Below are 71,189 nucleotides of genomic sequence, written 5' to 3' on the forward strand. Positions count from 1 at the left end.
GATTCTAATCCTCAGTCTACGGGTCACAAAGCCAAGGCTCCCAAAGGGTCAAAGTTACGCAGCTAGGTTCCGCTAGCCCCAGCGTCCTACCTCTTACAAAACCACACTGGATGTGGATTTCCTTCTCAAGCCTCCCAGAGGCAGCTCATGATTTTATCATTTCAAAACTATTTCAATGGCCTTTGTCATTCCTTGGGTGTTGGGTTGGAATATCCTGAAGCTGAATGAAAAAAGGGAGTGGTTTTATTGAAAAAAAAAGAAAAAAAAAGTTCCTTGAGGCCTAGAGGGATTTACTCACTTATTGGAAATACATCACATGTATTTTCAAGGCACATCTAAGGAAGCTGGTCCCGTAATCATACCCTTGCCCGTTTGCCAACATTTCATTGTGCTCTCTTCTGCTGAGGTCGTGGTCTCATCTCCTTTGTTAAGACTCAGAAAATCAGGAAGAAATGCACACACATTCGAGAGCTGCCCACCCGTAGTCACCACAGATTTTCCCAAAGACTCTGTAGGATTAAAGAAATTAATTAGCCTTCAGCCGAGCAGTTCTGAGGCTCTTCAAGCCTTCCCATTATCCTTAAAGAAAAATGAAAACATCTCCCCAAGGGCTATTGTCCATTATGGAATCCAACTTGAGAAGGAGGGTGGCGACATGCTCCTCTTCCCCACCGGACCAAAATTTCAAAGCTTCCAACGTGTGGTAAATCTAACCAAAGATAAAGATTTGCAGGTGTTTTTTGCATAAAAGCAAGAAGGGCAGATGTATCTGGAACGTGCTTCTAACCAAATGGGACATCTGTAACCCATTAGGGGTGTCCCGAAGAGAGAAAGTGAGAGGAGAAGGTCAAGCAGAAAGCCTGCCCCGTGAAGACGCGAGCTCGAGGATGTGTGTGGACCCCGCCGTCAGAATCGGAGGACCCCGGGCTTCCACGAAAGGTTACCTTCCCAGGGGTAGCCTCCCATCCCTGCCCAAGACCCCGGTTCCTCTTTTTTCTCTCCTCCTCTCAAGCTATCTTGGAAATGTCAATGTCTTCTCTTTACTCAAGTACACCTACATATTTTAGTGTTTAAGACTTGGCAGTCACCTCAGATAAAGAGAACATTCCCCTCGGAACACGCAGACTTTCCTTTCCCAACACTCAGGAAGAGCGACCGGTGTCCTGACTCGGCTTCTCGCGCTCCAGCAGAACAAAGCAAAATTGTCACCACGGGCATTACTTGTGGGTTACTCACTGGCTGTTACACGCCTTGCTTCAGACTCCCAACAAAACCACTAGCTTTTATGAAAGCATGTGTAGCAAAGCCTGTTGCAAAATCCCCATGGCTGTGAACACGGTGGGAAGGTGTGTAACTCCAAAATGGTCATGAAGGAGGTCACTAGATTTTGTTCTTGTCGAGGATCATTGCATTTGGCCACCTTTTCACAGGCTGCCGTTGAACTTCTGTGACAGAGCCCCAAAGGACGAAACATGGAGCCGGGGCCGGGGGTTGGCGGGGAGTGCTCCTTAAATACGTTCCTTCACTGAGCGTACCAGGTCTGTTTCCTGTAGAAAGGCTCTTACGTGCTTACTGGCCTTTTGATAAACCATTAGTGCTGGGGCCTTTTGTTAATTACTAAACTCCTGGTGACGGGGGGGGGGGGGGGGGGGGGGGACGGACCCTGGCCTGTTGAAACTTGTGTTGTAATTTGAGGATTAAAAGCCACACCTCTGGGAAACATCAGTATCAAAGCTGATTCGGTGTCGAAGACAAGGGGTTAGAAGCCACAGTTTGACAAAGTGGATTTCCAAGTGCAGTTGGCAATTACATTTGTAGAAGTCCTCAATTATGCCATTTACAAGAGGGTACTTTTAAGAAGCTACAAGTCAGGAATGTGTTTTTAAATCTCTTCATTTATACATTTATAGGTAAAGGCCATATTTTAGCATGAAAATCAGCAGAACTTACTCTCCAAGATCTCAAAACCAAGAAGGAAAAGTCTCGTCAAAAATTAAAATACGTGGTCAGTGCTCTTCTGGAAAATAATTCAGATCAAGGAGAAAATCATGACTCCAGCATCAATGTGCTGTGATTAGAAGAAACTCCTGTCTTGGCCCAGGATTTGTGAATTGAGGACCTGTGTTAGAAGAGTGTCTCCTGACCTTTCTATCACTAATGTCATCTGAAAGTGAAAGAAGAAAGACTGTAATGCCAGAGGACACTTGGTATTTCCTTTATTCTTCCTCCCAAAACAATCTTCCAGTAAAACTGAATGTAAGTTTCTCTATCAGTTGAGAAGCTTTCTACTTCTCTACTCTACAAAACAAACAACAACAATAAAAAATCTCAAATTGGCTTAAATGACACAGATGATTTAATTGTTCACAAAAAAGGTCAAAGGCTTCAGGCATGGTTTGATCAGGGCTGCAGCTGACTTTATCCACAATTCTCTGAACTCTACCCAACGCCATGTGTCAGTTCTGTTCCCCTTCTGATTTTCCATTAGCACAAGATGCTACCAGCAACAACAGGGATCACATGGCTCTTTTCTTCACAACTGTAGAAAAAAACTTGGCTTCTCAAGACCACCGAACAAAAGTCCTGAGCTTTGAGCTGATTGGGCCATTCTGAAGCCAATCTCTGAGGCCAGAAAACCATCTGGGTGCTGATTGGTTTTCGCATGGGTTACCTATACCAATCACCTGTGGGATTGAGGTTGGGTGCCTCCCCAGATGATATGGCTGCCACCTGCTAGGGTAGGTAGGTAGGCATAGAGTGGAGGTCTGAGGAGGCAATTCCAGCATAGTCTCTGCTACAGTCCTTCATACACAGACTCTGGATCACTAATTGATTTTTATTCCATATCAGACACAAGCTCTGTAAAGGCAAATCCATTTTCCCTCTACACTTGCTAAGTCAGATCTTTAAAGATGGCTTTACTTTTTCAAAAACATAACCAAATGGGTTAACTCTGTTTGTTCTTTCATAACTCTCTTTTCGCTGAAGAAGACCCCGAAAATCCCCCAAAGAAATGGTTTTGAAGTTTGATCTAAGTTAGTAATCGAGAACGATTTAAAAATCTGTCCTAAAGCCCATCTTCCCTAACCCTTTCTTCCCAATTTCCAAAAGCAACACGAAACCAAGTTGGAATTCTCTGTTACAGAAACCCAGATATTTTCCCTTAAGGTTCGGATAATGGGTCATGAGAAGTGTGGGAGGCGCCACACTCCAAGGTATGATGAACCTTAAAACTTTCCTTCTGGTGCATGTTCACCAGCCTCCCAAGACTTGTGAAAGCAGCCCCTGTCCTGTCCTCATAAAATCCGCCACCCCACCCCCCAAATTAATCATCTCCACACGCAAAGTGCCAGTCGCAGGGATCTCCAACAAGGAAGGATTGCTTCTGCGCTTCTGTTGGAAACAGAATCCCATTAAGTTCAGAGATGTAACTGGAGTAGTCAGTCAAGTGTCCAGGGACGAGTCGGCCTGTGACAGTCCTCCCACCGCCTTGGTGAGGAGAGAAGGAGCGGGTCAGAGGGCAGATCCCAGCCTTGACTGTGGAAAGGCCGTGGAAGACAGACTTCCTGCACCCAGACATACCCAAACAAGGGTAGCCAAGCCGGCCATGTTCTCCCCCAGCCTTCCCCTTGGAAGAAGCGTCCTGAGCTCTCCCCGTGTCCGTGCAGCAGGTGAGTGTTCTTGCCTGCTGACAAAGGCGCCGCCGACGCTTCTAACCTGCACCCCGGACACGCGCCCTCAGAAGACGCATCGGGCTTGGGTTTTTCAGTTTGGAATTTACGATCACATTGATCCCTTCCTCACTGGCATCCCCCCTTGGTGCTCTGGCGATCTGGACCACCGTGAGCCACAGTGCGACGGGCCCGTGGAGCGTTCCTTTCTGTGTAGCCCAGGCTGTGTGTGTCATTTTGTCCCTTGGACGCTCCCGCTGTGTGGAAGATGAAGGAACAGGAATGGTCTTCTGCCACCAAAAGCCCGCAACACCACCTTCGGAATGGCTTCCTCTCTCTCTCAAGAAGGAGCAGCACTGCGGCCAGAGGGAAGAACTTGCGACATCTGAGCCAGGCCTGCCCCCCGGCAGGCAGCTGGGGTGTGTGGGGGGGGGGGCGGTGGGGGTGCAGCTTGGCCCAAACACTGCTTAGTCAGGCTCCCATGCTGAGCTGAGCTGCAGATGTGCCCGGACCTGCCACCACCAGGTGTCTGCGTCTGGGCTGGGAGGTGACGGCACAAATGTGACTCTTGCCTCCCGCGGTTTCCCAACACTGTCCTCAGAGGAATGTGGAAGACTCAGGCAAGGCCATCTTGGAAGGCCTCTGACAGAGCCACAGCTCTCTGGCCACCCAGCCATGTCCAATGCATTGGCTGGCCCTGTCCCTTTGACCCTCACACTGTGCCGCCCACAGCCCCGGGGCTGGCTCCTTCCCGGAGCTTCGGGGAGACTCAGGTGGGAGGCAGCTACCCACCTGTTCTGCTCCAGTATGTGGCTTTCATCATTAGTGCCCAAACCTCCCCAGCTAAAGGTGTTTCTTTTTAATACAATGGTCCCATGATTAAAAATGCCTTTTTTTTATTAAAAAAAAAATCTTTTTGGAAATTCATTTGTCCCCACTGGGGAAAAATTTCACACTTCCCACGGAGAAGAGATTCTGTATTTAACAGAATTATTGACTAGAGCAACTCTTCCCCGAGTGTAAATATTGGAAAAGCTTACCAGCCCATTAGCGGACTTTTCGATGCAACACAAAAAGGTCGTTACTAATCTCTGTGTGGCTTCTGAGAATCGCATTTTAAGCTCAGGCAGGCTGTGAGCCGTTTGCCATCAAGACTTAATAGACAATCTGCGGAAGTTTACTGCGCACCTACTAGGAACTAAGTAAGCCCAGGCCTCAAGAAGACGTCACTGTACGTAGCAGAAGGTGCAAATGAACAGCACGTTGGCCAGACCCAGCCTGCAAACATATTTTGTTTGACTCGCACCATATCTATCAAAAATGTGAATTAGTTGCCAACTTCTAGATATCAGAATATTTTCAGCTTCTCTTGAAAACTCAGGAAATCTGGCAAAACCGAGCTCACATTCCTGGCTAACAACTACACACTTCAGACAGGCACAGGTTTTCTTGGTTCACACGGCTCCCCACTTGCCCTGGCTTCCCTCCGACTTAACTTGCCTGGGACCTCAAAACAGACCCCAGCCTATGTCAGGGTGAGCAGTCACGGCACACCCACCCACCGGGCAAAAGGCCTCCCTCAGACACAGCAACCCAACCTGGTCTCAGTTAAGAAGACACAGATTTTTCTGATTTTGTGTCTTCTCAGCTTTTCTTTTTTCATCAACTTTTTTTTTTTTTAAATCCCTGGTAATATAAGGTTCAGGAAAACATTCTGTTTTTAGTGCTAAACAAAGAATTGAACACTAAAGGAAAATGACAAGATTGAAACACAGAAAGCAGCAAGCAAGGACTCTGAGAGCAGGAGGGGCCCTCGGGGATGCCCCCATTGGCCAGGCCTAGAGAAGGTGAAGGTCACACGCAGGTCCCACAACTGAGCAGTAGAACAGAAGCGTGATCTGAACAGTCTTCACCCAGCCGGTGACATACTCTTTTTTACACAAAGGGGTGGTTTCTCGGTCCTGGCTTCTGTTTCCAGGTTTCCAAGGAATGGCAGAGAAGCCCATCAGATCTGGAAATAAATCTGAGAACCGATTTCGGAAGTCGCATGGTAATATCAGATACACGATTGCAAACGAACCTGCAGGAAATTAATTAGTTTTCATCTAGACCTACTGACTCCCTCAGTGTAGGTCAAAATTGTCGTATTTGAAGAAATGTGTCCATTGATCTGGATGGTGTGTGTTGGGAGAAGCAGTCTGTTTTGATACTTTTCGAATTCTGGATTGCCAGAATCTTCCTTGTGTTTTCAACCAGAAATAGAGTAAAACGGGTTCATCCTAGTACTTGTTGCTAGTGGGAAATTTTTGCTAAAGAAAATATAATTCAGTTGCAACTGCCACCAAGTTGCTGACCAAAACTCTTCCACTGGACAGATTAAAGGTACTAAAAGTAGGCCGCTGCCTGGGACTTAAAACATTTTGGTACATTAATCGTAAGCATATATGGCCATTCGATAATACTGCAATATTAAATTACTGCAATAATAAATTAATACAAAAACCAGCTTTATGTCCAGCAGAGCGGAGGGGAAGAGAGCCGCGTTTGTAGAACAGAGACAATTTTACTTAACCCCACCAGTCTGGCCAGGGACACGGTTTCATGCCTGCTTTTACGGACAAGGACAGTGAGCCGGGAAAGCCAACTTCCTCGGCCAGTTTCCAGTTGCTGGGAACTGGCTTCACGTGGGTCATTCTGACTCCAAACCCCAAGCTTTGTCAGCTACAGTGGCTCACGGCACAGAAGCCACTGAGATGAGCCATGGGTTGGTGGGTCCCGGGAGACTTCTGAGAAGCGGTGACATTTGAGAAGCACCTTGAAGGACACCTTGTGTCACAAGGGGGGACGGAGAAGAGAGGAGCAGGAAGGCCTCAAGGTTGAGCCCCGGCTGGCCGGGGGAGGGGAAGTGCACCCGGAAATGGAAGGTGAGGAGTTTAGGTTTGGAATTCACAAAGCAAAGCTTCATCCTAAAGCTTCCATGTGAAAAAACACGAATCCTCCCAACACCTGTAAAGCAGGTGGCCTCACACTTAGGAGGAAGGGTCCCATGCCACAGACCAAGACACTTAGGGGGCCAGAAGGCCAGGAATGTGCGTCTAGCCTGTAGAGAGGCAGCAGAGCCCTCTGGACCTCAAGGGGCCCCCGACCCACACTTTCTCCCACATACACGCTGTCGGCCCTTTCCCCCCTCTTCCCCTCAGAGGTCTGCGCCTTCTGGAGCCAGAACCAGGCACCGCTGCCTGCCTGTCTGGCTGACTGCAACGCGCTCTTTCTTTCCGACTCGCATCTTCCCCCTCCGAGCCTGGGATGCAGGACGCGTTTTGTCGCCTGCCCCAGGCCGGACACCAGCAGCCAGGTGGGTATAATGCACCGCGGGAGGAGGAAGCTGGGCCCCCTCCCCCATCCAGTCCAGTCTCCAGAGGGTCTTTTGAGAAGGCCCGATTGTGCTCAGATTCTGTGTCTGCCTGCCCCGGGGCGTCGGGAGAGCCGCGCGGGCCGCAGCAGCTGCGGGCGATGCAGCCTCGTGGCTTCTCGGGCCCAGCAAGCCGGTTCTCCCAGAGGCTCCTCCCCATCGGCTCCGTCCCCACCTGCGGGCCCGGCTCCGGTTCGGTGGTCCCGGGACATTTAATTCCTTTACCCTCAGCGGCCTACCGCAGAGGTAACCACGGAATCAACGGAGGCTCCGAGAGCGAAGTCCCTCGCGCTGGGACAGCGGGGCAGCCGGGGCTGGACCTCCCGGCCCCAAGGAAGGGGGTGCTTTCTGAGCCTCGCGGGGACCCCCTTTCCCCACCTCCCGGGACGCGCGCCCACGCTTCCTCCGGAAATAAACTTCCCCCGGGGCGAGGGGGGCGCGGCCCTCCTCCTTGGCCGCCGTGGGACCCCGAGGGCGCCCCGGGGGAGGCAGGGCGGCCGAATCATCCCCGGAGACCCGAGCCAGGGAACTTCAGAGCGTTTCGCCCTTCCCGGGAGAGGCAAACACGGACACGTCTGTGTCTTCGCCGACAAGTGCCTTCAAGCCCGGCGGGGGCAGACACCTCCGCGCCGGCCGCCGGCGAGGGCTCCCTGTCGGCGGGGGCACGGCCTCGCACCAGCTGCGCTGATTTAGTCGTTCGCGGGCCGCCGCAGCGGGCGGCGCTTCCCCGGGCGGCGCGGCGGCGCCCACGGCCTCGGGCGACGCGGCGGCCCGGCGGGGGGGGGGGGTGAGGCGGGGGGGCGGGGCGGAGGGGCACCCCCCGGGGCGCCAGGGGGCGGGCGTGCGGGCACACGCGGTGCGCGGCGGACGGGGGCGGCCACCGCGCCGCGCGGCCGGGGCGCCCGGGGAGCCGCCCACTTCGCCGCAGCGGCCCCGACGGCCGAAGCTTGGATGCGGCGGCGCCCGCCGAGCCGGGGCGGACGCGGGGTTGGCCCGGGCCGGGGACACGCGCCGGTAGCCCCCGGCGCTGCGGCGGCCGCAAGATGGCCGAGGTAAGCGCGGCTCTCCCCCGGCGCGGGGGGCCCCCTCGGCGCGCGGGGCGGGGCGGGGGGAGCCGGGGGGCGCCGCCCGGCCGGGCTCCGTCGGCTCCGGGGCGCGCGCCCGGGGCCACTTCCCGAGGCCACCTGCGCGGCGGCGCGGGCCGGGGAGCTGGGAGCGGTCGCCGCCCGACGTCCCGGAGCCGCAGACGCGCGCGGGCACCAGGCGGGTCCCCGGAGCCCCCCGGACGGTCCGGCCGAGTCTCGGGGCAATGTCCACGGCGAGCGCGCCTCCCCCGCACCCCTCCCGGGCCCTCGGCGCCTCCGGTGCGAGTCGGAGGTAGTGCTCCCTGGATTTTGTTTCTGCAGAGCTGGGCGCGCGGTAGCCGCGGTCGGCCGGCGATGAGCGGACACCGGCGCGTGGCGGGGCCCGGGGCGCCGGGTCTTTGGAAGCGCCGCGGAGCGCGGGGCGGACGGGTCGCGCCGGAAGCCCCCGAGCCGCGAGGACGCGGAGGGGGCGCGACCACACGGGTGCCCGCCGAGCCCGCGGGTGGAAGCAGGTCGGGCCCGCGGCCGGCTCCTCGGTGGTGCTCATTTACCTGCCGGTGCCCGGCGCCGCCAGGGACACGGGGACCGCGGGGACCGCGCGCTCGCGGCTGGAACTCGGGCGGGGAGGGCGCCGCGCCGGGTCGGCTCCCGGAGGCGGGGGCGCGCAGGGCTTGGGTGGGGGGCGGGATGGGGGCGCCGCCTGTCCCCTGCCCCCTCGGGCGCTGCCCGCCAGACCCCAGCCCCGCCGGCCGCCTGGCTCTGCATCAGCCCCTACGGATTTGTCAGCCAGATGTGACAAGATTGTGGAGAGGCGCGGGCAGGAGGAGATCTGATATTAATCAGCGCATAGCTCGGAGCCAAACTTTCTCAGACGCGGTGTAAGAACATGCTCTTCTCATTTAAGGCATCCCTTTGTGGCTGTGGGGCTGCCACCGGTCCTAGTTTGACAGTTAAATGGAATGCCAACGAGCAGCCTTAATTGTGGGACTGAAATTGTGTGTGTTGGTGGGGCGGGGGTTCAGACCCTCTGAGGTTCAGTTATGTCCCCTAGTTTTATGGCCGCGCTCACCGCGGTTCTCTGAAGACAGGGCATTTAAATCGGGCCAGACGCCTGGTCGCAGCCAGGCCTCTGCTGTTAACACTTAAGGGGCCTAGCAGAGGCCCCACTGGTGTCCTGGGAATCCCTGTCAGTGAGTGAGTGTGAGTGAGTGTGTGTGTGCGTGTGCGTGCAGGGGAAGACGTGTGTTCCTGCAGCTTGGGCCGACACAGCACAGCTAGCAGCAGTTTTTTAAGAAATATATTCTCATGAAAGTGATAAAGATTTTGGCTTTACGAAAAGTGAATTGAAAAACAGCATTTGGCAGATTACCTTCTCCCTTTCTTTCTGGTGCCTTTTCATTCCCGGTTTACCGTTTTAATTTGCAGAGTTCGGGGAACCTTTTCATACTCTCCCTTAGATGCTTTGCTTGCATATACGTGCTTATGTGTTAAAACTTTCGTTCAGTGGTAAATATACTGGCTCCTCTGGTGTCCCTCCCAGATCCCTTGATAGGTATTATGAAAACCTCATTCACCGTGTGATATGTCAGAATAGCATTTTCATGTGTCTCATAAAACAACACGACTTCACAAACACGACCAGTTGTCCAGGACTGGATTTTTGCTTTCTTTGGGTGTGGAAAGATAACCACCTCGTTTGCTCTGATAAATCTTGATAAATAGCTTTATCCGTTCTGGCAGACCTAAAAGAATAAGGTGTGAGTCATCATTCACTTTCTCATTGGATAGGCTTGCTAACTTTAATTTCACCAAGAAAGCACAAGGATCTCAACTCAGCTGTCGGTTTGAACGTGTTGGTGTCACAGTTCAACACGGAGGAAAGGTGGTGAGCTCTTCCCTGAGTGCAAACACGGCTTATGCTTCGGGAACTCATAATTATGTTCAGACATCTGCATAATTTAATTTGGAAAATCATCTGTACCCATAAATGCTGTTGCCCTCAGAGCAGTAAGAATTTAGTTACCCGCCCCTGTTCCAGTCCGAAAGTGGTTAGCGGGGAGGGGTTCTGTGGCTCTTGATATTCGTTAGGCTGTCTGCTCTCATTATAATTCGTATTAGAAGAAATATTAACCCACATGAAATAATTCCTATTGGAAGTGTAAGGTTTGCATGGGGCGTGATTTTTAGTCATTGGTTCCTTTTTACATCTCTGTCCTGAAGCAGTTAGGCCTGTGTCCCAGTCCCATATTCTGTATTTCAGAATCATCACCTTGGGAAGAAGGAAGATCCACCCCACTGGGTCAGAAAAGTCATACAAGTTTCCGTGTGGAACAAATAATGATTGTCCTTTCAGCATCCCCTTATCATTTATGAATGCCTAGGGATAAGTGTAAACATTTTAAAAGTTCGGTTTGCCGGTAAAACTAAACCACAGGGGTGAGGGGCAGAAGTGTCTTAGCCTGTGTATATGGCTTTAGAAGTTATTTTGACAGTGGCCGCTAAAAGAGTCCCCCTGTAGGTTCCACAGGGTAAATTACTTGCAAGGGGAACGTGCTTTACCCCAGGTTGAATTTTCATTTCTACAGATGTCATTTAGAGTGAGTTGCTTTTGTCAGAAACAGCCCTGTTTAAAAAGAACTAAAACTAAGTACCCCAGGTAAGATATAATCTCAGTGCTGAGCCACCCATGTTTTTTCCTTTGTATATCTAAGATCAAGATTTAGAGAGCCTGTAATCTTTTTTTAATTATCTTACTCCGAATATCTTCCTGCAGATTTTTAAAATTACCTGTTTTTTTTTTATGACTTATCTGAGAGATGTTAAAAAATAACTCGGTTCGGTGCAGAAGAGACATCTGGAAAGTTTTGTAAGTTTTTTTTTTTTTTCTTTTAAATTGGTTTCCACCTGAAAACGTTATTTCCTCTTACCTTGTCATTCTTTGAAGCTCTTTTTCTTAATTCTGGGAATGCTAGGTGTCCAGGGCAGCTCACTTTCGCTGCATGGACACATGTCTACTTTATCCCGGAAAGAGTGGACAGAACAAAGAGCTGTCGGATCTGGGGCCCTTCCCAAACTTCGTGTAGTTGAAGCGGGCCAGAGGGCTCTCGCCAATCTCCTCCGTGCTCTGGTTCATTTTTATAAACCAGCCTAACACATCATAGAAGTTTGCCTTGAGGGATGATAATTTCACTCACCTAATGTGGAGGGAACTGGTTGTCTCAGTTCAGGAAACGCTTTAATTCAGACTACTAACTTTTTCTTGTATATGGTTGTATTTGCCTGTTTTGTCCTACATATTACTGTATGATCTTTCCACACACTCAAACAAACATCACAATTATCTTCCAGCCCTCCACCAGCTTCCAGAAGCCTTGTCCCAGTTCTGTACCCTCTGACTGTTCTTTGCGAAGGTAAAAATCTCTCTACGGACCACTTGAACTTTCTGGTTTTAAGGCTTTGATCAGGATGGCATAAGTCACTAATGCTGGTCCTTTCTTTTTAAAAATTCATTTTGAAAATCTAAGGTTGCTTTCTCTCTTTCTTTTTTTTTTTTTGTTTAACACTTCACTCTTAAAATCCAGTTCTCGTTAAGTCCTTGAAAGAAATATCTGCAAAATTTTACATAGAATTTTCACAATTTCATCATTATCTTGAAGCAGCAGGCACCAGACACAAAGCTGCTTGCTTGGGTAGTTGGCCACCTTAGTTAAAATTATCCGAACGTATAAATGTCTTGTGTGTGTGTTGGTTTTTGTTTTTTCTTCCGCTCCTCCCCTACAGCTCTGTTTCATTCAGAAGTTCCTACACGGTTAACATCCCTCCTTTTTTTGTTATCCAAGTCTTCTAAAGATCGTCCCTGAGGTCCTCCCAAATTTAGGTTAGAAAGGAGGAAAAAAATGTGCCCATGTCATTTGTATTTTCGTATAGTTTATTTGTTGTGGTTAGGTTGCCTTTTTCTTTTTTCTTTTTTCTTTAATGAAGAAATACTTGGTTCATAAGATAGCATTTGGATACTTTTCTACTTTTTGTGTTTTCTGGTTTCAGAACTAATAATTTTAAGAAAAAAGGGCACAGCTGTTAAATTATTTTGGCACAGAGTTTATACTTTGATTTATAGAGATCAAAAGAACAAGTATTTTCCCCACCATCCTCTTTGAACTAAGCAGCAAGAGAACGAGGCAAGGGTGTCACGCATACTTTCTACTCACAGGTAGACTTGGCCCAACATCTGTGCCCTGGGTTCTACCTCCCCCGTGCCCTGCCGCTGCCAGACCCTTCTCATCCCCTCCCCATGCTGGCAGTGAGAAAGCAGACTCGATTAATTCTGCAGTGTTGTTTTTGTATTGCACAGGCTGCCTACCTGGTGTGGGAGGCTTCCTGGTGCCTTTTTTCTACTGTGTTCATGGTAAAGGGTGTCCCCTTGTTTTTGGGAATCCAGGTGGTTCCATGAAACCAACTGAGAGACGCCCATCTGGACAGCCCACACCCGTCTCACTGCATGGCCTCGCCAGGTGTGCTCCCCTGGCCCAGGGCAGAAACGTCTGGTCTGTGGCCTGGCCTCCCGGCCTTGACACACGGGGCTGGGATGAGCCTAGGACCGTGGCATTTCCTGCACACGGTGAGGAGAGCACACCTCCGCCAGCCTCAGAGAGCACCTAAAAAAATTAGCCGTAACTCTTCAGTGTCATTAAATTCCCAGTCCGTGTCCAATTGTCCTCGACGGTCTGGCAAGCCTTAGTTTACCCACTGGTGCATCCAAGTCAAGATCCAGATAAGATCTCCCCAGGGTCCCTCTTCGTCTGTCAGTCTGCACTTTTTTCCTCGCAGTCTTACTGTGGGAAATGCTGGTTCATTTGTCCTATAGGATGCTCCCCAGGCCGGACTAGTGATTGCTTCCTCCTGGTATCGTTTACATCGTATTATTCCTCTGGCCCTGTATTTTCCGGACACCGCAGTTGACCCAGGGGCTTGATCGGATTCAGGTTGAATGTTTTCCGCAAGAACACGCCGTCCGTAGTCATACGTATCTTTCCATTGGGGGCAGATGGCCTGGTCATCATCTTTTACACCAGGAGTTGCAGGACTGTAATCCTTCATTCACTCCCTGGACACTTCTGGAAAGGGAGTCTGTCTCATCAGCGGTTTGGTTATTCCAAAACACAGTTGTATTAAAAAAAAAAGATACAGACTTGATTCTTGCCCTCCGTTTGCCAGTTTGAGGAGCAATTCATTGGTTCCCTAAAGGCAGCTAATGAGCCTTTCTTTTGTTTTTAGTATCTTTCAGAATTGATTTTAATATAGTGAATGACTCACGCCAATTTCTGACGAGCCGTATTCTCTCCTCCTTGGTTCTTGAACAGTCGAGCTGGATGGCTAGCTGCCCCCGTGAAAACGTGTGCTCCCTTAGGGCAGATGCTGAGCTCCTCGTCTTTGTGTCCCGAGGCCCCTACAATTACCAGTACATAGTGGATGCTTTAAAAACAAATAAAAACTCAGCGACAACAAAAGTAATTTGTTAAATAAATTGGCATCGTTTCGTTGGACTGCTCACAGAGGACGATGGCATGAGACGAATGTCTGGTCTTGTGTCTCTCTCCAGGCCGCCTCGGGTCCAGTGCCACCTGCTGCCTCCCCTGCAAGGCCCTCGTGGCCTTTCTCCTCTCTTCTTCCCCGTTGTCCTTGTTGCCCATCTCACAAATGGGGCTACTATGTTCAGAATCCTAGCTGTACCTCTGTGGATTTGCAAATGGAAGGAAGACTTAAAAATTGAAAGAAGTCGCAGAAAAACGAGAGGACAGGAGGTAGGGAGCAAAAAAATCCGATTTCACAAAAGACATAAGAAATTACAAAATGTGTGTAAGAGGTAGATCCAGAGAGGCCCAAAGGGCAGTTTGGAAGAGACCTCCCACCGTGAATGACACAGTGTCCCCAACCACGAAGGTTAGCCTGCAGCCACAGTGAGAATGGGGTGACAGCTTCACTGCAGGAGAAACCAGGTCCTCACCCCACAAGCTGAGGGTGGCCCTGAAAAGATCTGTGTGGTATAGATCCTGATTGGCAGTGTTTGGTCTGAACTGCAGCCTTCCGAGACTCAAACATATTAACGATTGTCTGTATCAACACTTAAAAATACAACTTGGAAAAACCTGAAGTGGTTTTATGCTATAAGGTTGGTGACTTAAAACGTGGTTTGTGATTTCGCAGATTGGCTCCTTGATTTTTTAAGTTAGGGAGTTAAGATTCTTAACACCAAGAATCTGGCACAGCCTTAGAATCTCACACTTATGAGACAACTACAGGCTCTAAACTTGGCCTTGGTGATTTCTCCTCATTAGCCACTTTTCACGTGATTTTTTACGCAGCCCTTTCCACGGCCAGCAGGACAGTTGGCGTGTAAATTAGGAACTACCTTCTGCTAGTCTAAGCTCCTAACAGTCACCATCCTTTCTGTGCAGCCTTCCTTAGGGTGTGGCCTCAGAGTTGCCTCGTGGTCGCAAAATGGCCTCTCCAGTCCAGCCATCATATTCTCGTTCCAAGAAGGAAGAAGGAGGACAAGTAAAGAAGTCTCTGCTGAGTCAGCTCCCATTTACAAGGAGCTTTCTGTAAAGCTCCGCCTAGCAACTTCCACGTGCTTACCACTGGCCAATGCTTAGTCACCTGGCCACCCACAGAGTCTCAGAAAGGAAGATCCGGCAAAAGGCTTTTGGGTGGGCATCTATAATTAGTGAGCATGGCGCTGCTGCCGCATTTGTTCCCTCATTCTTCTCTCAGCTCATCCCGGTGGAGGGGCCTGCAGGCTACCAGGCCCCGTGCTAGCTGCTGGGTGCCAGTTTAGGGTTCAGTGGGTTCCTTGCCTCTTTTCGGAATGATTCATTGTGTCGCAATGTTTGTGGACGTTTTTATAATATGTATTTTTGGTAGCTCTGTCTGTGCCAAGTCAGACCACCAGAGCCCAGAGGACCCAAGAACCTTGGTGTGGGCCTTGTCGCAACAACACTCTCATCGTACCGATTGATCTTTTCAGCTCTTATTTGTACGTCCTCGTTAATAGGCAACTAGGCCTTTGAGGTTGGCAGGAACAGAAACCAGCCCTTTGTAGGCAGAGGCTCCATGGCATGGAGCTGAAGGTTCTCTGGCAAATGGGAAGTAATACCCAAGTCTTCTAAGCCAGTTGTAGGCTTTCCTGCCTCCCCGTGGAAGATGTTCATTGTGGTGAAGGTTGCAGGAAGTCCAAGCTCGTCACCTCTGTGTCCAGAGGGATTCTTTTTAACACAGGCAAATCAAACTCATTTTGTATTTTTTTTTTTAAATAAAAGATTACTTAGAACAAAATCAGGACTCCTTGGCCTGTCCCACAAGATCCTAAGCAAAGTGCTCTCTCCCGCCTCTCTGACCCACATTTTCCACCGTTAACCTTACTAACTCACTCCATCTACACTGACTCCTTTTCTGTTCCCTGAGCCGCTTTGTGCCCCTGGGCCTTTGCACTGGCCATGCCCTCTGCCCTAAAACACGTCCTCCCTCTCCAGTTCTTCACTGGCTCCTTGGTGTCCCTTGGATTCAATTCAAATGTCACCTCTTCAAAAGTCTTCAATGATGATCTTATCTAAGTCCCCTTACTTACACCCCTCCCCCTCCAGGCTACCCAGTAGAATTGTTGGCATGGCTTTCTGTTTATTTTATTCAGTGCTACCTTACTCTGAACTGGTACTGTTTATTTTCTGTCTTTTTTAGATTATAAGCCCCTGGAGGGCAGGCACCTCATTGGTCTTGTTCAATACTTTAACCCCAGTGTTTAGAACAATGCCTGGCTCGTTAATGTTCAGTAACTATGTATTCTTGTATTATTATAAGCGAAGTTTCTTTACAGTGTGAAACTTTAATGTCCTTATCTGTGGAATGTGGATGATAATGACTGACTCTCAGAGTTGCTGTAGGAATTAGGTGAGACCATAAGTGTTAGCCCTAAATAGTGATATTTCAAGATAGAATCTACCTCCAGTATCCAGACTGGAGTCTGCCGTGACCTCCCGTGAGTCCCTCTGCTTCGTCGTCCATAAAATGGGGGCATTTGTACCTGCCTCCCAGGAGGGGGTGATGAAGAAACCAGACAGTACAGGGGCCTACTTAGTGCAGTGCCTCACATGCCGTGAACTCAGGAAAGCTCACCAACTGGGAGACTTTGGGGAAATTGCAAATCTTCCATAAATACAAGTTTCCTGAGAAGAATGCCCTCCTCACAGTGTTGTACTGAGGGTCGAATGAGAACAGCTATGAAATCATGCCACCACGCAGTAGGGCAGGTGCTGGGAGAACATCCAGTGTTACCACTGGATTCACAAGTGCCCAGTGGAATTTTCCGTGATGGTGAAAGTGTTTTGTATCTCCACCGGCCAGTATGGTAGCTGCGAACCCCGTGTGTCTGCTGAGCACTTGAAATGGGGCTGGTGTGACCAAAGAATTGAACTTTTCATTGTTTCATTTTTATTCATTTAAATTTAAGTAGGTGGGGGCCCCCAGGTGGCTCAGTGAGTCGGGCATCTGCCTCAGGCTCAGGTCACGATCCTGGGATCCTGGTCCTGGGATGGAGCCCCACCTCGGGCTCCCTGCTCAGCTGGGAGTCTGCTTCTCCCTCTGCCCCTCCCCTTGCTCATGCACATGCACACACACACTCTCTCTCTCAAAAATAATCTTTAAAAAATAAAATTTAAAAATAAATTTAGACAGGCACATGTGGCTAGCGGCTGCCATGCTGGACGGGGCAGACCAAGTCTCTTGAGCCTACAGAGCTGTCCAGCAGGTACGCAGTTCCGTTTTGGATCCGATCCATTCCACAGATGCGCCCTCAAAGCATCAGTGCCCCAACTCTGGAAGCCCCCTGAGGTCTTCTGTAATTTTGCTCCTTCCTCTCGCATTCTATCCCCTGCATTTATCCTCAGGGATAGGAAAATACCTGCATGCACTAGAGATAGAATCAGCTTTGAAGTGGACAGTTCTTATTCGGAAGCTCAGCATCCAAATCCCATCAGAGGCCTGCGTGGCCCCTCCACCGCCACCCTAGGGAATGTCTGTGCGTGGACCCCACCGTGTGCCTGGGCCGGCTGGTGGCTAAGAACTCAAGTCAGCATCTCCCCAGATGAACAGTGGAGCAGGGGTGTCTGCAGAAGGAAGCGGGACCCTCAAGTCTTTCTAAAAACGAGGTTGTAACTTTCTGTCCCAAAGACTGCAAGTCGCGGAGGCATCCATCACGATACAGGTGTGTTGGTGATTTCTGGATGAATGAGGGGGCCGAAGACAGCTACAAAAAAGCAAACCAGAATTCTGAATGTTGATTCGCAGCACATCAGAGTGACTAATAACAATTCGGAAATAGTCTGATTGAAATGAGTGCGTAAAAAGCAATAATCATGTCTTGATGAGTTCAGAATGTCGTAAACATCTGCTTTATGTCTCTGAAGAATGGAACAAGTATTAGGGTCCCAGGGAAAGGATGTAAGTGTTAAGAGTTTTCCATATTGATTTGCATGAGTACTTTTCGTCCTGTAATCAGAATTTTGGGGTTTGATTTCATTTTAGAAGTTTTAATTTGTCTTTAGATAATGGTGCTATAATTTTTGCCACATCGTGGAATTCTGATATGGGTGGAAAAACTCAAGGGCCTTAATATTGGAAGTTTTCCGAGGTACTGTAATTAGCTTTTTTTAGCTCATAAATAATTCCTCTGAAATTTCCGTGGATGTTTAATGAGCTTTATTAAGCCTTATTCAAATAGGTTCATATAGAGCCACATGAGTACTTCTTATAAAACAGCATTCATACATTGAATTTTATCCATAATGCTGCTTAAAATTCTGTCCCCAAACCAAAAGCTGCAAAACTGAATAGTCAGGTTCGGCCGGTGGGTCTCACCGGGAGGCGGTTTTGCTCCTCGTCTGGGGAGGTTTTCAGTTTTCACAAATGGAAGAGGGAGAGGCGTTTCTGTGGTGTCTGGTGGGTAGAGACCGGTGTGCTCCTGGGCACCCTACAATGCCCGGGATAGACTCCACAAAGGATTATGTGACTCAGGATGTCGATCAGTCTGGAGTTGAAGAACCCGGAGTCCCGTGTCAGAGACACAGAAAAAGTGAATTTCAGTCTTGGGCTAGGAAATGTGCTCGGGATTGTTTCCCTGTAGTTAGTTTCCTCGTGCTGGGCCTGAGGTGCACTCACCCGGAGCTTCCGGGGGCTTTGCCGAGCAAGAGCCCTTTAAGCAAAATCTTCAGGAAAGGAAGGACACCTTTCTGTGCCTGAAGCTGGTCCTGTGTTCTGAATGAATGAGTGTGAATTTACTCTGTGTGGCTCTGCCGCTTTGCTTACAAACAGTGACTGGCATCTTGAGGGACAGGATCCAAAATAAGAATTTTTTTCTCCTTTTAGAAATTTCCTTTAGCAGTGCCTGCGTGGCTCAGTGGCCTTCGGCTCAGGTCATGATCTCAGGGTCCTGGGATCGAGCCCCACATCGGGCTCTCTGCTCAGTGGGGAGCCTGCTTCCCCCTCTCTCTCTGTCTGCCTCTCTGCCTACCTGTGATCTCTGTCAAATAAATAAATAAAATCTTTTAAGATTTTTTTTTTCCTTTAAAGCAGTCACATTTATCAGAATGTAGGTTGTGAAATAGTCCAGAGGCTCAGTACAGAGTATGCTGGGAGCTGCTGAGAGTGCAGATGACTGGTTCCAGGGTCAGCCGGTGCTCAGAGTCACAGGGCTGTTGGAGAAATCTGGACAGCACGCTTGCACTGCAGACAACGGGACATTCTTGTTGGGACCGTGCGTCATAGAACTTAACCAGTACTCATTTTTGTCTTTCCAGATCAGGGATAGCATGTCATCATGTGTCTAGGAATACAGATGTGTGGGTTCCTGTGTTCAGCCACCTATACCAGTCTCTAGGAGCAGAATCTCTCTAACCGAAAGGTGTAATGATACCTGGCACAGCATTGCTCCATCCTTTCTTCATTAGGAGACTAGATTTTTTCTTAAGATTTTATTTATTTATTTGACAGAGATCACAAGTAGGCAGAGAGGCAGGCAGGGAGAGAGAGAGAGGAAGCAGGCTCCCTGCCGAGCAGAGAGCCCAATGCGGGGCTCGATCCCAGGACCCTGGGATCATGACCTGAGTTCAAGGCACTGAGTCACCCAGGGGCCCCAGGAGAATAGGGTTTTTTTTTTCCTAATTGTGCCTCCCCAGTGAAATTTTAGTATGATACTATATACTACGTTTCTGTTCACATATGTGTATGTGTTTCATACATAAAAAGAATATTTTTTCACCTCCCCCCCCCCAAGAACTAATTTTCACCTTCGGATGGTATCACCCCTGATAAGCGCGAACGCAGTATTCCAGTAAGGTTGTGGTGATCACAGGGGGTTCTTTGTAGGATGTCGTATGGCTTTACAAAACGGGTTTTCGGACACATATTTTCTCTTTTCTGTGTCGTGATCCTTCTGGAAGGGGTCAGGGAACACCGTTACTGTTGGCAGCTATGATCAGCCCCACTCCTTCCCCTGAAAATCTCGTCTAGTCGCTCTGTTGAGGCTGGTGGTAATCTGAAAGGAGTCAGGGATGCCATCACATCAGGGAGATTTTAGCCTGTATTTAAGCAAAGTCGCTGACTTTTGGGGGGACTTTATTTTTTAAAACACTTTTAGATTCACAGCAAAATTGTAAGTAGAGATTTCCAATATACCCCTGCCTCCACACGTGGACAGCTACGGGGTTATCCACATCCCCCACCGGAGGACACACCTGTGACAACTGATGAACCTATTCGAACACGACATCATCTCCCAAAGCCCATGGTTTACTTTAGGACTCATTCTTGGTGTTGGACCTCCTATAGGTTGGGGCAAATGTATAATGGCGCATACCCATCATTATAGTATTGTACAGGGTATTTTCACTGTCCTAAAAATCCTCTGGGTTCTACCTAACCCCTGGCAAGCACTGATCTTTTTAACTGCCGGCATAGTTTGCCTTTTCCAGAAGGTCATGTAGCTGCAGTCAGACCATGTACAGCATTTCAGACTGGCTTCTTCCATTTAGTAACATGTGCTAAGGCTCCCCCGTGTCTCCTCATGGCTTGGTGGATCATGCCTTTTTAGTGCTGGGTGATATGCCAGTGTCTGGAGGGACCACAGTGTACTTACCCATCCCCCTGCTGAAGGCCATCTTGGTCGCTTCCAGGTTTTGGTGATCATGAATAAAGCTGCTGTTTCCAACATCCACGTGCTGGTTTCCGTGTGGACATACGTTTTCAGCTCCTTTGGGTAGATACCGAGGAGCGTGACTGCTGGGCTGTATGGTAAGAGTATGTTCAGTTTTGTTGGGAACCACCAAACTGTCTTCCAGAGTGGCTACCATTTTGCATTCCCACTAATAGTGAATGAGAGTTTTTGTTGCTCTCCTGACGAGCATTTGGTGTTGTCAGGGTTCTGGACTTCGGCCTCTCATAGGCATGTCAAGGACTGGTTTTTTCAGTAGTATTTCCACTGAGATATACTTTATTGACTATAAAACTCACCCCTATAAAGTCTATAGCTGAGTGGTTTCCCTATATCCACAGAGTTGTACAACCATCACTACTATGTAATTTCAGAACATCTTCACCTTAAAAAGCAACTCTGGTCAAAATTTAAAACATCTGTGCTGCAAAGGGCACCACAAAGAAAGTGAAAAGATCATCCACGGGCAGGAGACAACATTCGCAAATCATCATCTGTTATGGGACTAGTACTAAGAATATATAAAGAACTCTTACAACTCAGTGCTAAAAGACAAACAACCCAATTAAAAAATGACCAAAGCATCTGAACAGACATGTCCCCAGGGAAGACCTACAAATGAATGGCCAATGAGCTCATGAAAAGTTACTGATCACTGTTAGCCACTGAGGAAATGCACACCAGAACCACAGTAAGATACCACGTCATACCCACTAGGCAGGCTGTTTCTAGACAGACAGACAACAAGGGTTGGGAAGGACGTGGAGAAATTGGAACCTTCCCACATCGCTGGTATGGGAGTAGAATGGTGCAGCCACTTTGAAAAACCTTTGACAGATTCTCCAGTTAAACAGAATTACTATACAATCCAGCAGTTCCACTCCTAGGAAGATCTAGAAATGAACACCTATCTTGTAGGTGTTAACTACACCATAACTTGTACACAGCACTCCTTCTGCAGATGTGGGAAATGTTCTAAAATCAGATCATGATGTTTGCACAACTCTATGAATATCCTTAAAATCATTGAGTTGGATACTTTAAAGTGGGCGAATTCTAGGATATTGGAGTTGTGTCTAAATTTAAAGCTATTTTTTAAAAGATGAAAACAAACAAAAAGAATAATATTCTCCCCCCATTGCCACCCATTAAGTGTCCCTCCTCATTCCTGCCCACTACGCACAGCCCTGGTCACTGCTAGTCTGCTTCCGGCCTCAGTAGACTGACCCCTTCTTGACATTTCATGTAAATGGAATCCTACCACCTGTGACTTTTTGTCCTTGGGTATTTCACCGAGTGTGTTTTCAGGGTTCACGTATGCTGTGGCATATGTCAGCGCTTCGTTCCTTTTTATTTTTTTTTTAATTTTTTATTTTTTTTATAAACATATATTTTTATCCCCAGGGGTACAGGTCTGTGAATCGCCAGGTTTACACACTTCACAGCACTCACCAAAGCACATACCCTCCCCAATGTCCATAACCCCACCCCCTTCTCCCAACCCCCCTCCCCCCAGCAACCCTCAGTTTGTTTTGTGAGATTAAGAGTCACTTATGGTTTGTCTCCCTCCCAGTCCCATCTTGTTTCATTGATTCTGCTTCGTTCCTTTTGACGGCTAAGTAGTACTCCACCGCGTGGCAGTGCCCCATTTTGTTTAGCGGCTCATCAGCTGATGGACGTTGAGGTTGTTTCCACTGTTTGGCAGTTATAAACAAGGAAGCCAGAAACATTTGGTACTAGCTTCTACATGGGTCTATATTTTCATTTCTCTTGGGCACCTACCTACGGGTGGGATTTCTGGGTCATACAGTAAGATCATGTTTAACTGCTGGAGGAATTGTCAGACTGTTTTCCAAAGTGGCTGCAGCATTTTACACTCACACTGGTTTTTAAGTGAAGACAGTTAAATACTCCTTAAAGTGAGTTTCCCAAGTCCTGGGACAGAACATCCCCTTACCTGTCCCTACAGGAGCCCACAGAGTCCTTTACCTGACAGAGGGAGGTCCCCCCTCCCCAGACACACACGGACACCCCAGTTTCAGGGCTCTCCTAATTCATGCCGGTTCCACCCAGCGGCCCTTCCTGGGAGCCTCACTGACGCAACTTCTAGGAGAAGTTCTTCAGACCTCTATCCCCTTTGGAGGAATTCATCCTAAAAAATATATGGGACGCTTTGTTCTCAACACCAGAACTTAGCAAACACGTACTTGTGTGTATTGTGTTTCAGTCGTGTGAACTTGAACATGCGGCTGGCTGTGCGCGTGGGGCCGCCAGCCTGGCCAGGCCTCAGCTGCCACATAGCCCAAGGGCTAGAACCGGGGAGCTGTCCTCAGTGTGTCTGGCCACAGCATGTTGTCCATCTGTTTGGACTTTTCACTTTACCACATGTGGGGGTGGGGGGGGTAATCATGCCTACATTTGGATAATTGTCCATTCAGATCGTTCTCTCTCACTTGTTCTGGGACAGTCTCCGTGTAACTTTCAGGGGCCACTACTTTGTTCGACTTAAGAGATTGGTGGCTGTTCACCCTTCCTGTGCTCTTACTGACCAGTCAGGGGGCACATGGGGGGCTCAGTCAGTTGAGCATCTGCCTCTGGCTCAGGTCATGATCTCAGGGTCCTGGAATTGAGCCCCAAGTCAGGATCCCTGCTCAGCAGGGAGTCTGCTTCTCCCTCTGCTTCTCCTGCCCCGCCCCCACCAGCTTCTGCTCTTGCACGTGCTCTCTCTCTCTCTAATGAATAAATAAAGGGGCACATGGATGGCTCAGTCATTTAAGCGTCTGCCTTCGGCTCAGGTCATGATCCCAGGGTCCTGGGATGGAGCTCAGGCTGAGCAGGGAGCCTGCTTCTTCCTCTCCCTCTGCCCCTCTCCCTGCTTGTGTTCCCACTCTAAAATAAATAAATAAATAAATAATATTTTTTAAAAATAACAAGCAAGATATTTCCATCCAAAACTTTCCTTACAGAGTGTGGTGGTGTTCCCTAGCCCCCACTCTCCTGCAGAGCAGCTGTGGGATGTGTGCGCCCTCCGTGGGCCCCGGGGGCCAGCTGCTCTTGGGTACCGAGTGCGGGGTCCCCGCCTGCATCTGGCACAGAGTGGGCGTGCAGTGCCCCGGGAGCGTCACCGAAGGGAGGTTGGTGTCCTGTGTCGCAGGAGCAGACTCGCGTCTGCGCAGCACTCACGGGCTGCGGGCCCCGTTCTCTCTTGCAGGCTATCGGCTGCACCCTGAACTGTAGCTGCCAGGGGTTCACACCCGGGAAGATCCACCACCGCCGGTGTGAGCAGTGCAGACACGGATGGGTGGCCCACGGTAACTTTGTTTGTCTTCCTCCTCCCTCGGCCCCTCATGTCCCCTCTGAACGACTTCGAGGGATTCGGGAATGGACTGTGTGTCTGAGAAGGTCCCCACACTCACTGGCTCACGGACTGAGAGCTTGGCACACGTCCCCTTTTTGAAGCCATTTAATGACCCTGCATGGTGGGTGGGGTCTTAGCCCCATTCTGCAGACGAGAAACAGGTGTGCTTCAGGCAGGCCTTCTGCAGCGACAGAAATGTCCTGTGTTGTCTAACGCGGCCGCCATCAGGGTGGCCAGTAAAATGGAGAACGCTCCATTAAGTTTGAATTTCAAGGAAGCAATAAATGATTTTTTAGCCTAAGTATGTCCCAGTGAATACTCTGAGTGTAAACGTATCCCACTCATTCCCTGTCTCCATGAAACTCCTGCCCGCAAGTAACCGGGCATCCCGTATTTTCATTGGCCGAACCCCGCGATCCCACGCTGAGTCCCGGGTGGGCTGCCGAGTACTTGAGACGTGACCGGCAGGGCTCTGAAGAAACAAAATCAGAAATTCATTCTGATTTTGTTTAACTTAAGAATTAAAATAATTTAATAAGGCAAAAATCATTCCATAAAATTAAACATGTTACAAAACCGCAGAGCCGTGCGCGACGGACTGTCGCATGGACAGCGTACATTCTGGCGGCTTAACTGGCCCTGCCTGACCGCTGGGACACGGCAGACGAGGGGCCAGACCCGGATCTGTCAGATTCCCCCAGCCGGGCTCTTCACCAGCAGACCCCGTCCTTCCTGATTTTTCAGCCTTTGATCATGTGCCCGCCGCCCTTTCCTGGCACCTGCCCTCCACGGGGCTGTTTTTCACTTCTTAGGGATAGGGAAGGAAGAAAAAGAAGAGTCTCAGGCCAGTCCACTTTCTCGCAGATCTAAGTCTCTGTGGATGACGTAGAGCCTGGTAGCTGTAAGGACTGTGACCTAAGCGCACGGTCGTGTTTTCCGTCAGAACGTAGAGCCGAGCTCTGCTGCTAGCCCGCCCCCGCACAGCATCTCTCCGAGAAGGAGAATCTTCACGAAGGGTGTTTCTCCAATTTGCTTTTTCAGCTCTGAGCAAGCTGAGGGTCCCCCCTGTGTACCCTACAAGCCAGGTGGAGATTGTCCAGTCCAATGTGGTGTTCGATATCAGCAGCCTCATGCTCTACGGGACCCAGGCCATCCCTGTGCGCCTGAAAATCCTACTGGACCGGCTCTTCAGCGTGCTGAAACAAGACGAGGTGCTCCAGATCCTGCACGCCTTGGACTGGACCCTCCAGGATTATATCCGGGGATACGTGCTGCAGGTAGGGGAGCATGGCCGAGGCTCCGCTGGGATGTCTCTTCCAGTCCTTTGGAGAAAAGGGCATCCTTTCCTTGTGTAATGGCTTAAGCCCCCACTTCACATTCTGGGAAGAATCCAGTGCTTTCTCTCAGATACCGGGGGAACTTCCAGACATGGGAGCACGGACACACTCTGTGATTTGGGTCTCACTAAGCCAGCTCTGCCACAGCAAAGCCTTGGCCCCGATCACTATCCACTGGCCACCTATTGACCCAAGATGCTGTCTGTGCCAGGTCTTACTGAGGGTGTGGGAGTGAGAGAGGAGCGAATGTTCCAGAAGCACGTTGCAGAAGCTGGCCTTCCTTCCCGGGTTCCGTCACCCTGTGATACGTCTGTGTTCCGGCTCCTGATTGTTCTTACTCCCCTCGATTCCCTGCTGGCCTCTGCACGTGTTCTCTGCTCCCCTGCCCTGTGCCTCTCACCACTTCTCCGTCTCTTACTCTGCGGAGTACTCTTACGTCCTTCTAGGCCACGTCATGGGGGTAGGCCCTCGTGTTTCATATCGACGGGCAAAGAACATATTTCCTGGGACAAATGATATCATTTCTCTGATGTAGGAAGCAGTGACAGCTTTTTTTTTTTTCCCCTTGACACTATAAGAAAATGTCAAAATTTCAATGAAATGGGGGATGAAGATACTACCAGGACTAACGTATGCTTGAGTCTTACCCCAGGCAGGCCATGTCATCAACACAAGCACTTGGGCTTCTATCCGCTGGGATTACTGGACCCTCTTCCAATAAATCTCCCAGGGCCAGGAAATCATCCCCATATTCTACGTTGAAAAGCCAGAGGCTCCGAGTGCTTCTAAATCTTGGCTAACGTCACTCAGGTTGTGAGTGGCAGACCCAGGGTTGGAACCTGTTTCTTTCTAACTCCGAAGCCCGTGGTAGGCCTGTGGAGGGGTGTTTGCTCACCTCCGGTGCAGGACCCCCAGCAGGCTAGAAGCACCCTTTTATGTAAAGCAGCATTATGATCCTACATTATGACATAGATCAATATTTAATGATCCTAATAATCTTGCTTTCTAGTGTTAGGATTAAAAATATGGAATCAATTACCTTGAACCTCTAGCACATCAAAAATTTATGATGTTACATCCCTCGTCATCTTCAGAACTCTTCCATGCATTGTGCAAAATCTCAGTAGGCCATCAAATACATGTTCTGTGATAAAATATTTATTGTAGTTTTGGGAAAAGTTAGGCCTTGCTAGAGTTTTGAAAGATCTCCAGCACGCCAGGGTAATTACAGTTCTGCTTTGTGAACGTGAGCAGTAGATCAATACGGGTTCATTTGTTTTCTGAGGTTAGTTGCTGGGGGAAGATGATTAAACTTGCAGCAAATAAATACTTGAGCTCTGTCTAGGTCTGACTGCCCCCTCTCTCCTCCTGAGATGAAGAAGGGACTACCGTTCGAACGATACATATTTTCATTCCAGTGGGGAAAAGGGTGACATCTAATGCGGGAACAACTGATCAGTTTGAAATAAGATGGAAAATAATCACCCCGTGTCCCTTAGGCCAGAGTCCTGCCGTCTTACTTCTCTCTTTCAGAGCCCTGCTTACATCTGTGCGGTCAGTGTTCCATGCGGGGCTCCGGCCTGGGAGAGCAGCGTGAGCAGGGGTGCTGACCTGACAGGGTGTCCCCTTCTGATATGCACAGAGGAGAGGGTGTGGGGGAGTAAATTAACTGCAGTCTGTGCCTCTGGTCTAGGACGCGTCAGGAAAGGTGCTGGATCGCTGGAACATCATGACCGGCGAGGAAGAGCTGGCCGCCCTGCAGCAGTTCCTTCGATTTGGGGAGACCAAGGCCATTGTGGAGCTCATGGCCATCCAGGAGAAGGAGGAGCAGTCCATCGTCATGCCGCCGGCCGCGGCGAACGTGGACATCAGGGCGTTCATCGAGAGCTGCAGCCACAGGAGCACCGGCCTCCCCGCCCCCGCGGACAGGGGGACCCCCAGCAGCCTGCACCCCTTTGAGAACATCGTAAACAACATGACATTCATGCTGCCCTTCCAGTTCTTCAACCCTGTGCCCCCCACGCTGATAGGGTCGCTGCCCGAGCAGTATGTGCTGGAGCCGGGTCAGGACCAGAGTCAGGAGCCCAAGCAGGAGACGCATGGACCCTTCCCCGGCGGCGGTGGCGGCGGCTTCTTGACCTCCGCTCCTGCCTCATTTCAGGTCGAGAAAGAGCCGTGTCTCAACTGCCCGGACACGGTTCCCAAAAAGGAAGACGGCGCCCATTTAAGCGACTTGGGTTCCTACCACCTTGTCCCGAAGCTTGAAAGGACCCAGTTGTCCCCCGAGGCCAAAGGGAAGCCGGAGAGGCACAGCCTGGGTGCGAAGAAGGGCCGCGTGTTCTGCACAGCTTGCGAGAAGACCTTCTACGACAAAGGCACGCTCAAGATCCACTACAACGCCGTGCACCTGAAGATCAAGCACAAGTGCACCATCGAGGGCTGCAACATGGTCTTCAGCTCCCTGCGGAGCCGGAACCGCCACAGCGCCAACCCCAACCCCCGGCTGCACATGCCCATGAACAGGAACAACAGGGACCGGGACCTGAGGACCAGCCTGCACCTGGCCGCCTCGGACAGCTACGAGCGCGTGGGCTTCCCCGCGACGTCCCCGGACCGCAGGCCCCCGCCCTGCTACGCGGCCTCCGGGGAGGACCCCAGGGGCCAGCCGGCTTTCCCGAGCCTGGGCCCGGACGGGGTGCTCTTCCCCAACCTGAAGACGGTCCAGCCGGTCCTGCCCTTCTACCGCAGCCCGGCCACCCCGGCCGAGCTGGCCAACACCCCCGGCGTGCTGCCCTCCCTCCCGCTCCTGTCCTCTTCCATCCCGGAGCCGCTGGCGCCGCGCGAAGGCCCGCTGGACGCCCTGCCGGACGCCCTGCCCAAGAAGAAATCCCGCAAGTCCAGCATGCCCATCAAAATAGAGAAGGAGGCCGTGGGGGCGGCTAACGACAAGCGGCTGGCTCTCAGCTCCGATGAAGACGCGCCCCTGCGGGTGGCCAGCGAGGAGGAGCCCGAGGCCGGCAGCCTCCGGGCGTCGGAGAGAGCACCTGAGGAGCCGTGCGCACCCTCTGGGGGCTTGGGGGGGCCCCTCCCGGGAGGAGAGAGGGTCTGCCATGGGGACTCAGGGCTGGAGTCCGGCGGGGCTATCCGCAGGAGCCCCGAGTGGGCCGCACGGCCGCCAGAGAGGGAGGCGGAACAGAAGCCAGCCCTGTCCGCCGTGCCAAGGGAGCCGCAGGACAGTGGCCGTGAACCTCACCTCGCAGCCGGGACCGAGCCCTGCGTCCCCTTCCCTGACTACATCAGACTGCAGCAGCGCCTGCTGGCCGGCGGGCTCCTCGGCGCCCTGTCTGGCCGAGGAGTGGCTTTTCCTTGTTTCGAAGACGCCAAGGAGCCGGAGCCCACGGGTGCGCGTGTGTCCGGGCGGCAGAAGGAAGAAGCTCGCTTCCAGTGTGACGTGTGCAAGAAGGCCTTCAAAAACGCGTGTGGCGTGAAAATGCACCACAAGAACATGCACGCCAGAGGGACGCACATGTGCACCGTGGAGGGCTGCGAAGCCATGTTCCCCTCGCGCAGGAGCAGAGACAGGTAAGACGCGGGTCCTTTCTTCTAAGGCCGTGGTTCAGAAACTTCCGAGGGCGCCCGAGCCACCTGGAGGGGTTGTTAAAACATCTTTCTGAGCCCTGCCCGTGGGCTTTCCGCTTCTGCAGGGGTGGGGTAGGGTGAGGCCTGAGGGTTTGTGTTTGAGTCCCCAGGTGGTCCTCCTCCTGCTGGTCCAGGGACCACAGTTTGAGAAACACTGACCCCTACACCCCGTGCTCGGATTCAGATCTAAACTCATTTGACCTCGAACCCTGACCTGAAAGACATGAGGCTATGGGCAGTCTGTCTTTTCTTAAATCTCCCTTTGTGTGGATTTTCTTTATTATGTGTTCAGTGCAGAAATACTCACATATTTATTATGGGGACATGAAAAAACTATACGGTTTATGTACTGTTCTGCCTTTCTAGAGCCTGAGAAACTCTGAATTCGGAAACATACCTAGAGCAGATGGTTTGGGATGAGCAATCGTGAGCTAGTCTCCTGCGAGGGGAGGGTTAAATCATCACCACAGATGACAGAACTTGTCCACTTTTCATCTTATGATATGAGGCCCATCAAAGGAGAGGTTTTCTCCTAAGTCCAGTTAACAAGCTCTGTTCGAACAGAAGGAGAACTGTGTGGTCAGAGAATTTGTCATTATTAAGGCAGAGACGAAAGGCGCGTGTTAGCAGGTTCCTGCAAGGCTTGTGCTGTGGGTTAAAGCTGAGATGTCTTTGGGTGGGGGGCGTCCCTGGGCCCCACGTGGCATCACGCTGTGTGCAGAGTGCCCAGGCAGGGCAGCGCTCTCATCAGTCTGGGACATGGAGCTGGCCTCACTGTCTCTCTCGTGCTTTTCTTCATGAACTCGAGTCCCATCACCACAGCCTGGGAAGGGAGGCACACGCGTTACGCAGATGTGCTTGTTCGTGAGCGAGCTTTACGTTGAAGAAGAGACAGTCCCACCGGTCGGATCATCCTTGATAGTATGACCCTCTGCTGGCCTACAGTGTGCATCGCATTAGAAGGCTTGCTGAATTTAACGTACACCTTCGTTTTATTCTTTTTCGTGTATTTAATATTTCTTACATTCTGAGCTATTTGTAGACACAGGCCTGCTCTCCCACCATAAGAAAGCATCTTGAATTATAAATGTAGACTGCTAATTCTGGTGGTCTAGAACTTGGAATGTTTAGAATCAGATTAAAACGGCACCCTTTTATTTTGTTTTGTATTTTTTAAGATTTTATTTATTTATCTTGACAGTGTATGCACAAGCAGGGGGAGGGGCAGAGGGAGAAGCAGGCTCCCCATTGAGCAGGGAGCCCAATGTGGGGCTCCATCCCAGGACTGAGATCATGACCCGAGCTGAAGGCAGACAGTCAACCAGCTGAGCCTCCCAGGCGCCCCCAAATGCAACCATTTTGAAAAGAGCTTTGTGGACACGCCTGGGGTCAGGCTGAGAGCTGTATAGTCTGGACGGCTGTCTTCTTCCCCTCTTGAAGCCGCTGCCATCAGCAGTCACTGGGACCCCTCAGGAAGGGACTGGAACTGTGCCTTGAATGCTTAGTTAGCCAAAAAATATTTTAAAACTTTCTGCGAGGTGCTGTGGACACAGTCCCTGCTTGCAAAGGTCGGTGGGGGAGATGGCAGTAAAAAGGTGATTATGGCTAAATGCAGTCGCCACTGCAATAAGAGAGAGGTGCTGTGGGCACATAGTCGGGGCCCCTGACTAGACTCTTTTTTTTTTTTTTAAAGATTTTTTATTTATTTGACAGACAGAGATCACAAGTAGGCAGAGAGGCAGGCAGAGAGAGAGAGAGGAGGAAGCAGGCTCCCAGCTGAGCAGAGAGCCCGATGTGGGGCTCGATCCCAGGACCCTGGGATCATGACCTGAGCTGAAGGCAGAGGCTTAACCCACTGAGCCACCCAGGCGCCCCTGATTAGACTCTTTTGAGAAGTTAGGGAGGGCTTCCTGGAGGAAGGGGCATGACTAAACCAGCAGCTCTTAGATGTTTTGGTCTCAGAAGCCCTTTTACAAATTCTTGAAACCTCAGGGCCCTCAAGAACTTTTGTGTGTTTGAGTTTATAAGTGTCAATGTTTACTGCATTAGAAACCAAAACTGAAAAAAATTAATACTTATTTCATCCTTTAAAATAATAAACCTATTATATGTTAACATATGTTAACATTTAAAAAAAGGGGGGGGGGGACATACATAACATGTAATGAAAAATAGCCCCGTTTTCCAACCCAAAGAGAGAGGTGCTGTGGGCACATAGTCGGGGCCCCTGACTAGACTCTTTTTTTTTTTTTAAAAGATTTTTTATTTATTTGACAGACAGAGATCACAAGTAGGCAGAGAGGCAGGCAGAGAGAGAGAGAGGAGGAAGCAGGCTCCCAGCTGAGCAGAGAGCCCGATGTGGGGCTCGATCCCAGGACCCTGGGATCATGACCTGAGCTGAAGGCAGAGGCTTAACTGAGCCACCCAGGCGCCCCTGATTAGACTCTTTGAGAAGTTAGGGAGGGCTTCCTGGAGGAAGGGGCATGACTAAACCAGCAGCTCTTAGATGTTTTGGTCTCAGAAGCCCTTTTACAAATTCTTGAAACCTCAGGGCCCTCAAGAACTTTTGTGTGTTTGAGTTTATAAGTGTCAATGTTTACTGCATTAGAAACCAAAACTGAAAAAAATTAATACTTATTTCATCCTTTAAAATAATAAACCTATTATATGTTAACATATGTTAACATTTAAAAAAAGGGGGGGGACATACATAACATGTAATGAAAAATAGCCCCGTTTTCCAACCCAAAGAGAGAGGTGCTGTGGGCACATAGTCGGGGCCCCTGACTAGACTCTTTTTTTTTTTTTTAAAGATTTTTTATTTATTTGACAGACAGAGATCACAAGTAGGCAGAGAGGCAGGCAGAGAGAGAGAGAGGAGGAAGCAGGCTCCCAGCTGAGCAGAGAGCCCGATGTGGGGCTCGATCCCAGGACCCTGGGATCATGACCTGAGCTGAAGGCAGAGGCTTAACCCACTGAGCCACCCAGGCGCCCCTGATTAGACTCTTTTGAGAAGTTAGGGAGGGCTTCCTGGAGGAAGGGGCATGACTAAACCAGCAGCTCTTAGATGTTTTGGTCTCAGAAGCCCTTTTACAAATTCTTGAAACCTCAGGGCCCTCAAGAACTTTTGTGTGTTTGAGTTTATAAGTGTCAATGTTTACTGCATTAGAAACCAAAACTGAAAAAAATTAATACTTATTTCATCCTTTAAAATAATAAACCTATTATATGTTAACATATGTTAACATTAAAAAAAGGGGGGGGGACATACATAACATGTAATGAAAAATAGCCCCGTTTTCCAACCCAAAAACTCAGTGAGAAGAGTGGCTTTGTTTTACATTTTTGCCCATCTCTGTAATGTCTGGCTTAGCAGGGAATAGCTGGCTTCTCACAGCGGCTTCTGTGTTCATCCTGTTCCAATACTGCATGTCATGTAGCCTCTGGAAACCACACACGGTATCATGAAGGAATGACAGTGGAAAAGATCGTGTCTTAGGATCACGGTGATGAGAGGGGATTTGACTTCAGGGCACCCCTGAGAGAGGCTCGGGGACCATGAGGGGTGCCCAGACCGCACTTTGAGGACCACTGGTCTAACAAGGCAGAGTGGGGGGTGGGGATGGGAATTCATGGCATTAACAGTCCCCAAAGCAGCAGGAAGCCTGGCACCCGGCCCAGAGGGTTTTGCAGTTGTGGTCGTCACTGGTTTTAGGAGACGTGGCACCTGGGAAATGCACCTGACCCTCCAAGGGCTTAGGGAGAAGGTCAGGGGATCCCACGGGTTCGCTCCTGGCATTCCTGGGGGACTCGATCGAGCCCAGACCTTGGCTTTCTTGCCACAGGGACCTTCCCATGCGAGGTTCCGGTAAATGTGTCTGACTTTTTTTTTTTTTGCCAACCACTTATGTGCCAGGACCTGCGTGTCAGTCCGGTGTCTGGTTTTCTGCCGACACATACCTGCCCCTTCCACCCAGAACGCGGACATAATCACAGGGCAGAGCTGCCGTCGAGAAGAGTTGTTTGCAGAGTGGGTGATCTGGGAGCACGGTTCTGATTATGTCCCGAAAAAGAATGCGTAAGGGATAGAAGAGAGACGTTGAATAGCAGATCCGATATGTTTTAGGAACTAGGATGAAATTTCCACCCACCCCCACCCCCACTGTGTCTTCCGAGGTTTCAAAGAGCAAACTCAATTCTTAGTTATTTTGGTGGGGGTGTTCCCCCCGCCCCGAGGTGGTCCTGGCAGGCATCCTCCTCTGTACGGGTGGGGGAGGGGAGGCAGTTTCTCTGTTTGGAATCGGTTTTCTCTCACCTGTAAGCTTGCCCCCCGGCAGTACGGGGCAATTTGTGTCGGAGTCCGAGGTCAGCAGGGGATCTCTGAGCAAGGCTGACATTGATGGACAAGTTACATCCAAATGATATTGTGTGAGCGAGAAGCGTGTGTCATCGTGGGTACTCATTACCTCGTTCGGGGGTAATCATCGGGTGGAAGATTGGTGGTGGGTTCGGTGCTGCATTTGCAAAACTCCTGTCTGGTTTATTGTGAAACGTTGCAAATATGAAGTGAACTTAAATTCTCTCTCTCTCTCTCTCACTAACATACACACACACACACACACACACACACACACAATGTCTAGCCAGTCAGATTCTCTCTCCTATAGCACTCTGGGGGTCAAGGTAGTGTGAGTGTTACAGACCCTGCTAGCACACAGACAGTTTAGAATTTTCTAATAACCACATTTAAAAAATATAAAAAGACACAGGTGAAGTAATTCCTAATAATGTATTTTGTTTCATTCAGTCTATCCCAAACCATCATTTCTGTGTCTGACACAGCCACGTTTCGGGAGCTCCCGTGTCCCGTGGGAGTAGCTATCCTACTACAGGGGCACTCTAGAAGACATTTCTTGGTTTCATTGCAGTGAAGTCCTCTGCTTAACTCCTTTTTGGGACCAGTTTCCTCCCAGATCCCCTGGTTCCAGTGTCCCAGGGGAGCTGACCTGATTGGAGTAGGCTCGAAGTTCTCTGTAGATGAGGCGCGGGAAGTTATGTGTCCGTCACATGGTAGAAAGTAAGAAGGACTGCATATTCCCAGCTTCCGGGCAACCGGCTTTCCTGGTCGGCGCTAACTTCCGCCAGGCAGTGAACAGCCGGGGCCAGTGTCCCCTGGACACACATTTCATCCCATCCCCCACTGTGGTCACTCCTTCTGCGCCACAAAATTTTTCTGGTATCCACCTAGTGTCTCCCCTCGGAATGATGACTGTTTTTACAACAACAGCCCAACCCACTGCTAACCGTCTGTTCACTCTTGTAGACACAGTTCAAACCTAAACCTCCACCAAAAAGTGTTGACCCAGGACGCACTGGGGAGCCCTGACGACCATTTCCGCGCGGCTTACCTTCTGAAGGACGTGGCGAAGGAGACCTTCCAGGACGTGGCTTTCGCGCAGCAAGCTTCCCAGACATCTGTCATCTTCAAGGGAGCGAGTCGGGTGGGCAGCCTGGTCTACCCGATCGCCCAGGTCCCCAGCGCCGGCCTGGAGAGCTACAACTCCGGTCCGCCGAGCGACGGCACCGTCTTGGATTTGAGCACTACCTCGAGCATGAAGTCGGAGAGCAGCAGCCATTGCTCTTGGGACTCCGACGGGGCCAGCGAGGAAGGCACTGTGCTCATGGAGGACAGCGATGGGACCTGTGACGGGCCGAGCCTTGTCCCCGGGGACGACGAGTACCCCATCTGCGTCCTGATGGAGAAGGCCGACCAGAGCCTCGCCAGCCTGCCTTCTGGGCTGCCCATCACGTGTCACCTCTGCCAAAAGACGTACAGTAATAAAGGGACCTTCAGGGCTCACTACAAGACTGTGCACCTCCGTCAGCTCCACAAATGCAAGGTTCCGGGCTGCAACACCATGTTCTCCTCTGTCCGCAGCCGCAACAGGCACAGCCAGAACCCCAACCTGCATAAAAGCCTGGCCTCGTCCCCGAGTCACCTCCAGTAACAGGATGGTGGCCGAGAGGGCGAGGGGAGCTGTTGGCCCTCATTCAGGAACAAGGTGGTCCAGAGAAAGGTCTCTCATTTCGTTGAATACCATTTGAGGCGAGCCGGGCAGAAGGCCTTAGAGCTGACTTTCTTGTAGGAAGTCTGCTGGGGGGCGGGGGGCAGCCCTTCCTGTTATTTTTCACAGCCCCAGGGGCTTGTCCCTGACATAACAAACACTGGCAGAAACACGGCTTTTCCCCACATTTGTTTACACGTTCCCGGGGAGAGCGGCAGGTCTGTGAACCGACAAGGGGGCCCAGAACCTTGGGGGAGCTCGAAGTGAAATATCAGCTGAGTGTCCCGGGGAAGCAGGTAGCCGCCACCGGTCAGGAGCCAGGCTCCAAGATGACATGGTTGGTTTTTTTTTGTTTTTTTTTTTGTTTTTTTTTTTCAGTTCCTGCTTTTACTGAGTCTGAAATCCAGACTTAGGGGTGGCGAAGTGGCTTTTTGAGACTCTGCCTCCGTTGGGAGAGGAGGGTTGCTTTTGTTTTTGTGTTTTCCCCTTCAGGGGTCTCATGGACCTCCAGGGAGTCCCCAGAGGAAGGAGGTGGGTTTCCAGCACACAGGAACAAGGAGGTGACAAGGATGTCTGTGCTCGCTGTCTAGCAAGCGTTCAGGAAGCTGAGCGGGGGGGGGGGGGGGGGCAGATTTAATGCACTTAAACATAGTGGTCCTCAATTTAATTTAAAATAATTTTGGTAATATTTAATTTTTGTTTGTTACGTGAGTCATTGGGGTGAGTGCAGACGTGTCACAGCGTGACCTCTGGGTCTCTGCTCGAGGGCAGAGCGAGGCTGCCCGATTCCATTCAGTGAACCTGGCCACTTCAGTCCCCCGTGGAGGGCGTGCAGGACCGTCTGTAAATACTCGGCCAAAGCGTTTAGAGAATGTGGTTCTGATCTTGAGAATCGCTGGGTCCCTCAGCCCTCATCCTTTTATAAATGTGTAAGGTTAGGAGGAACTCTCCAGTGTACACGGTAGAGGAGAAGTAGCATGTGACTGCTATACTGTACGTCTTAATATTTAACTTATTCTGAAATCTACTCCACACGTTACACACATCTGCTGTTGTGAAAGGGAGATTCCGTGGGTCCGGTAAAAAGACCGTCCCTCGAAATTCGGCATCTGCTGTACCCGGAAAGCCTGTGGCAGGGAGAGAGAAACTGACGTCGCGTTGAGGCTGAAGGCAACCCGTCTTTTATAAACTTGACAGTGGCTTTAAGTCATGAAAGACACCCTCTCCGAGAACTGGGGGGCCGTGAGAGAGATCCTTCCTCCGGCCCAATGGTGAGGAAAGCCGACAGCCCATTATGGATCGTTTCAGCGTTTTTTACAAATAAATGTGACGACACTTGGTCTCTGTATGTTTCCACTGTTCCTTACTCAGTTCATTCCTCCAGTTTCCCCCAAGCGGAACAGTTTGTATACAAATGAGTTTTCTATGATTTAATAAAAATGTATGCCACACGTTTTTGTTCAAAAAGGCCAACGTTTATTAAGCCTGGTCCTGCCGGACGGACAGAGTGTTGCAGCAAGTAGGGGCCGGAGATCAGTTGATTATTAAGAAAAATACAAAATAAAGTGTCTGAAAATAACGTGCTGGCGACGATAACGCTTCCAGGCGGTGCAGGAAGTCAGATCCCTGAGTGATTCCTGCCGCTCGCCTTCCGAAACGTGCAACAGAGTTTTCTTAAGTCCGTTTTTATAATTAATCTTTTATCTGCCCTACCAATACACAGATAAAAGCATGATTCCCTCGGAGGAAAACAGAGAGAGAGAAAGAGACAAACCATAAGAGACTCTTAACTCTAGGGAACAAAGCGAGTGTGGCTGGAGGGAGGCAAGTGGGGGATGATGGGGTCCCCGGGCGACAGGCGTTGAGGAGGGCCCGCGATGGAGTGAGTGCTGGGTGTTCTGTGCGACTGACGAGTCCCTGAACTCCGCCTGTGCAAGTAATAATACACTCTGTGTTAATTAAATGTTTTAAAAAACAGGAAAAGCAGGGGAGGTCCATGTCCCTGCTTCTGGGAAGAGGCGACCCGAGGGGGCCTTCTCATCCACTGGCACCTGTGCACACCCGCCCGCCCGCCTGCTCTAGGCCCCGTCACCTGCTGCCCGTGAGACCCCTGGAGCCTCCTCCCTGGTCTGTCGCGCATCCGTGCTGGCCTCCGGGAGCAGCCAGAGCTTCTGAGATGTAAACAGATCCCGCCCTGCCCCAGCCCAGAACCCTGCAGGGGTTGCCTTAGCGGCCAGAGAAAAATCCAGAGACTCAAGGTCAACAAGGTCCTACGGGCGCTCCCACCCCACCCCCAGACTTCTCCCTCCTCTTTCCCACAACCCCTGCGGGCTTCCTCTTCCCTCGGGCTCTGTCGAACCTCCCCTCTGCATGATCCCCCCCCACACAGCTTGTCCTAGCTATGGGAGCGGGAGCGGACTCCCTTCCAGCTCGGAGAATGGCCTGAGAACCCTTCAGGGTCTCCGCCCCTGGCCACCACCCCCTGTCGATCTGTCTGTCTTCCCGTCTGTCTTCCAGCGAGACTCTGCTGTCAGACCCACCGAGGTCTCCTTGGGCATCGGAGGGCCCCTCGCTCTGCCTTTCTGATTTCCTCCACTTGTGCCCGTGGGTGGCTGCGTGAGTCTGAGTCCGCCAAGAAGTGGACGCCGGAAGGACTCGTGGTGCGGGGGTTTTATTAAGAGAGAAAATACTGCTGGGAACAGGAGGGGGGCTGGGGAAGGCAGGGGGAGCCGGCAGACACATGTCTGAGCCCCGAGGGAAGGACAGAGGGAGGAAAGGCAGGGTGAAAAGGATCCCAAACTGCGGGAGGGTCGGCGAGGGCGCTGCGGAGGCTCTGACCAAGGTCAGCCGTCCGAGCAGCCCCCCATCTCCCGGGAGTGGGTTCCCTGGGAATGAACCCCTGCCACCCTCGGTCTGGCTGCGAGCCGCCTGCGTGAAGTGTGGCTCTGTGCACACCTGGCCGTGGGTTTCGAGCACCGTACCTGGAGCCCTGGGCCAGATCCTGCCTTTCTGAGATCCCGGGGTCCTGTTCAAGGTGAAATCAAACCTGCATTTTTCTCTGGACGCAAAAGTGGTGTTGCTGCTGCTCTTTTTGAAGGCGGATGCCCTCGCTCACCGCGGCCGCCTCCAGGATGGTGTCCCACCCTTCTCGCCTCTCCCCTCCTATCTGACTCATGCCTTCCACTTCCATCCCTCCAGGATGACTCGTGCAGTGTCTCTGGTCTGAACGAGTGAAAGAAAAACTAGTCTCGGGACCCCACGTCCCTTCTGGTGACTCTTCTTCCTTCTCTCTGGGGAGCTGGGGGCCTTAGAATAGGAGGTTCACCTCTCCCCCCAGTCACTGCATTTCTTCCCTCACCCTCACGAGGCCCCCACCCTCACCGAGCTTCCAGGGACCCCCAGATAGGCCTTACCCGAAGGACACGTGGCCCGGGGGTGTGCCCTGGCCTGTCCTCACACTCTGGCTCTCTGGGGCTGCTCATTCACCCCCACAACTTCAACCGTCTGTGGCTGATGCCTCCTAAGTCCACCCCTCGGAGCCGCCCTCCTGGCCTACAGGTGCCCACTGGATTCCACAGAGTTACCCGCAGCCCCGTCCAGCTCCACGGGGCCCAACCCCAGTTGTCCTCCCCCACCCACCCATCAAACGTGCTCCCCTTCCGTTTCTCGGATTCAGGATGGAGGCAGCAGCACCGTCACCCAGCCAACCCCCATGGAAAGCCCAGGGGCGGCACCCGGCATGGTCAAGGGCATGGCTCTTCAAGTGTGACCGTCCTTGGGTTGTCCCCACACCAGCCCCATGGCTCTGGCCACGAAACAGCTTCTCTGGGTCTGTTTTCTCCTCGGTCTGACAGGGACAGGGGTAGTCTCTGCTTGGGTGGATCCCAGTGAGGCTCGAAGGACAGGGTGCGTGAGAAACGCACCACGGTGCCCGGCACGGACGCACTCAGCAGACGCTGCCTGGAAGCAGCTGCACCATCATCATCTTCACCATCGTCATCGTCATGGTCACCACCGCTACCCTGGACCTTTCCTTGCTCTGGCTCCCAGCAGCAGCCCACAGTCACCGGCCTCCGGCGAGTCTGCCTACCAGCCCTGCCCTCAGATCCTCCCCCTTTTTCACGCTAGCGGTCAGCGTCCATCCGACCAGGCAGGCCTCCGCTTCCTCCTCCTTCCCGAGAGCGGCGCAGCAGCCTCCTGCTCTCCGATCTCTCAGACCCTCCCTCCCCGCAACAGCCCTAGGGAGCCCCACCCCAGCACAGGGCAGACTGTACCCCGTCCTCCAGGCTGCCCCCGTGAGGGTGGGACCCGCAGCCCGGCTGACCCCTGCGGCGGCCCCACAGGCCCAGGCTTGTGGGTCCTCACGGCCCTGCATCTGTCGCTTCTCTCCAGGAACCACCTCTCCAGTCTCTGACCTGTAATGCTCGGCCCTCCTCTGAGATTCAGGTCAGGTGCCCCCTCTTCCAGGAAGCCTCTGGTGACTTCCCTCTCCTTCTTCCCGGGCACACGTGTGTTATCAGGCTTTTACTCCCAGCTGTGCCCTACCCCACCCACCCCAGCCGTCATCTGGCAGATCTGCTGTCAGCATTCCCCCCTCATCCCGGGGCCTCCAGCTGCTGATCGTCAGACTGACCCAGAATCCACCTACTAGGTGCTAGGCCCTGCTGCCCGTCCTGGGGAGACTGTAGCAGGCACGGAACCCGACCCATAGGGTTTAGAGCAAAGGGGGCAGGTATCAAACCAAAATAAATAAAGAAATAAAAATAAATTATAGAAGCTTAAATTTCCAGAAGACAAAGGGTCTCTAGCTCCGATTTCTCTTGCCAGCATCCCTCCTGGTCAGACCCGAGGGCACAGGGTCGTGACCTCCCCACGACCTCTCCCCCTCCAGGCTGAGCACTCTGGGTCCCCCCCGTCCAGGCCTGTGGCTACAGAAATGTAACTTCACTGTCAATGGCCAGCACATCCCTAAACCTTCAGCCTTGTGGGGTCAGCCTTCTGTTTATATTCAAATTCAACAGCCTGAACCTCCTCGCTCCTTGCCCCCTACCCCGGCTCTTGAGAAAACTGACCTCTGCAATCACTTTCTCCATCAACCTTTGAACAAAAGAAAAGCAGGGGCCTCCTGGATTCACAGCGCAGACTTTCACATCAACACCACGTCAGTGGACAGCTGAGAACTGGCTGTTCACCCTGATCCCAGGGGTCTGATCCTGCCTCCCGCCCCTGCCCTCCCTAACCTAGCAGAAGGTCAAAGGCCACGGAGCGGGCATATCCGTGGCCTTTTGGTCTAGCATAGGGTGTTTTTTTCTAAGTGGCTAATCGACTCACACCCAGATTTTGTCTGATTTCTCAGAATCCTCCTCTATTAGGGAAGTGTGTACATCACGGATTCTTTTCCTTTTGTTCTTGTTTTTCTTGAGATAAAATTCACACAGCACAAGACTTATTTAAAGTACAGTTCAGTGGCATTTTGTGCATTCTGCTGTGCACCTCTGTCCAGGTTCGATCGCCCCAAAATAAAACCCCGTCTCTGGTCACAGTCGCCACACGTTTGTCTGCTAACTAATCTGCCTTCCGCCTCTGTGGGTTTGCGTGTTGTGGATCTGTCCTGTAAATGGAATCCTGCGCCCTCCAGTCTGGTGTCACCAGCTTCTATCATTCAGCCGGATGTTCCAAGGTTTGCCGGCCGTGTAACATGCATACATCACTCCTTCTTGGGGTTTAGCGATAATCCACGATGTGGATTATCCCACATTTATTTTAATCTGTCTTTCTACTCATTGGCTAATGGCCACGTGGGGTGTTTCCACTTCGGGGCCATCATGTGTAATGCCGCTGTGGACGCCGGTGTGTAAGTTTTGGTTTGGACATATGTTTTCTATTCACACGGGTATATATCTAAGAGTGGAATGGCTGGGTCATACGGTAATTCTGTCGGATGCCAGACTTTTCAAAGGTCACTGATTCTTAAGCAAGGGTGCACGTTGGAATCCCTGAGGCATCCTTTTAAAGCACTGCTTCCTGGTCGTATGTTCCCTCATAGGGTCTGATAGAACAGGTCTGCTCCGTGGCCCGTGTACGGAGAATTTCAAAGCTCCCCGCGGGTTTCTCCCAGCTCATGTTGGCAATTTCTTCTGTGGACCAAGGGGACTCAGAGATGACATCATTCATCAATGTCTCCTGAGCTTGTCCGCTGAAGTCCGTTTTTTCAGACCTGCTTGATCATGAGAATCTTCTGGGGCACTCTTTTAAGATACAGGTTTCCGGACTCCTTCTCTGGAGATGTCCTAAGTACTTAGGGGGCCTCGAGGCAAGGGGGAGCTTGTTGGGGGGAGCCTGGGAATCTGGAGTTGCAGTAGACATTTCAGGTCTAACAATCTGGCAAGCTTTGGATGCAGTATCTTGGATTCTTCTCAAAATGTGGGCTCTGAGCAGCAGCGGCGGCAGCTGGAGCTTGTAAAAAATGCAAATTTTCACGACCGCTACATCGGATTCTGCTTTTTCATCATTCTGCAGTAACTGTAAGCATGCTAATATCTTAGAAGCACGGTGTTAGGCCACTTATGTCGAGCGGTAGAGTCTGCAGATAAGCGGTTCTCAAACTTGAGCAGGGATCAGATCATCTGAAAGGCTCATGAAAGCATGGGTTGCCCTGAGAGCTTCTGACTCTAGTAGGTCTGACACAGGGCACCTGTCACAAGTTCCCAGGTGATGTTGATGCCCTTGGTCTGGGAACCACACTTTGAGAATCCCAGATCTAGAATCCGGACTAGGGTTTCTAGAACCTGGCATTATTAACATTCTGAGCCCAGATCATTCTTTCAGGGGTGGGGGTGGGGGGCTGTGCTGTGTATTATAAGATGTTTGGCTGCTTCTCTGAACCCCCACCCGCTAGATTCCAGGAACACCCCCAAAACTGTGACAGCTAATTATGTCTTCATACATTGCTAAATACCGCCCCCCACCACGGGGTGGGTGACCAAAGAGCCCCCAGGTGAGAACCACTGGTCGAGAACATTCCTAAAAGGGAGGGGGTCCCTCATCCCCCTCATGGGGAGAGCAGCCTGGACCCCTAGCTCGGGCATCCTCTCAGCCTCTCCTCCCAGATCCTGGGGCATCTTCAGTGGAGCCTGAGACCCTGTAGGGCAACAACCTTGGAACCAGGATTTCCTCATCAGGGGCAAGGTTCCCGCCTCCCTGGCAAGAGTGGGGGGCGGGGCGGGGGCTGCAGCAGAGAGGTCTGAAAATCTGGACACCAGGTGTGAAGTCCCGAGCAGGTAGCCCCGTCCCTGTCCCCCTCCCCCCTCACCCGGAGCTCCTTCTTTGCGAGGTGGCCTTGTCTATCCGTTGAAAACCAGATTTTCCAAGAAATTCCAACGGTGGGTTCAGGCAAACTACATGAGGAACGGAATGTCTACTGGTCATCTGATGCTTTTAAAGCTACACCCCAGGAATCGGTGTGATTGGTAAGCTCTCAGTAGTCGAACGGTGTCCTTCCTATATGTTCTCTGCAGAGAGCGGGGAATGTTGAAGAGGAAAATAAGACCTGTTTTAAAGAGGCTTCTGGGCTCTCCCGTCTTCCTTGACCTTGAGTCCCATTTCGGATTGTTGGGGAACAGTGCCCTCTGCTGGAACTTTCTGGTTATTGCCACTGAGCGCCAGTCTTGAGGACTATGGGACCAGACAAGTGTGTTTGGAAATGTCCCTGGGGACCCACCCTTGTCCTCCAGCTCCAAGGCCAGCTGAAAAAAGGACTTGTTTCCTGGAGTAGAGCGCCTCGGGCTAAGACGCTGGTCTGGGCAGGGTTCACACTGCCAGCCACACTCCCCATTAAAGAGGTAGGGGCTGAGGGCGACCTCTTTCTTCACCCTGGACAGCACCCGCCCGAAGTAAGCGCTCTGCGGGTGTGACCGGGCTCCCTCTGAACAGTCTTGTGGCAACAAGCCCCCACCTTGTCAGATGCCAGAGCTGTCCTAGCTACCCTCTAGGAAGAAATTGTGTTTGGTCCGTAAGAACAAGCTCGCTAGGGCTGGCCAGGGAAGGGGAGTGCGGAGCCTCCTGTCCCGCTCCGTGGTACGTTCTCCAAAGTTTCACCTTCAAGATGTAAGCCTGAGGCACCTGGGGGCTCAGTCGGTGAAGCGGCCGACTCTTGATTTCGGCTCAGGTCACGAGCTCAGGGTCATGGGATCGAGCCCCACATCAGGCTCTGCACTCAGCAAAGAGTCTGCTTGGGATTCTCTCTCTCCCTCTCCCTCTGCCCATTCTCTGTCCTCGCTCCCTCTCTCTCTCTCAGATAAATAAATACAACTTTAAAAAATTAAAAAAATATAATATAATCCTAAGGAAATGGTAGACGCTCAACACCACAGGCTGTGAAGTTTGCCTTAGACCCTATAAAGGCATTTATAGGTACATATACTGTTATCCCTATTTTTGAAAATATTTTGATGTTGTGGCAAATAAGAATTATATGTATTTCAGGTAATGTTTTGATGTATGTACACATTGTGAAATGATTTCTACAGTCAAACTAATTAACATATCCATCACCTCCCGTGGATGTGATGAGAACACTTGATGTCTACTCTCAGAAAATTTCGAATGTGTCAGGCATTACTGCTAGCGGCAGTCACCACGCTTCATAGTGGATTTCCAAAATGTATTCATCAAAACCAGAAGTCTGTGCCCCTTGATCAACTACCGTCTTCTGCTAACCACCATTCTCCTCTGTTACTGTGAGTTCAACTTTTTTTCTTTTTGGTTTTCTTAGATTCCAAAAGCAAGTGAGCTCAGAAAGCATTTGTCTTTCTGTGTCTGACTTCCTTCCCTTTGTCCTTTAGGTTCATCCATGTTGCAAGTGGCAGGATTTACTGCCCTTTTTTTTTTTTTTAAGATTTTTAAAATTTATTTGACACAGACAGAGATCACAAGTAGGCAGAGAAGCAGGCTGGGAATGGTGGGGGGAAAGCAGGCTCCCTGCTGAGCAGAGAGCCTGACGTGGGGCTCGATCCCAGGACCCTGAGATCATGACCTGAGCCAAAGGCAGAGGCTTAACCCACTGAGCCACCCAGGTGCCCCTAAGTCTTTTTCAATTTAAATTCAATTAGCCACCCTATAGTACGTCATTAGTTTCAGAGGTAGAGGTCAGTGATTTGTCAGTTGTGTTTAACACTCAGGGTTCATCACAGCCCGTGCCCTCCTTAATCCCCGTCACCCAGTTACCCCATCCCACCACCCACCTCCCCTCCAGCCACCCTTGTTTCCTACAGTTAGGAGGCTCTCCTGGTTTGTCTCCCTCTCTGATTTCTTCCCCTTCGGCTTTCCCTCCCTGCCCCTACGGTCCTCTGTGCCGTGTCTTATATTTCACATGTGGGTGAGTTTTCTGAGTCTGACAGTAACGATCCTGACAGGTGAGCTGCTTTCTCACTGTGATTTTTTTTTTTTTTTTAATTTGTCAGAGAGAGAGCGAGCGAGAGCGAGCACAGGCAGACAGAGTGGAAGGCAGAGTCAGAGGGAGAAGCAGGCTCCCCGCGGAGCAAGGAGCCCAATGCGGGACTCGATCCCAGGATGCTGGGATCATGACCTGAGCCGAAGGCAGCTGCTTAACCAACTGAGCCACCCAGGCGTCTCTCTCACTGTGATTTGATCTGCGTGGCCCTGATGCGGAGTGATGTTGAGCAGCTTTTCCTGTTCCCACTGGCCATTCGTAGCTCTTCTTCGGTAAAGTGTCTGTTCGGGTCCTTGGCCCATTTTTTAATCAGGTTTTTCGTTTGTGTTGTTGTTTTGTTGTTACCATTGAATTAGGAGTTCCTTATATTTTGGGGATACTAACTCCTTATCAGATAGATGGTTTACAAATATTTTCTCCCATTTCATCAGTGGACTTTTACTTTTGTGGCTGGTTTCCTTTGCTGCGCAGAATCTGTTGAGTTTGATGCAGTCCCACTGGTTTATTTTGGCTTCTGTTTCCTGTGCTCTTGGTAGCTGTTTGGAAAAATCCTTTTGCCAAAACCAACGTCAAGGACGTTCTACCCTGTGCCTTGTCCTAGGAGTTTCATGATTTCAGGCCTTTCATTTAAGTATTTAATCCTTTAACTATGTCTTATATAGGAGACTAATTTCATTGTTTTGCCTATGGCTGTCCAGTGTCCCCAACACCATTTTGTTTTGTTTTGTTTTTAAGATTTTATTTACATATTTGACAGACAGAGACACAGCAAGAGAGGGAACATAAGCAGGGAGAGTGGGAGAGGGAGAAGCAGGCTTCCCGCTGAGCAGGGAGCCCGACGTGGGGCTCTATCCCAGGACCCCGGGATCATGACCTGATCAGCAGGCAGACGCTTAACCCACTGAGCCACCCAGGCGCCCCGCCCCAACACTATTCATTGATGATACTGTCTTTTCCCCAGTGCATATTCTTGGCACCTTTGTCAAAAATTAGTTCAGAGCCCGTGTGTGTTTCTGGGCTCTCCTGTTCTGTTCTGTTGGTGTACGTGTCTGTTTTCATGTCAGCCCCATATGGTTTTTACTACTACAGCTTTGTAATGTAGTTCAAAGTCAGGAAGTGTGATACCTCCAGCTCCCCCCGCCCCAAACACTCAAGATGACTTTAGTTATTTAGTCTTTTGCAAATTTTAGGATTTTTTTTTCTATTTCTATGAGAAACATCGTTGGAATTTTCATAGGGATCGCATTGAATCTATAGATCGTTATGCAGGGACATTTTAATGATATTAATTTTTCCAGCCCACGAACAAAAGATATCTGTCTCTATATTGCTAAGTCACGTGCTTATAAATCTACTACTCAATCATCCATTCTAGACATTAACTATTTTCTTCCTCCTATAGAAAATGGAGATTTAAGTCTGTTGTGTTTATAAACAAATAGCTTTTTAAAAGTTATCACTATACCTACTGAAATTCTTTAATTGAATCAAGAGTAGCTTCTGGGGGGAAAAAAAATCCAATTGTCTTAGTCACAAAAGACCCGAACTTCAATGTTAAATACATGAGAGGCTCCCAGACAAAAACAAACAAACAAACAAAAAAAACAAAACAAAACTCAGAGGTAAACTGAGCTAACACCACTGTCTCATTATTATGAATCAACTGTATTGATTGATAATTAATAATCCCTTGGGTTTTTGAAAAGCACCATATAATTTACAAGAGCAAGTAACATAGTGAATTGTCACAGCACCTCTGTACAGGCTGCAAAGGCAGCCTCGTTTTATAGGTAAAGATAAGCACAAAGCCGGAGGGACCTGAAGGCACCAGTGGGCCCCCCACCCCCACCCAGCAGGACCCCACCTGGGAAGGAAGGACACACAGGTGAGAGCGCTCAGCCCCCTGCTCTCCTTGCTTCCGGATCCGGTCCTTCCTGCTCTGCTCCTTCACCCCATGCTCCGGGTTCCCGGCATATGCCTGCAGGACCAGCGCACTGAGGCTCCCTTGGGTTTCTCCGTCAGCCGACTTCCACCGCCTGGTGGTCAGAGGCATTCACGCCACCAGGTGCCCATCCTCAGTCCCGTGTCCCCTGCCTACTGCTCAGACTGTGGCTATTGAGAGCTGCTCAGGTGAGGGCCATTGGGGCTGGTGCTGGGGCTGGGCTGAGATCAGCATCCCCGGGGCAGAGGCGGAGAGCTGCTGCACAACGCTTGGGCTAAAAGTGGATTCATACACAGTCAGGACAGCGCTGACCTCAGACCCAAGCCCCCAGAGGAGAGACCTGAGGATATAATAGTGTTAACTCTTCTTCCATGGGGGGGGGGGGTGCGTGGGAAACATGCAAGACAATGACAGCAGAAAGCTCCCATCTCATGAATGCCACCACCCTGCTGACTTTCTTCCATCTGTTGCCTTCCTCTGGTTAAAAGTGGGGGGAAGGGGAAGTGATTGTTTGAGCACTGACTTTTCATTTTGATGTAAGTAGTATTTAGTTTGTTATTGTGTTTCTATTTATTTTGGATATTCTCCCTAAGAGCTCTGTGTGTCAAAGGAGTAGTTCTTGAGGTACAGGTTTTCCAACTGCCTATGATTCCTCCCTCCTTGGCTTTTGCTGCTGCCGTGAACAAAACCTGTACGGGTTTGTTTATGAGGCGTTATCCGTGAATGCGGCTGGCTGGTGGTGTGCAATAGGTGGGGATGGTGATGCTGGGTGGGGCAGGAGAGGGTCTGTAATTTTACTCTATAATGTGGGTGTCCTGCAGCACGTGGGAATGCTTGAGAGCATACAACAGGAAAAAAAAAAAACTAGTCTCAAACAAACAATTTATTCCAAATAACATTCTTGTTATGTAGGTGCAAGTAAATGCTGATTTTTTTCGGGGGCCCAGTCTGTAGAGGTCAGCATCAGTGCAAGTCGCTTGCCTTCTCCCTCCATATTGTCAAGGAACAGCGAGGCTGCTGCTGCTCCGGTCATCACACCTGAACCAAAGGTATGAAGAAGGAGTAGAGGAGTGGCACTGATGATGTGGTTTTTTGTATTATCAAGAAAGCAAATGTTTTTCCAGAAGGCCCTAGAAGAAATCTACTTGCGTAGCCTTGACCAGAATTGGGTCACATGGCCTCACTGAACAGCAGGGAGCACAGAAAGCAATTATTTCAGTTCTCCCTTGTCTCTACAGTGGGGGTGATGAAAAAGAAAGAGTTCGGAACTGTCTCTGGAGTTAACCAGATAACAGTGGCTTCTACATCCTTCCTTTGTCCTGGGTGTGAGTCTCCCCTCCTCTTCCCCTTTCAAGTGGTAGGTGGCTCAGAGACTGGGTCACGACTCCCCGCTCTGTGGTCCGGCTCAGGAGCCAACCTCAGCCACGCGGACCAGGTCACAAGCCAAACGCTCAGCCTTCCAGGGTAGCTTCTCCTTCAGCTGTACCCTTTGCAGTGTGCCCCGGTCATGCAGGAAGAGCCCCTCTCGTGACCGACACCCGCTCCTGGATCTCACTGCTCCCAACCAGTCTCCCAGGAGGGGCACTCGCTCCCTAGGGGGTGCCCAGAATGACCTGTGGGGCTCCAAGAAGGAAAGCGGGAGCTCTGGGCGGTGGTATTTTTATCTTCACTAAAGAAAATACGCAGGTGAACAAGGACACCCCCCTTTAGCGGCCATACCAAATGGTTGTGTGGTGCATATGGGGAAGGCGGGGCCGCACACGAGGAGCTGCTGGCAGTTGCCTCTCAGGGTGTTACAAGATCGTGCAATCACGTGTGCCCAGCTTAGAGCATTAGCAAGTATTACGACACCTAGTTGGAAAGCCGAGCCCGCACAAAGTGCACAAGGACGTTACAAAAATCCCTGCCGAAACAACACAAAGAAACACAAAGAAACACCCTCCCAGACAATGCTATGGACTGAAGACAGTAGGAAAGCAAGCCCAGGCAAGACAGTAATATGGAAAGGGCACATTTTCTGCTGGAAGTGGACTTTTCATCAGCCACATTACAAAGAAGAAACTACAGCAATCTCATCAGATCTACTGAAAGTCAGTCCAAAAAAAAAGGAAAGAAAAAGAAAAAGTCAGATTTTACCAAGAATATTTTTTGGAGTGTGGGTTTTATATCATAAAGATGTGCTGTTAATGAATGAAATGAAAATGAGTTGGTTTTAAGTATTCTATCTCATCTGCTTAAAACTTATACTTGAGGGGCCTCCCGGGTGACTCAGTCAGACTCTTGATTTTGACTCGGGTCATGATCTCAGGGTCCTGGGTTTGAGCCCCACATGGGGCTCTCTGCTCAGCCGGGAGCCTGCTTGAGATTCTCTGTCTCTCTCTTCCTCTCTCCCTCACTCTCTCAAATAAAAAAATAAATCTCAAAAAAAACCTTGAAAATGTTTTATATTTTAAATGACTTGTGAACATATCATTATCTGTGTATAAGCTATAGAATAACATATGTTCAGGTATATCCAGCTTTTTCTGATAATGGGTGGCCATAAAAAAAAAATAGTTTGGGGACGCCTGGGTGGCTCAGTTAGTTAAGTGTCTGCCTTCAGCTCCGATCGTGATCCCAGGGTCCTGGGATTGAGCCCTGCATCAGGCTCCCTGCTCAGCGGGGAGCCTGCTTCTCCCTCTCCCTCTGCCCTTCCCTGTGTTCACTCTCTGTCTCTCTAATAAATAAGTAAAATCTTAAAAAAAAAAAAAAAAGTTTGGAGAAGACTGCCCCAATCAATGGACCTTCAGGGCTCTGACTTTGTTCCTATCAGTAAGGGTTCTTGGCCATTAAGTGCAAAACCCACTGTAGCAATTTTAACCAGAAAAGGACCTTATCAAAGGATGTAAAGTAGCTCATAAAACCTTCAGGTAAGTCAGTCAAATTTGGAAACTACACAGTTAAAAACAATGCTTGCCTGTCCCACAGCAGGACTCACCCAGCAAAGACCTTTTTTCTCCTACTGAACATCCTGTACCACCTGGGACCTTGGTCACTGGTCTGGATGCCCTGAAATTCCTCCACACTAGAACCAAATCTAACCTTCCCGAAAATGGAATTCACTGCTTTACCCTGGGCTCTGTTTCAGATCCAAGAAAGTCTCATCCCATTGCAGAGCCTAGATTACATTCTTTTTGGTGAGTTCTGAGAGAGGGAGTAGTCAGAGGAGGAAAAATGACTTGATTGTGCCAATTCTAACAGCAATTCTCTAATTTTGGCTATTTATTTTTTTATTTGAGCTTAGTTTACTTATTCATTGATCAATGGATGCTTAGGTTGCTTCCATGCCCTGGCTATTGTAAATAATTCTGCAAAAACATAGGGATGTGTGTATCTTTTTTATTTTACTTGATTTTATTTATTTGATAGAGAGCATAAGAAGGGGGAGCAGCAGAGGAAGAGGGAGAAGTGGGCTCCCCACCGAGCAAGGAACCCCATGTGGGGCTCCATCCCAGGCCCCTGGAATCATGACCTGACCTGAAGGCAGACTCCCAACTGACTGAGCCACCCAGGTGCCCCAGGGGTGCATATATCTTTTTGAATTAGGGTTTTCGTTTTCTCTGGTCTATACCCAGAAGTGGAATTATTGGGTCATATGGTAGTTCTATTGTTAATTTTCTGGTGAACCCCCATATTGTTTTCCACAGTAGCTACACTAATTTTCATTCCCACCAACAGTGTCCAAGGATTGTTTTTCTCCACATCCTCACCAACACTTGTTGTTTCTTGTGTTTTTTATTTTATCCATTCTAACAAGCATGAGATCATCTCACTGTAGTTTTGATTTGCATTTCCCTGATGATGAGTGATGCTGAGCATCTTTTCATGTGTCTGTTGGGGCCATCTGTGTGTCTTCTTTAGAAAAATGTCTACTCAGGTCCTCTGCCCATTTTTAATCAGATTATTTGTTCTTTAATGTTGTATTTTATAAGTTCTTTATATATGTTGGCTACTAATCCCTTATCAGATATGTCATTTGCAAATATCTTCTCCCGTTCAATATGTCTTTTGTTTTGTTGATTGTTTTCTTTGCTGTATAAAAGTTATTTTTTTGATGTGGTCCCATTAGTTTATTTCTGCTTTTGTTTCTCCTGCCTTAGGAAATGTATCCAGAAAAATGTTGCTATGGCTGATGTCAAAGAAATTACTGCCTGTGTTTTCTTCTAGGATTTTTATGGTTTCAAGTCTTACGTTTAGATCTTTAATACATTTTTGAGGTTGTTTTTACGTATGGTGTTAGAAAGTGGCATCATTCTTTTGCATGTAACTGTCCAGTTTTCCCACCACTGTTTATTGAAAAGACTGTCTTTTCCCCATTGTATATTCTTGTTTCCTTTGTCATAGATTAATTGACTACATATGTGTGAGTTTATTTCTGAGGTCTCTATCCTGTTCTGTTGATCAATGGGTCTGTTTTTGTGCCAATACCATACTGTTTTGATTACTATAGCTTTGTGATATATTTTGAAATCTGGAATTGTGATACCTCTGGCTTTGTTCTTCTTTCTCAGGATTGCTTTAGCTATTCAGGTCTCCTGTGTTTCCACACATATTTTGGTATTATTTGTTCTACTTTTGTGAAAAGTGCTATTGGTATTTTGATAGAGATTGCATTGAATCTGTAGATTGCTTTGGGTAGAATGAACATTTTAACATATTAATTCTTCCAATTCATGAGCATGATGGTTTTTTCTGTTTGTTTTTTATCTTCTTCAATTTCTGCCATCAGTGTCAAGTAATTTTCAGAATACAGGGCCTTCACCTCTTTCGCTAAGTTTATTCCTAATTATGTTATTATTTTTGGTATAGCTGTAATGGTGATTTTTTTAAAAAGATTTATTTATTTATTTATTTGACAGAGAGAAATCACAAGTAGTCGGAGAGGCAGGCAGAGAGAGAGAGAGGGAAGCAGGCTCCCCGCTGAGCAGAGAGCCGGATGCGGGACTTGATCCCAGGACCGTGAGATCATGACCTGAGCCAAAGGCAGCAGCTTAACCCACTGAGCCACCCAGGCGCCCTGTAATGGTGATTTTTAAATATTTCTCTTTATGCAACTTTACTGTTAGTGTACAGAAACGCTACCGATTTCTGGGTATTAATTTTGTATCTTGCCACTTCCCTGAATTCATTTATTGACTTATAGCAGTTCTTCAGAGGAATCTTGAGGATTTTCTATGTATAATATCATGTTGTCAGCAAATAGTGACAGTTTAAGTTCTTTACCAATTTGCCTGCCTCTCATTTCTTTTTCTCCTCCGACTACTGTGGCTAGGACTTCTAGCACTATACTGAATAACAGTGGCAAGAGTGAGCATCCTTGTTTTGTTCCTGACCTTAGAGGGGAAGTTCTGTTTTCACCATTGAGGATAATGTTAGCTGTGTGGTTTTTTTTTTTTTTAAGGATTTTATTTATTTATTTGACAGACAGAGATCACAAGTAGGCAGAGAGACAGGCAGAGAGCGAGGAGGAAGCAGTCTCCCTGGTGAGCAGAGAGCCCAATGTGGGGCTTGATCCCACGACCCTGAGATCATGACCTGAGCCGAAGGCAGAGGCTTTAACCCGCTGAGCCACCCAGGCACCCCTAGCTGTGGGTTTTTTATGTATGGCCTTTATTATGTTGAGGTATGATTCCTCTAACCCCATTTTGTTGAGAGTTTTCTTATCATAAATTGATGTTGAATCTTGTCACATGCTTTTTCCTGCATGTCTTGAGATGATCATATGATTTTTACCCTTCACTTTGCTGATATGGTGTATGACACTGATTGACTTGTAAATATTGAATCATTTTTTGCATCCCGGAATAAATCCCACCTAATCATGGCAAATGATCTTTTTAATGTATTGCTGTATGTGTTTTGCTGGTATTTATATATATAATATGTTGAGGATTTTTATATCTATGTCTGTCAGGGATATTGGCCTGTAGTTCTCTTTTTTGTGGTGTCTTTGGTTTTGTTAACAGGGTAATCCTGGTCTCATAGAACATATTTGGAAACTTTCCTTCCTCTTCTAATTTTTGGAATAGTTTGAGAAAAACAGGTATTAACCCGTCTCTTAGTGTCTGGTACTTACCCCTTGTGAGTCCACCTGGTCCTGAACTTTTATTTTTTGATTTTTTTTAAAAAAGAGAGAGACGCAGTGAGAGAGGGAACACAAGCAGGGGGAGTGGGAGAGGGAGAAGCAGGCTTCCCGCTGAGCAGAGAGCCTGATGCAGGGCTTGATCCCAGGACCCTGAGATCATGACCTGAGCCAAAGGCAGACGCTTAACAATTGAGCCACCCAGGCGCCCCTTGATTGTTTTTTATTACCAATTCAATTTCATTATTTGTGAATTGGTCTATTCAGATTTTCCATTTCTTCCTGGTTATTTTGGAAGATTGTATGATTCTAGGAATTTATCCATTCCTTCTAGGTTGTGCAGTTTGTTGGCATGCAATTTTTCATAGTATTCTCTTATAACTCTGTGTTTATATTTCTGTGTTATCGGGTGTTACTTCTCCTCTCTCATTTCTGCCTTTACTTATGTGGGGCCCTTTTCTTGAGTCTGGCTAAATGTTGATTTTCTTTTTTTTTTTTTATCTTTTCAAAGAATCAGCTCTTAGTTTATTTGTTTTTCTAATTCCTTTTAGTTTATATGTCATTTATTTCTGTTCTGATCTTTACCATGTTCTTTCTTCTACTCACCCTGGGCATTGTTTGTTCTTCTTTTTTTAATCCCTTTAGGTGTAAGATTAGATTGTTGATTTGAGCAATTTTGTTGATTTAAATATGTGTTTTCTTTAGTTCTCCTTGGTGAGTCTGGCCAGAAATCTGCAGTTATTATTATTTTTTTCCTTCCATTTGTTTATCAATAACCCTGCTTCATTTTTCTATTAACTAATACCCTACCTTTATCCTTATTAATTCCTTATTCCTGCCTTGCTTGGGCTTGTTTTCTGTTTTCATGGGTTGGGTGTTCTCATACCAAGAATCTGCCTCATATTATGGAAGTTTTGAAATGTAATATCATGAGGGATCTGAGTGGCTCAGTCAGTTAAGCATCTGCCTTCAGCTCAGGTCATGACCCCAGGGTCCTGGAATAGAGCCCCACATGAGTCTCCCTGCATAGCAGGGAGTTGGCTTCTCCCTCTCCTTTTGCCCATCTCCTCCTATTTGTGCATTCTCGATCTCAAATAAATAAATAAAATCTTTTTTTAAAAAATCAAATGTAATTTTATTACTATTATTATTATTATTTTCTATATACTATAATTTTAACTTTTATTTTCTCCTTGATCCAAGATTTAATAAAAAGCATTTTGTTTTGTTTTTATTTCTAAGTTTTACAAGATTTTTGTTTAATCTTGGATTTTTACTCTCTGACTTTATTACATGGAGGTAAGGTAGCGTGATCTGTTCATTTACAGTTTTGAAGAAATAATCAGAATTTCCTGTGTAGCCCCATATGCTATCAATTTTTGTGGATGGTCCATTGACATTGGAAAAATTAAGCCTTATAGAATATTTTTAAATTTCTAAATGGAAGGGTCTTTAAATTTTTTTAAATTTATAGTTTAATTTCATGATCAGAGAGTACTATTAGTAATTTTCTACTTAATAGAGTTTAACAATATTTTCCTTGTGATGACCAGCTTTTGCTAATGACTCATGTGTGCTTGAGAAAATGCATTTCCCCATAATCAGGGTAAAACTCTTGTATATGCATAAAATCTACCTTATTGGTTATGTTAAGTCATTATTTTTGCTTGTTTTTTCTCCATTTGATCTGTCTCATACTTACAGTGGTATGTTAAAATCTCCTATTATTAATGTGTTTCTATCTGTAGCTCCTTGCCTCTCCATACTTCCTTATTTTATAGTTGGTTGCTGTGTTATTTGGTGCATAGCTATTCATTATTCTATTTTAACCATTAGTGTAGTTTTAATGTCTTTATTTGTTTTGCTTAATCTTTTTTAATTGAATACTGTTTTGTCTGATATCAGGATCACAACTGCAGCTTTCTTTTCATTTCCATTTACCTGTTTTATTTTGCCATTTTTTAAAAAGCTTTCTTGAAAAACTTTGTTTTAGGTATGTCTCTTGTATATATGTTGACTTTATGAGCCAACTTGAAAATCCTTTTGTTAGGTGAGTTAAGTTCATTAACATTTATTGATATGGTTTATATGTTTGGCTTCAATTCTGTCTTATTACTTTATAGTTGCTACATGTCTGTATTTATTATATTTCTCTACTCGGTGTATTTTCTTTGTTCTAATTTTTGAGTTTGTTTTGATATTTAGGAAAGTTGGACAAATCATAGAATATTTGTCTAGTTGCCTTTATAGCTAAACTTTTTACCATAATCTGTCCTATATTCTTTATTTATTTGGTTTGTCAGCTATGAAAAGTGTTCGCTGACTCCTCCCTCTCACCTACAAACAATCCATAAACTTAGTTTACATCCTTTTGTATATTTTTCTTCTACCCATCCCTTCCCCTTTGTTTTAGTCTTAGGGCTACAGTTAAATAAGCTAAATGAATTTGCATTTATAGTATTCTTTGTCTTCTAGTATGCTACTGGTATAGGTTAATGATGGTTTTATTTGTTCCTGTTGTTCTGTACCGTGTTTTGAAGGAAATGTGGAGAGATCAATTTAGAGACCCACCATCATGCAGGGACACCTGGAAGTTGTCCTGCACTTTGAGAACCCAAAAACAAAAATGCCTGCTACAAACACGTGCTTTGCATTTTGCTAGATTCCTTTCAAGTCCTGGAATACTGCTTATCTGTGTCTGTAGAAGTGTTTATTTTGATTTGGATGCTGAGAGTCCCATCCATGCCTGTATTTGCCCCTGACATTCTTCTTCGATCATCACATGCATGACTCAGTGCTGATGGCTTTCTTCCTTCATATCTTAAGGTCAAGACCTTGTTATGGTTCTGTGATCAAGACCTCAAAGGGAACAAGGAGGGAGCCAGAGCTGTGGCCCAAGGTCTTCTCTGTATCTCTTAGAGACTCTGCACCATGAACCAAGACCCATAAATGTTACTGATATTTATAGGCAAGAAGGTACTGGGTTGAGTGCTGCCAGTGTGTCCTATAGCCCACTCTGTTTCCTCCTACCTTAAACAAGGGAAAGAAAAGAGGGGCGCCTGGGTGGCTCAGTTGGTTCAGATTTGACTCTTGGCTTCAGCTCGGGTCCTGGTCTCATGGGCCGTGTGATTGAGCCCCAGGCTGGGCTCCGCACTCAGTGGGGAGTCTGCTTGAAAATTCTCCCTCTGCTCCTCCTCCTGCAGGCTCACTCATACTCTCTCTCTTTCTCTCTCTCAAATAAATAAATCTTAAAAGAAAAGAAAAAAAACCTAGGGAATATTCTGGGATTCGAGAACGCGCAAGTTCAGACTGCTCTGGAATTACAGGTTAATTCTTGGTCTTCTTGCTCACGTCCCAGCTCACGGTGACTTCCAGAAATTCATTTTCTGTCGTTTGATAGTCCTCTTCCACAGAAAGGAATAAGACGGTTTCCAGTGGTTTTGTTTCCTTGTTTATTTCCACTGGGATTTAGATAGGAGTAGGTTGCCTTTACTCAAGTCCACATTTAGCCCTGAGATCCTATATAAAGATAGTAAACTTTTACAGCAATGTCTCAATACAACGTTAAGAAAAAGGGTACAGTGTCATTTTTACCAGATGTTAACAGCTCATTAACAGCCCACCGTGTGTGCTGACTCCAGAGATAAGATGTAGTCTTCAAGAAACTTCAGCTCTTGCTCAGCAGGGGGAGGGTGACTATGTAGGAGAATAACAGGCAGTGATGAGATGCCTGGTGTGGACACCAGACGCTACAGCATTGGAGGGGGCGCCTGAATCATACAGGGGAATTTTGGTGCAGGAGAAATGAACAGAATTGGGGCCCAGAGGGCGAGAACCCTCAACCAAATGGAACTTGGGGAAGAGAGAAAATGAACAAAGGTGATAACTAGGACATCTGGTGTGATCTGGGTGAGCTATAAGGGTGCTATATTTTAATCACTAGCTGATGCAAGTTACCTTCTTTCTGTGATAGCCTGGAAGAAATTCTGGTCTTCCCAAAGCTGTGAGTACAGTTACGGACTCGTCTTCTGTAATTGTTGTTCCCTTCCTCTCCAATGGATAAAATGCCACCTACTGGATCAGCGGGTATTAAAGAGCTTGGGTGTTTTCCTCAGAAGCTTTGTGCTTCTCGAAAGTACAATTGGCTGGTGAAATCCATTTTACATGTCTGAAGATAATTTGTCCATTTCCGGTTACCCATTTTTTCAGAACACCAGTATTCACAAAATACTAGCACAGTACCATGATAGCTAACTCTGTGTGTCAACTTGGCTGGGACACAGTGTCCAGATACCTCATCAACTGTGATTCTGGATGCTTCTGTGAAAGTTTTTTTTTTTCTTTTTCTTGGATGAGATTAACATTTTTTTAATGTTTATCATTTTAGTTGACAAATGTTATGTTAGCTTCAGGAGCACAACACTTTGATTCCACAGTTCCATATATATGATGCTCACCAAGAAAAGCAGAGTCACCATCTGTCACCAAATGACGTTATGACAGTATTACTGACTACATTCCCTTTCCTATACGTTTCATCTCTGTGACTTATTTTATAGCTGGAAGCTTGTGCCTCTTTATCCCCTTTATCTGTCTCACCGTCTCCCCAAACCCCACCCCCACCCCGCTCCAGCAACACTAGTTTGTTCTCTGTATTTATGAGTCTGTTTCTGTTTGTTTTGTTTTTTAGGGTCACACGTAAATGAAATTATACTGCATTTGTCTTTCATGTTCTGACTTTTCTCACTTAGCATAACACCCTTTAGGTCTACTCCTGTTGTCACAAATGGCAAGATCGCATTCATTTTTATAGCTGATATTCCATTGTATATATATTTTATATAAACACATATATAATACACACATACACTCCCCAGATATTCTCTATCCACTCATCTACCAATGGACACTTGGGCCACTCCCGCATCTTGACTATTGCAAATAATGCTGCGGTGAACATAGAGGTGCACACATCTTTTCGAATGAGTGTTCTCCTTTTCTTTGAATAAACATGTGGTGGTATAGTCACTGGGTCATAGGGTAGATGTGCTTGTAATTTTTTGAGGAGCCTCCCTACTGTTTCCAGAGTGGCTGCACCCATTTGCTTTCCTTCCAGCAGTGCAAGAGGGTTCCCCTTTCTCCACATCCTCGCCAACACTTGTTATTTCTTGTCTTTTTAATTCTCGCCATCCTGATATGTGTGAAGTGATCTCACTGTGGTTTTGATTTTCATTTCCCTGATGCCGGGTGATGTCGAGCATGTTTTCACGTGTCTGTTGGCCATCCGAGTGTCTGCTTTGGAAAAATGTCTATTCAGATCCTCTTCTGCCCATTTTAATAGGATTGTTCGTTTTTTGATATTGGATTTTATAAGTTCTTCATATATTTTGGATATTAATTCCTTTATCAGATATGTCACCCACAGATGTTCTCTTCCACCATTCAGTAGGTTGCCTTTTTGTTTTTCTGACAATTTCCATTGCTGTGCAAAAGCTTTTTATTTTGGTGTCGTCTCAGTAGTTTATTTTTGCTTTTGTTTCCTTTGCCTGAGGAGACCTATCCATAAATATGCTACTAAGGCTGATGTCCAAGAGATTTCTGTCTTCTTTTTAGATTTCTGTTTTCTTTTAGGGGTTTTGTGGTCTCAGTCTCCATATAGGCCTTTAGTCCATTTTGAGTTTATTTTTGTGTCTGGTGTAAGAAAGTGGTGAGATTAACATTTATTTTTATTATTATTTATTTATTTGAAAGAGAGTGTGTGTGTACAAGCAAGGGGGAGAGGCAGAGGGAGAGAGGGAAGCAGACTCCCCTCTGAGCAGGGAGCTGGATGTGAGGCTCAATCCCAGGACCCTGAGGCAGATGCTTAACCAACTGAGCCACCCAGGTGCTCTGGTGAAGTTAATATTTAAATTGGTGGTCTTTCAGTAAAGCAGATTACCATCTGTAATGGGGGTGGGCCTCATCCAATCAGTTGAAGGCCTTCATAGAACAAAGACTGACCTCTCCTGAGAAAGAGGGAATTCTGCCAGTAGCCTGCCTTTGGCCTCAAACTGCAACTCTTCCCTGAGTCTCCAGCCTGCCAACCTATGTCATCAGATATAAACATACACACATGCTGTTTGGTTCAGTTTCTTTGAAGAACTCTGACTTGTAACTTCTTTGTGAGGATATGAACAGGTGTTATCATTGGTAGGACCATTCATGAACAATGGACAGGCACTCCTTAGAGAAATGACTCCAGACCTTTAAACAAGTGAGAAGTCCTTTCAGGCAATAGAGGTACCCTAAGGAAAAAAGGAAATAATAAGTGGATAAAAAGGAATAAATGTGTTGTGCCCTCAAAGTTAGAGACTGTAGAGTGTCTGAAATAAAAGCTTAAATGTGGAAGCAGAATACAATACACTAAGAAGAAGAGTAGGAAGATTTCAGAGCCAAGGAAAGAAACCGAAGACCAAAAAAAGGTCTGTATAGAACTAATTTGTAAATAAGAATAAAATTCAAGGAAGATAATGTATTACACATACAAATCCCACAGAAAAGAAAAAAGGCAGACAAATGAAAGCAATTAGAGATAAAATGAAGAATATGGAAGATACACACAAAAAATGATGTCCCTAAATAAGGAATAAGCAAATGGGATGCAGTTAAAAAAAAAAAAGTGTCCAAAATTAGGACAGACGAAAACACCCCTGAAATGAAGAAAGAACTATTGTCTTCAAAGTCAGGCCACTGAAAGTGACCGTGTTGCTGGGGGTAAATATGGTACATGAACATCAACACTGAGATATATCCCGAAGACGTTTCTCGGCTCTGAAGTGTGGCTCGGGACAAGTGCCTGTGTCTTGTGCTGGGGAACAAAGTCTCCAAAAGGACAAAGCCAAAAGACAGGGGTGCAAGACAAGAACAGCAGCTCCATGCTTCCTCCAAACAAGAGGGAACCATTTCTTGTACATCAAAAGCCTCCTCCGTTCCCCGCCCCCAAAAAAGAGACACAACATCCTAACTGTCCCCATACATATCTCTGGGTGAGGCTGATTTCTCTTCTAATTCAGTTGGAATCCACGTGAACCATTTGGAACCTAAAGGCTAACTGCAAGCTTTATATAAAATAACAGGGAAAAGTGGGAAGGGAAAAATAACAGACTTACAGGTGTCTATGCATGTATCAAGCGAGGGGGAAATAGGCGTGGCTACTCTACCCCACGTCTGTAACTCGTACTCAAGAAGCAGTCTTTGGACCTGCTACAGAGGCCTGGGGCTGAAACACATTCGCATGTAGCATAGGTGACCTCCAAGTGGCAAATCAAGTATTTTGTCTCTTTTATGGTGGTGAGCAGTCTAACATAGAGTAATGTGTCGATCCCTTTGGAAGGGCTATCCCAACATGCTTTACACCCATGAACTCCCAAAAACTGTTGTTAAAGTATGCCCCTGACATCGCGGGGTTCTGCTTCCCATCTTCTGACACACATGTATTTTAGTAAGACAGCCTAGTTATTGGTTACTTCCTGTTCATCAGAACCAGTCATCATTTTATGGTCAGTGTCATGGGCTATTGGGATTTTCTATAGGTTGTCAAGACAACCAAGTTCTCCCTGCTGATTAGATCATGGTAGAGAGAAGAATTGACATGGCCAGGACCCCTGGGTGGCTCAGTTGGTTAAAGTCATGATCCGCTGGGTCCTGGGATCTAGTTACTCCCTCTGCCTGCCACGCCCCCTATTTCTGCTCTCTCTCTCTCTCTCTCTCTCTCATACACACACACACACACACACACACACACACACACATAAATAAATAAATAAAATCTTTAAAAAAAAAAAAAAAAAGAATTGATCTGGCCCTGAGGCAAATGTACCATGATCCCTGCTAGGTGAAAGCAAACTGCTTCAGGAGAACTTGCAAACTGATAAAGAAGGAAGAGCTTTTGCCACATCAACAGCTGTGCACTAAATATGAGGAGTGGAGTGGATTTGCTCCAGGAGAGAGATTACTTCGGCAATTAATTGGTGTCTCCACCCAACTACATGATAATCACCTGTGACCCTCCAAGATCCAGCCACCTCTGTACGGGCCAACTGGGCAAGGTAAATGGACACCCCCTGGAATTAACATCCCTAGAGCTTTTAACTCTCTGGGGAGGCATTGACCTCAGAAATTCCCCCAGAGGTTTTTGGCTTACATCCTGGTAGGGAAGGGAGGTTCCAAGGTCGTCTACTTGGCTCTTCCTATCATAATAGTCCTCACAAAATAGATCTGGGAGCCAAAGTAGGGGTCTTGCAGCTGCTAAATATGTCCATTTCAATTATACATTAAAGAACTATAGGGCGCCTTAGGGGCTCAGTCGGTTAAACGACTGCCTTTGGCACAGGTCATGATCCTAGAGTCCCAGGATCATCCCACATCGAGTTCCAGCTCAGTGGGGAGTCTGATTCTCCCTCAGACCCTCCCCCTCTCATGCTCTCTCTTGCAAATAAATAAATAAAATCTTTTAAAGATTTTATTTATTTGACAGAGAAAGACACAACAAGAGAGGTAACACAAGCAATGGGAGAGGGAGAGGGAGAAGCAGGCTCCCCACCAAGCGGGGAGCCTGATGCAGGGCTCGATCCCAGGACCCTGTGATCATGACCTGAGCCGAAGGCAGACACTTAATGACTGAGCCACCCAGGCGTCCCAATAAATAAAATCTTAAAACAAAAAAAGAACTATGGAAGTAGCCAGGTTCATTTTGTTAATCTCAAAATGTATTAATGAACAAAGCTTAACTCATGGATCTAAAATAAAACATCTCTGAAATGTTGAAAGGCCAAGTATAGACACAGAGCAGGACAGTGAAAACATAAAAAACTGTACTTAGCACCCAAGTTATGACCTCTAAATATCATTACCCACTGAAGAGAGTCAGAGTTTCTCAGGGAAATGACTGATTCCATATCTGGGACAAGAAAATTAAATCTGGGCCATCTTATCATACCAGAAAGCAAAGAATGTATCGAAGACTGCTATGGTGGTCATATCAAAGGGACTTGTGATGTAAATTTAAGAGCTCCCGAAGTCTAAAGATGAGACAATTCCAGTATCAATAAAAATGACAATTTCCAATGAATTGAATCATATCAAATATTTTTAAATCTCTAAGTTCATAATAATACTACAAAATAGAAAAAGAAAAAGGAGAAATTCATAGATTATCTTTGGTGAATGCTAGAGAACGCACTCATCATTTTGAAAATTTAAGGAAACGAAACTGATTTTCCATGTGAATTGTACCTGAGAGTAACCAAATGGTTGGTTAAAAGGTCTCTTCTTAGAGAAACAATCCAGTTAACAAATGAAGAAGAAATTATAGGATACGACATCACACCATTTTATTATTCCAAATGAATTAGTGGATCATTTAAAAATGAGATATTACGTGGGGCACCTGGGTGGCTCAGTGGGTTAAGCCTCCAGCTCAGGTCATGATCTCAGGGTCCTTGGATCGAGCCCCGCATCGGGCTCTCTGCTCAGCATGGAGTCTGCTTCTCCCCGCTCCTCTCTGCCTGCCTCTCTGCCTACTTGTGATCTCTGTCAAATAAATAAATAAAGTCTTTTTTTAAAAATGAGATATTAGGGATGCCTGGGTGGCTCAGTCAGTTAAGCATCTGCCTTCAGCTCAGGTTATGATCCCAGGGTCCTGGGATCAAGCCCTGCATCAGGCTCCTTTCTCGGTGGGGAGCCTACTTCTCTCTGCCTCTGCCTGCTTGTGCTCTCTCTCTCTGACAAATAAGTAAATAAAATCTTTTTTTAAAAATGAGATATTATTAAAATGCGAAAAGTAGACTTCATGTGCTGATTGTTGAAAGTACATAACACCACCTGTGAAATATTCTTGCCAAAATGTTGAATCTGAAACTCATCAAGCCTCCAGATCCAAATACGAGTTTTTGTGGAGCATAACAAATAGCATGGAGGACAAGGGGAGATGGAGAGGAGAAGGGAGCTGAGGGAAATTGGAAGGGGAGGTGAACCATGAGAGACTATGGACTCTGAAAAACAATCTGAGGGGTTTGAAGGGGTGGGGAGTGGGAGGTCGGGGTACCAGGTGGTGGGTATTATAGACGGCACGGATTGCATGGAGCACTGGGTGTGGTGCAAAAACAATGAATATTGTTACACTGAAAAGAAATTTAAAAAGAAAGAAAGAAAGAAAGAAATACCGGTTTGTAGGAAATACAAGGATTGAGGCACACAGTAAGTACCACAGAGGAGAACTCTTCAAAACCAAGGCTCTGGGAAATGCTACAGAGGAAAAAAATCTGCTATTTCCAACAAATATATTACAAGGAAAAGAAAGTTGGAGCAGAAAACCTATACAGTAGCAATATATGGGCTTTAATGTAGCTCATGATTTGGACAGACGGTAAAATTAGGAAACTGTTAGGTGAGTTTGAATGCTACAATGTTATTTCATAATGGTATCAGAGAGGACTGTCAGTTGTTTAAAGAATGTCATATTATGGTTATTTTTTAAGGAGTCTTTATCTTTTGGAGATATATGTTGAGATATTCACAGATGAAGTTATATAATATTGGGGATTGGCTTCAAAATAATCCAGGTAGAGAGGGAGTTTTCAGAGTACAGACAAGATGGGCCATCAGTCGATAAATGTTGGAACGGGATACTAGATACAATGTGAGTTCATTATACAACTTTTTCGATTTTGCACATGTTTGAAAATTTACACAATCAAAATTTCCTTTAAGGATTTAATAAAAATTATCTACAGGGTAATAATTTAAAATCAGGTAAGATTAAATCAAATGAAGAAGTAGTTTATAAAAGAGACTTTAGAATGTTAAAGGGAACAATCCACAATAAAGTTACAGCAGTCGTGAATCTTCTTGCAATAAATAAACTCCATAATATGAAACTGCAAAGAAATAATAAGAAATTGGCAAAAGCATAATAGCAGGAAGAGACTATAATTCATTTCTCTGAGCAAATGACAGATACAATAGGCACAAAAATAAGTAGGGCTATAAAAGCTCTGGATTGTATAATCAATAAGGTCGCCTTCCATATCCTGAGCACGATGAACACTCTGCTTAAGCTCCAACACAACATTTATAAAAATCAATCTTTTGTAATGCCATAAAGAAAACCTACATCAATTCAAAAAAGTAGAATAAAATCAAACCACATTCTGTTTTAATGATGCAATAAAACCAGAAATTTGGGGGGGGGGGGAGTAAGATCCGGGGCACCTGGGTGGCTCAGTGGGTTGGGCAATTGCCTTCGGTTTGGGTCATGATCTCAGGGTCCTGGGATGGAGTCCCACTTCGGGCTCTCTGCTTGGCAGGGAGCCTGCTTCCCCCCTTCTCTCTTTGCCTGCCTATCTGCCTACTTGTGATTTCTGTCAAATAAATAAATAAAATCTTAAAAAAAAAAAGTAAGATCCAAAATACTCTCCTACATTGCCAGTGGGAATGTCAAGTGGTATGGCCACTTTGCAATATAGCCTGGCAGTCTCTTAATAAATTAAACATACATTTATCATGTGGCCCCAACACCTTACTTTTCCATATTTATCAAAGAAAAAAGAAAGCACATGTCTATAAAAAGATTTGTACACAAGTATTCATAGCAGCTTTATTTGTAATGACCAAATACTGGAAACCACCCTAATGCCCTTCAACAATTGAACAGATAAACAAGTTGTGGAGTCACATGATGGAATAATACTCAGCAATAAAGAAGACAAGCTATGGATACATGGAACAATGTGAATGACTCTCAAAATAATTATGCTGAGTGAAAGAAGCCAGACATAAAAGAGTTTATATTGCCTGAGTCCACTTATATGGAATTCTAGAAAATATAAACTAGTCTGTAGTGACAGAAAGCAGATCAGTAGTTACTCAGGGAAGTGATGATGACAAAGGGACATGGGGGAGTTTTGAGAATTACAGATATGTTCATCATCTTGATTGCATTGGTGCTTTCATGATTACACCCACTTGCTGAAATTTATTAAGTGGTGTGCCTTTAAAATGTGCAATTTACTGTATATCAATTACACTTCAATTTTTTTTTAAGTCCTAGGAATAAACAGGACCTACATGAAGAACATCTTAAAAGTCTATCAGAACACATAATATAGATGTGAACCAGTGGAAAGGCAGACTTTAATCTCATAGGGATATTTGATTTCATAAATTCAGTGCAATAATAATATCAAGGGATGTTGCTTCACTTAATTATTTGAAGTTGAAAAATAATTCCAAAATTACTCTAGAAAAATGAAACCCAAGAAAATATCCAGGTGATCCAGAAATAGAAGAATAACATTAGCACGGGAATAGGCAAACCGATGGAAGAGAATTGGGAGTACAGACATTATCCCCAAAATAGGTGTCTAGGATGTGAATAAGATGATGTTTCAGATCAGTGGGGAGAGGATTATTTAATAATTGAAATTGTATAGTGAGCTATTGTGAAGTAGAAAGATTTGATTTCTCTTTCCTCTGTCTCTGTCACACTCCCCTGCAAAAAAAAAAAAAAAAAAAATTGTTTTACTCAAAAATTTTAATGTAAATGAAATCATCAAAGTCCTAAAACAAGGCATGGATAAACATTTTTTGTAACTGTGAATTGAGAAAAACTTTTAGTAAATTTGAATCAAAATCTAAAAGGCACAATGGAAAAAACTGGTCAATTAAGCCACAATAAAAATTTAAAACTCCCGTAATGGAAAATAAAGACAAAAAGTAAAGAAATTATAAACTGTGAAAAATGTGATGCGGTACTGAACCCTTGGTGTAGCTCTTTATGTATTAGTAAGATAAAGATAACCCAGTGAAAATAAATGAGCAACTCAAAGATGAAGGAAAATAAGTAGCAATCAAACATGCAAAAAGATGCCAAATCTTATTAAAATTAAAACAAATGTGAATTAAAGCACTGTTTTAGTTGTCTATTGCTATGTGACAAATTACACAATGCTTAGTAACTAAAAACAATAGATATATAGGTATGGATTTTTTAAAGAGGATGAGAGGGAGGGAGAGAGAATCTCAAGCGGACTCCCCGCTGAACACAGAGCTCAAGCTGGGGCTCGAACTCATGACCCAGAGATCATGATCTGAGCCAAAAATCGAGAGTCCTATGCTTAACCCACTGAGTCACCCAGCCGTCCCCAAAATGATATTTATTATCTCTGCTATTTTTGTAGATGAGAATTCAGAGTGGCTAAGCTAGGATATTCTGTCTTGGGTCCTTTCATGAGGTTGTAGTCAAAATTTTCCCTGGGGCTGAATTCATCTGAAGGCAAGAATAGAGTCCGAGGCTTCATCTGCAAGTTGCCTTATTCATATGGCTGGCAAGTTTGCACCAGCTGTTGGCAAAAGTCTTCCAATCCTCCCCAAGTAGGCATTTCTGGAATTCTCTTTGAATGCTCCTACAGTGTGGGGACTGACTTCCCTACTGCAAGCAATCCAAGAGAGCAAGGCAGAAGCTACAGGGACATTTATGACCTTAACCATGGCACTCATACACATCACGTCTACCAGTCACCTGGGGCTGGCTTCATGGGCACGCAATCTGCTCGTCACACAGGATTGGAGTTCAGAAGAGTCCTGCACTTGGTTTAATGTTCTGCTATTGCCATATTGATCGTCTCTTTTTTTTAAAGATTTTATTTATTCATTTGAGATAGAGAGAGCAAGCATGAACAGGAGGAGAGGCAGAAGGAGAGGAAGAACCAGACTCCCTGCTAAGCAGGGAGCCCGATGAGGGGCTCCATCCCAGGACCCCAGGACCGTGACCCGAACCAAAGGCAGATGCTTAACCATCTGAGCCACCCACGTGCCCCGCCATATTGGTGTTCTTAACAATTTTCTCTTTGGACTTTCGTAAGGGAGGTCCATAGGACAATGAAGATGAGACGTGAGCCAAAGGGATACTTGCAATATGTTTATGCACCACTATTTTTTGCCAACCTTTTGCCTATAGTGTTAGCAATGCTCCGAATTTTGGTGGGAATTCAGTGAGACTCAAAACAGGGACAAGTTTAGTATGTTTAGGAAGTCACCCGCTTCCAGAGTGCTGGGAAAATGTGCATATATTAGGAAGTAAAATAAAAAGGGGTGCCTGGATGGCTCAGTCAGTTGAGCTTTCAAATCTTGATTGCAGCTCAGGTTATGGTCTTGGGGTTGTGAGATCAAGCCCCGTAATGGGCTCCACATTGGGCATGGAGCCTGCTTGAATTCTCTCTCCCTTTGCCTTTTCCTCCAGCTTACACGTGTTCACTCTCTCTCTCACACACACACACACACACAAAGTGAAGTAAAAAGAGTTAATTTTGTACATCACTTCCACTGTTCTGGTAAGAAAAAAATTATGCATATATAAGCTATGAAATATGAATTATGTGATTTGGGTGATTCTGCCTGAGTTAAATGCTCCCCTATTTGCATTTAAATCTGGCATTGCACATATAAAGATGAATGGTAAAATTTGCTAACATTTTAACATTGTGATTTTTCTTTACTTATGATAACATTAATTAGCAAATATAAAAGCACCATGACAAGTTGAGAGAGAGATTGCAGAAGAAAGAGAGAACCTTTACTAATAGTACCTTTAGTCCCTTTGTTGGCAATTTTTCCTGCTTTTTGAACAAGCATTTTCACTTTTTCCACTAAGCCTTTTCAATTAGGTAGCCAGCCGGGCCACACAGATGAACTCTGATTCGGGGTGAGAGGAAACTCACACACCAGGAGGTTCGGATGAACAGAGGTTATCTTGGAGGCTGTTGACAAAGATAAACAGGTTTATCACCTCTGAGGCTGGCAAAGGTTTTAAAGATGGGTGTCCATGAATGTGTGGAGAAAGAGGCATGTTCCAACCAGTCAAAAGGGTCCGCTGATAAACTTTGGAGGTAACGTTGATGAAAAATGCAAACACACATAGAACTGACCCTTGAACAACCAGGGTAAGTGCGGACCCACTTACACACGGAGTTTTTTCGATAAATACAGTACTGTAAATGTATTTTCCTTTTGATTTTCTTAACATTTTTTCTATAGCTTACTCTATTATAAAAACATAGTATATAATACATAAAACATACAAAATATGTGTTAATCAACTGATTACGTTATCAGTAAGGCCAACGCTTGGCTCAGTAGTCAAGTTTTGGGGAAGCCGAACGTTACAGACGGATTTTCAACTGCGTTGGGGTAGTGGGATTGCAACCTTAGCCCCTGCGTTGTTCAAGTGTCCACTCCACCCGGAACCTAGCAAATTTATTTTTAGGAATTTTGTTCAAAAACACTTCCAACATGATGGAGAAGTATGCTGCAGCATTGCTAGCGAGACATCGGAAACAATATATTATTGGAAATTTGGAAACAATGTAAAGATACGTCTTTATCTCCTGACACCGAAAGATGCCTGCAGTTGATCCTTAAATGAAACAAGCAAGTTCTGATCAATATGTTTAGTAGGATACTGTTCGTGAATTTTGCAAATAGAAGATATTAACAGTGAACTAGAGACTGAAATAGGGTAAGAAGAGGTGGGAAGGGGGAGAGGGGAAATTTTGCTTTTATGTATTTCTCTCTATGTTAAAATTAACACAAAGATATTACTTGACATTTTTAACTAAGTTTGAAAAACTATCTTTTATTCGATTTGGGAGTTTGAGCTCCACATTCGTGTAGGGATTGCTTGAAAATAAAATCTTAAATAAATAAACATCATCATCAGATCATTAATCCACATGTGATCAGAACAAGGCCAAAAATAGAGACCGGGTACCTCTCACCAGAGCTTGCCCCTAGATTTCCAGGAATCCATTCATCAATAATCTTTTGGTAAGATTACTTTTTAATCAGGTCCAATTTATTGCTTTGATATGAAAGCACATCCAGGGTCTTTGTAAGACCTTGGACACAGGACGCCTTCAGTGTACTCCTCAGAGTGGGTCTAGCACACCTGACTAAAAAGAAAGCCTTCGTCATCTCCCCTTTTCCTTTTTAAGTCGTTACAAACCTTTTCCAGTTGGTTTTGCATGGAAGAGCACCAAAACCTTGCTCCCAACAGTAAGGTCTGCCCAGCTCAGATGATTGCCAAATGCAGATTAGCAGCCCCTGAGCCACATTCGGCTCCTGCCTGTATTTCATTGTCCCACAGGGTTCTGGTTGGTTTTGTTTTGTTTTGTTTTGAAACATTAGAAGCCATAGAAATACTTGGACCTCACTCCAGTGTGGTCACAATGAGTTGCAGCCAAGCACCCTTTCCGAGAGCCCCCACCACTTGCACAGACCCCACTGTTCCTTTTCTCACACCTAATTTATTCAACCACTTCTTGCCTTGACCCTGAAGCCATTGGAGTATAACTGGTTTGTTAAAAAATCCAACTTATTTTTTTACTTAAACAAAATTTACCCCATACCTCGCTGGTTCCAAAGTGCTTACAGAAAGTAACCTTTCCATGCCCAAAATAACCTTATAAAAATGATACTTGTATCAAGCCCATTTTACAGAGGAGGTAACTGAGTCCCAGAGAAATTAAGTAACATGCCACAGGTCACTCTGCTAATGAGAGAAGGAGCCAACATTTCAGTGTAGGTAGTCTGGCATGCTTTTAACCACCACTACGAGAAATAGTTTTATTTTTTTCTTATTCTCTCGGGAAACCCCTTTCATACTGGATAGAGGACTCTTTCTCGAACTGATTCCCTAAATTCAGGAAATTTTTGTTGTTTTTTTTTAAAGATTCAGTCCATTTGCCTTTAATGTGTCAGTCACAGATCTGACTTCGAGCTCCCTCTCTGGCTCATCTCCCTGACCGGAATGGAGGGAAGAACTTCTTCACAAACACCACACTGCCCCTACGGGGGCCCTTCCTGGTCCTGCCATCCCTTGTGGAGAGGAAACCTGTTGTGTAGCAACCTCTCCCAGTCTCTGCTCCCTGGAGTGCACCAGTCCTATGAGTTTTTCTAAGAACAAAGGACCCTGCGGGTGAATTTGTTTGAGATGAGCCATGTCCTCTGTCTACCTCTTGAAGACTCCCAATTTTGTTAGATTTATGGCCCTTCCGTAGATTCTCCAACATAATTAATTAGAAGCTCTAAGAATGCCCACAGTAAAGATGACATAACTGTGCCTTCACTAAACATTTCCCAGACTTACAGGACTATGAGATTCTTTCTGCCCTACATTTACTACTGGGCCAGGCACAGACCCAGGACACAGAGAACGTTGCCTTGGGCCCTGCCTATCACAAAAAGTGTTCTGGGCTCTGAACAAAAAGTTTCTGTCCATCAGTATCCTGCAACCTAAAACCAAAGGGGACTAAGTCAAAACACAAAGGTCTGTGGGTAGCTCTGCGCTGGTGTAAACGGTAAACACGGGCTGGGAGTGTGGAGAACATCTGAGTGGGAGAAGCGCTTACACAGGGAAGAGAAAACATGAAGTTGTCAAAGCCTCTGGGAGCTTGACTACAATACATTTTTGCATAACAAAATATCTTCTCCAGGTAGAACTAAGCTTCCTGTTTTTCCATTCTTCCGCATTTTTATTCATCATTCTACTGTGCATTAACAAAGGTACCAGCCAGCAGTTGCTCCTGGTCACTGAAGAACATTTTGCAAGACTAAACAAGTAAAATGAATCTTTTTTTAAAAATTCAATTTAGTTAACATATAGTGTATTATCAGTTTCAGGGGTAGAATTTAGTGATTCATCATTTGCATGTTACACCCAGTGCTCGTTCTATCCTGTGCCCTCCTTAATGCCCAGCACCCAGTTACCCCATCCCGCCACCCACCTCCCCTCCAGCAAACCTCAGTGTTTTCCCTAGAGTTAGGAGTCACTTAGGAGTTTTCCCTCGAGTTAGGAGCCTCCCTCTCAAACTAATCGTAAATGTGTATATGTCCTTACATTTGTCCTTTATCTTAGCATAAAATAGACACATTATGCTTGAATTAGAAACTGGTTTATCTTCGTGAAAATATTTTTTAAAGATTAGGGGCGCTTGGGTGGCTCAGTGGGTTAAGCCTCTGCCTTTGGCTCAGGTCATGATCTCAGGGTCCTGGGATCGAGCCCCACATCAGGCTCTCTGCTCAGCAGGGAGCCTGCTTCCTCCTCTCTCTCTCTCTGCCTGCCTCTCTGTCTACTTGTGATCTCTGTCTGTCAAATAAATAAATAAAATCTTAAAATAATAAGAAAATATTTTATCAAGATTAATTAAAGTTCAAATTAAAACATTTCGGTTTTATACAAGTAAGTACATAGCATCAAAAATTGTGGAAGGCTGTTTTCCCAAAAAAAAATAAATAAAGGAAAGAAAAATATACAGAGATATACAAAATATACAAAAAATATATATATATTTGTGTATATATATACAAAATATATACAAAAATATATATGCAAAATATATATTTGCATATATATTTGTATATACAAAAAGTGTATATTTGTATATACAAAAAATGTATATTTGTATATACAAAAAATATACAGAGATATACAAAAATATACAAGACCAACAGGTGCTTGACTAGGTGCTCAGTATCACTAATCACTGGAGAAATGCAAATCACTGTGAGAGGTCCCCTCACCTGTCAGACAGCTAATATCAAAAAGTAAAGAAATAACAAGTGGTGGGGGAAGGGAACCCTCCTGCACTGTTAGTAGAATGCAAGTTGGTGCAGCCATTGTGGGAAGAGTACAGAGATCCCTCCAAAAATTAAAAATAGAACTACCCTGTGATCTTGTAATTCCACCCAATGATTGCACCTAGTAATTACCCAGTAATTCTGGGTATTTCTCTGGAGAAAACAGAATCACACTCT

The 71,189-nt window shown here is 47.1% G+C and overlaps 1 protein-coding gene across 10 annotated transcripts; it reads left to right on the top strand.

The window, feature by feature from the left end:
- Window positions 1-7,225: 7,225 nt before the first annotated feature.
- On the top strand, window positions 7,226-36,293 carry BNC1 (basonuclin zinc finger protein 1). Of its 10 annotated transcripts, none has more exons than XM_059179859.1 (8): window positions 9,091-11,034; window positions 11,517-11,578; window positions 13,529-13,675; window positions 13,768-13,969; window positions 23,639-23,738; window positions 24,827-25,062; window positions 26,816-28,704; window positions 34,085-36,293. In XM_059179859.1, exons 4-8 carry the CDS (start codon window positions 13,877-13,879, stop codon window positions 34,767-34,769), a joined length of 3,003 nt encoding a protein of 1,000 aa, XP_059035842.1. In that variant the 5' UTR covers window positions 9,091-11,034; window positions 11,517-11,578; window positions 13,529-13,675; window positions 13,768-13,876; the 3' UTR covers window positions 34,770-36,293. The 10 variants fall into 10 exon arrangements, with proteins under 10 accessions (XP_059035849.1, XP_059035841.1, XP_059035844.1 ...); XM_059179863.1 differs by adding an exon at window positions 14,624-14,875 and having other exon boundaries at window positions 9,093-11,578; XM_059179860.1 differs by lacking the exons at window positions 9,091-11,034; window positions 11,517-11,578 and adding an exon at window positions 8,073-8,135 and having other exon boundaries at window positions 13,443-13,675.
- The last annotated feature ends 34,896 nt before the right edge of the window (window positions 36,294-71,189 follow it).

This window comes from Mustela lutreola, chromosome 7 (assembly GCF_030435805.1).
Source record: "Mustela lutreola isolate mMusLut2 chromosome 7, mMusLut2.pri, whole genome shotgun sequence".
Classification (NCBI taxonomy): domain Eukaryota; kingdom Metazoa; phylum Chordata; class Mammalia; order Carnivora; family Mustelidae; genus Mustela; species Mustela lutreola.

What these genes read in the sequence shown, in the direction of transcription:
- BNC1 (XM_059179858.1), top strand. Translation starts at nt 8,035, where the DNA reads ATGCGGCGGCGCCCGCCGAGCCGGGGCGGACGCGGGGTTGGCCCGGGC. An exon ending in ACACGGATGGGTGGCCCACG is followed by an intron (nt 23,739 to 24,826) that starts GTAACTTTGTTT and finishes TTGCTTTTTCAG; the next exon opens with CTCTGAGCAAGCTGAGGGTC. An exon ending in TCGCGCAGGAGCAGAGACAG is followed by an intron (nt 28,705 to 34,084) that starts GTAAGACGCGGG and finishes TCACTCTTGTAG; the next exon opens with ACACAGTTCAAACCTAAACC.